Genomic DNA, 72,089 nt, shown 5'->3' with positions numbered 1-72,089 from the left:
TTTTTTTTCGACATGCTATACTATGACTTTTTTCGACATACTATACTATGAAGTTTTTTATGACTTTTTTCAATATAATATACTATACTATGACTTTTGAAACATGCTATACTATGACTTTTTATCCCTTTTTTAACAAACTATACTATGACGTTTTATCCCTTTTTTAACAAACTATACTATGACGTTTTATGACGCTTTTTTTTTTCGACATGCTATACTATGACTTTTTATCCTTTTTTAACACACTATACTATGACGCTTTTATGACTTTTTTTTTTTACATACTATACTGTGACTTTTTTATGACTTTTTTTCGCCATGCTATACTATGACTTTTTATGACTTTTTTTTATCGATATGCTATACTATGACTTTTTATGACTTTTTTTCGATATGCTATACTATGACTTTTTTTTAATTTTTTTCACACATGCTATACTATGACTTTTTTCGACATACTATACTATGAAGTTTTTTATGACTTTTTTCAACATAATATACTATACTATGACTTTTGAAACATGCTATACTATGACTTTTTATCCCTTTTTTTAATACACTATACTATGACGTTTTATGACGTTTTTTTTCGATATGCTATACTATGACTTTTTATCCTTTTTTTAACACACTATACTATGACGTTTTTATGACTTTTTTTTTTACATACTATACTGTGACTTTTTCATGACTTTTTTCGCCATGTTATACTATGACTTTTTATGACTTTTTTCGATATGCTATACTATGACTTTTTTATGACTTTTTTCGATATGCTATACTATGACTTTTTTGAATTTTTTCGACATGCTATACTATGACTTTTTTCGACATACTATACTATGAAGTTTTTTATGACTTTTTTCAACATAATATACTATACTATGACTTTTGAAACATGCTATACTATTACTTTTTATCCCTTTTTTAACAAACTATACTATGACGTTTTATGACTTTTTTCGACATGCTATTCTATGACTTTTTATCCCTTTTTTTAATACACTATACTATGACGTTTTATGACATTTTTTTTCGATATGCTATGATATGACTTTTTATCCCTTTTTTAACACACTATACTATGACGTTTTATGACTTTTTTCGACATACTATACTGTGACTTTTTTATGACTTTTTTCGACATGCTATACTATGACTTTTTTATGACTTTTTTCGATATGCTATACTATGACTTTTTTATGACTTTTAGATATGCTATACTATGACTTTTTTGAATTTTTTCGACATGCTATACTATGACTTTTTTCGACATACTATACTATGAAGTTTTTTATGACTTTTTTCAACATAATATACTATACTATGACTTTTGAAACATGCTATACTATGACTTTTTATCCCTTTTTTAACAAACTATACTATGACGTTTTATCCCTTTTTTAACACACTATACTATGACGTTTTATGACGTTTTTTTTTCGATATGCTATACTATGACTTTTTATCCCTTTTTTAACACACTATACTATGACGTTTTATGACTTTTTTTCGACATACTATACTGTGACTTTTTATGACTTTTTTCGCCATGCTATACTATGACTTTTTTATGACTTTTTTCGATATGCTATACTATGACTTTTTTATGACTTTTTTCGATATGCTATACTATGACTTTTTTGAATTTTTTCGACATGCTATACTATGACTTTTTTCGACTTTCGACATACTATACTATGAAGTTTTTATGACTTTTTTTCAATATAATATACTATACTATGACTTTTGAAACATGCTATACTATGACTTTTTATCCCTTTTTAACAAACTATACTATGACGTTTTATCCCTTTTTAACACACTATACTATGACGCTTTATGACGTTTTTTTTTGCTATAATTATGACTTTTTATCCTTTTTTAACACACTATACTATGACGCTTTTATGACTTTTTTCGACATACTATACTGTGACTTTTTATGACTTTTTTTTCGCCATGCTATACTATGACTTTTTATGACTTTTTTTCGATATGCTATACTATGACTTTTTTATGACTTTTTCGATATGCTATACTATGACTTTTTTTGAATTTTTTTTCGACATGCTATACTATGACTTTTTTCGACATAACTATACTATGAAGTTTTTTATGACTTTTTTTCAATATAATATACTATACTATAACTTTTGAAACATGCTATACTATGACTTTTTATCCCTTTTTTAACAAACTATACTATGACGTTTTATGACTTTTTTCGACATGCTATTCTATGACTTTTTATCCCTTTTTTTAATACACTATACTATGACGCTTTATGACGTTTTTTTTTTTTTTCGATATGCTATAATATGACTTTTTATCCCTTTTTAACACACTATACTATGACGCTTTTATGACTTTTTTTCGACATACTATACTGTGACTTTTTATGACTTTTTTTCTATGACATGCTATACTATGACTTTTTATGACTTTTTCGATTTTATGCCTATACTACATGACTTTTTTATGACTTTTTCGATATGCTATACTATGACTTTTTGAATTTTTTTTTATGACTTTTTTTATGTTTCGATGCTATACTATGACTTTTTTCGACATACTATACTATGAAGTTTTTTATGACTTTTTTCAACATAATATACTATACTATGACTTTTGAAACATGCTATACTATGACTTTTTATCCCTTTTTTAACAAACTATACTATGACGTTTTATGACTTTTTTCGACATGCTATTCTATGACTTTTTATCCCTTTTTTTAATACACTATACTATGACGTTTTATGACGTTTTTTTTTTCGATATGCTATACTATGACTTTTTATCCCTTTTTTAACACACTATACTATGACGTTTTATGACTTTTTTTTTTTTAACATACTATACTGTGACTTTTTATGACTTTTTTTTTTTTAATATGTTATACTATGACTTTTTTATGACTTTTTTTATCGATATGCTATACTATGACTTTTTTATGACTTTTTTCGATATGCTATACTTTTATGACTTTTTTTCGACATACTGACTTTTTGAATTTTTTCGACATGCTATACTATGACTTTTTTTTTTTTCGACATACTATACTATGAAGTTTTTTATGACTTTTTTTCAACATAATATACTATACTATGACTTTTGAACATGCTATACTATGACTTTTTTATCCCTTTTTAACAAACTATACTATGACGTTTTTATGACTTTTTTTTCGACATGCTATTCTATGACTTTTTATCCCTTTTTTTAACACTATACTATGACGTTTTATGACATTTTTTTTTATGCTGCTATAATATGACTTTTTTTATCCCTTTTTAACACACTATACTATGACGTTTTATGACTTTTTTCGACATACTATACTGTGACTTTTTTATGACTTTTTTCGACATGCTATACTATGACTTTTTTATGACTTTTTTCGATATGCTATACTATGACTTTTTTATGACTTTTTCGATATGCTATACTATGACTTTTTATGACTTTTTTCGATATGCTATACTATGACTTTTTTGAATTTTTTCGACATGCTATACTATGACTTTTTTCGACATACTATACTATGAAGTTTTTTATGACTTTTTTCAACATAATATACTATACTATGACTTTTGAAACATGCTATACTATGACTTTTTATCCCTTTTTTAACAAACTATACTATGACGTTTTATCCCTTTTTTAACACACTATACTATGACGTTTTATGACGTTTTTTTTTCGATATGCTATACTATGACTTTTTATCCCTTTTTTAACACACTATACTATGACGTTTTATGACTTTTTTCGACATACTATACTGTGACTTTTTTATGACTTTTTTCGCCATGCTATACTATGACTTTTTTATGACTTTTTTCGATATGCTATACTATGACTTTTTTATGACTTTTTTCGATATGCTATACTATGACTTTTTTGAATTTTTTCGACATGCTATACTATGACTTTTTTCGACATACTATACTATGAAGTTTTTTATGACTTTTTTCAATATAATATACTATACTATGACTTTTGAAACATGCTATACTATGACTTTTTATCCCTTTTATAACAAACTATACTATGACGTTTTATCCCTTTTTTAACACACTATACTATGACTTTTTACGTTTTTTTAATACACTATACTATGACGTTTTTTTTTTTATATGCTATACTATGACTTTTTATCCCTTTTTAACACACTATACTATGACGTTTTATGACTTTTTTCGACATACTATACTGTGACTTTTTATGACTTTTTTCGCCATGCTATACTATGACTTTTTATGACTTTTTTCGATATGCTATACTATGACTTTTTTATGACTTTTTTCGATATGCTATACTATGACTTTTTTGAATTTTTTCGACATGCTATACTATGACTTTTTTCGACATACTATACTATGAAGTTTTTTATGACTTTTTTCAATATAATATACTATACTATAACTTTTGAAACATGCTATACTATGACTTTTTATCCCTTTTTTAACAAACTATACTATGACGTTTTATGACTTTTTTCGACATGCTATTCTATGACTTTTTATCCCTTTTTTTAATACACTATACTATGACGTTTTATGACGTTTTTTTTTCGATATGCTATAATATGACTTTTTATCCCTTTTTTAACACACTATACTATGACGTTTTATGACTTTTTTTCGACATACTATACTGTGACTTTTTATGACTTTTTTCGACATGCTATACTATGACTTTTTATGACTTTTTTTCGATATGCTATACTATGACTTTTTTATGACTTTTTCGATATGCTATACTATGACTTTTTTTGAATTTTTTTCAACGACATGCTATACTATGACTTTTTTCGACATACTATACTATGAAGTTTTTTATGACTTTTTTCAACATAATATACTATACTATGACTTTTGAAACATGCTATACTATGACTTTTTATCCCTTTTTTTAATACACTATACTATGACGTTTTATGACGTTTTTTTTCGATATGCTATACTATGACTTTTTATCCCTTTTTTAACACACTATACTATGACGTTTTATGACTTTTTTCGACATACTATACTGTGACTTTTTCATGACTTTTTTCGCCATGTTATACTATGACTTTTTTATGACTTTTTTCGATATGCTATACTATGACTTTTTTATGACTTTTCGATATGCTATACTATGACTTTTTTGAATTTTTTCGACATGCTATACTATGACTTTTTTCGACATACTATACTATGAAGTTTTTTATGACTTTTTTCAACATAATATACTATACTATGACTTTTGAAACATGCTATACTATGACTTTTTATCCCTTTTTTAACACACTATACTATGACGTTGTATGACTTTTTTCGACATACTATACTGTGACTTTTTTATGACTTTTTTCTACATGCTATACTATGACTTTTTTATGACTTTTTTCGATATGCTATACTATGACTTTTTTATGACTTTTTTCGACATGCTATACTATGACTTTTTTGAATTTTTTCGACATGCTATACTATGACTTTTTTCGACATACTATACTATGAAGTTTTTTATGACTTTTTTCAACATAATATACTATACTATGACTTTTGAAACATGCTATACTATGACTTTTCATCCTTTTTTAACAAACTATACTATGACGTTTTATGACTTTTTCAACATGCTATACTATGACTTTTTATCCCTTTTTTTAATACACTATACTATGACGTTTTATGACGGGTTTTTTTTCGATATGCTATACTATGACTTTTTATCCCTTTTTTAACACACTATACTATGACGTTTTATGACTTTTTTCGACATACTATACTGTGACCTTTTTATGACTTTTTTCGACATGCTATACTATGACTTTTTTATGACTTTTTTCGATATGCTTATACTATGACTTTTTTATGACTTTTTTCGATATGCTATACTATGACTTTTTAATGACTTTTTTCGATATGCTATACTATGACTTTTTTATGACTTTTTTCGATATGCTATACTATGACTTTTTATCCCTTTTTTAACACACTATACTATGACGTTTTATGACTTTTTTCGACATACTATACTGTGACCTTTTTATGACTTTTTTCGCCATGTTATACTATGACTTTTTTATGACTTTTTTCGATATGCTATACTATGACTTTTTTATGACTTTTTTCGATATGCTATACTATGACTTTTTAATGACTTTTTTCGATATGCTATACTATGACTTTTTTGACTTTTTTCGACATGCTATACTATGAAGTTTTTTATGACTTTTTTCAACATAATATACTATACTATAACTTTTGAAAGATGCTATACTACGACTTTTTATCCCTTTTTTAACAAACTATACTATGACGTTTTATGACTTTTTTCGACATGCTATACTATGACTTTTTATCCCTTTTTCCACATAGTATACTATGACTTTTTTCGACATGCTATACTATGACTTTTTTATGACTTTTTTCGACATGCTATACTGTGTTGAAGGCATGTTAGCTCAGTGGTTAACAATGATACAACAAGCACCAGCAAGTTGCTGTGCACTTTTATGACTTTTTAATGACTTTTTTTGACATACTATAACCTTTTCATTACTTTTTTCGACATACTATACTAAGACTTTTTCATGACTTTTTTCTTTTTCATGACTTTTTATCCCTTTTCCACATACTATACTATGAATTTTTTTGACATGCTATACTATCACCTTTATTATGACTTTTTCCAACATACTATACTATGACTTTTTTTTTCTTTTTTTTGACATACTATGCTATGACTTTTTTCGATATTCTATACTATGACTTTTTTATGACTTTTTTCGACATGCTATACTATGACTTTTTCAATATGCTATTCATACTTTGCAGTGACGTCATTACCATGGATGCCTGGCGGGCAAGAAACGCCGATAGAATGGTGCTGAACAGCGGCCAGTCACGGGAATTGCAGCCTTGCAGATTTCCAATACTATAATCAATCAACTATTTAGACCATATGTCACACCATATCTCACTCGGAACTTGTGATCCATACACAGCACCCACTGATGTTTTCATTGCTTTGAAGCTGGCCAAGTCTCTCCCATACTTGGAGTTTGGAGCTATTTACATCTATCTTATAGAGAATCCGTCACCTTACAGCGCACAAAAAATGAAAGCCTACAAAAGTACAGATAGACATGACTTTTTTCGACATACTATACTATGTCTTTTTATCCCTTTTTCCACATAGTATACTATGACCTTTTTCAACATGCTATACTATGACATTTTTATGACTTTTTTCAACATACTATACTATGACTTTTTTTGACATACTATACTATGTTGAAGGCATGGTAGCTCATTGGTTAACAATGATATAACTTTTGTATCCCTTTTTCCACATGCTATGCTATGGCTTTTTCGACATGCTATACTATGACTTTTATGACTTTTTTCAACATAATATACTGTACTATGACTTTTGAAACATGCTATACAATGACTTTTTATACCTTGTTTAACACACTATACTATGACATTTTATTAATTTTTTCAACTTACTATACTATGCATTTTTTATGAATTTTATTGACATGATATTATACGACTTTATCCCTTTTTCCAACATACTATATTAAGACTTTTTTATGACTTTTTTCAACATACTATATTCTTTTTATGACTTTGTATGACTTTTTTCAACATACACATCAAAATACACATCAATATTTGTACAATACAAAGACATAAAACGTCTGTTTAAAGAAGCCCTGGGTTTGGATTCAATGTAAGGGATTACCTCTGCCACGACATTTTCTAACTTTTTTCGACATGCTATACTATGACTTTCTATCACTTTTTCAACATACTATACTATGACTTTTTTTGACATTGTATATTATGACTTTTTAATGACTTTTTTCGACATACTATGACTGAAAAGACTACTTCCATTCCATTTCGTTCTTTCAATTCACTTCGGGAACGAATGTGTTGAATCTGCCAGTTGGACACAGGAGGATACTTTTGCCACCTACCACCTGACCACGCCCACCTCACCTGTTGACTATAAATTGTTTGTGAATCCTTTGGCTCATCCTTTGCGCTCATCTGCCGGTGTGCCAGTTTAGCTGGTGATCATGTTAACTGGTGATATTGGCATAAAATCTGTGAATATTCAACAAGGCCCTGCCTACTTTTTCAGAGCGTTCTGCTCTGCTTCTGCCCCTCTATGAAATTAAATTAAACACAACTATAATCAGTTGACTTGTGGCACAGGTTGAAAGAGACTGTTTGTGCTGAGGTAGGCCTACACATTCTTCGTATGAGATGGCCCACAATAACAATGATAAATGATCACGTTTGCGCATGACTGACCTGTTTCATTTTTACCCCCAAAACGGAATAACGTGTTAAGTGGGATCATGCCTGTTTGTTGTACATCACTTATTTTTTATGTGAGGCAAAGATGAACCTACTCTATGTTTCCAGGCTTGCATTTACTCATGTTAAATTGTGATATCACCAGTTAACATGGGCCTATATTTCTCTCATATAATATATAAGCTGTGCACTGCTGATCGGACTCCTTGGTTTGCCAGACATGTACCATGAGCCATGTGGAAAGATTTTTTGTTCGAATTATCTTTTAAAGCCTGTGCAGTTGTGAGTAGTAAACTCACATCTCCTTTGTTCATTTGTATAGTTTGTTGGATTTATGTGTCAATTTACCACTGTCTAATTGTATTGTCATCTCTTTATTCTCCCTTTCATGCAGCACCAAACCCTCACTCCACCAGAACCATTTCACATCAGCCTACTCTTATTTCAATGACCTTTATATTACTTTTTTCGACATACTATACTATGAGCTTTTTTATGACTTATCGATATACTATGACTTTTTTCAACATACTATAATATGACTTTTTTATGACTTTTGTTGACTTACTATACTATGACTTTTTTCGACATGCTATACTATGACTTTTTTCGACATGCTATACTATGACTTTTTTTGACATACTATACTATGACTTTTTCATTACTTTTTTTGACATGCTATACTATGACTTTTTCATGACTTTTTTCAACATGCTTTTTTTTGACTGTTGGTGACATAATATGCTATGACTGATTTCTACCTTCTTTATTGGGAGGTGTGTTAGCTCAGTGGTTAACAATGGTACAACACGCACCAGCAGGTATACAGTGCAGACTCTGACCCCGTGGTTCGATCCCCAGTCCTGGCTGAGTTTGTGTGGAGTTAACATGTTTTCAAGGCCTCCTTTGACATATTACTATGACCATTTTTTTCTCACTTTTCAACATACTATTCTATGACTTTGTTTCAACATCTATGACTCTGAAGTCAAAGTTGAAATAAAGGTTTACCTGAATATACTGAGAAGTCATATCTGGTTCGGCAGTCGCATCATAATTGTACTCCTTTTTATTCTACATATACAAGTTAAAAAACATCTTCAATAAAATAACATATAATTACTAGTAGATAACTTTATTGTCCCCGTGGGGCAGTTGGGTTTGCGGCACAATCGCAAGGCACTTCATGACAAGACATCAGACATACTGTATGATACAAACAAATAGTCCTTACATCAGACACCGAAAGGCATAACATACATCACACACTACAATACACTATACACCCTTGGGTATGTTCAGGCCAGCTGGACGACGAAAGCTTATTTTGAATGATTTAAGGCTTTTATGGCTTGTGGTACGAAAGAGAATTTGGATCTGTTCTTGGTCAGAAGGGGTAGGCAGAAACGACGCATAGGTGGCAGTAGTTTAAAATGTGACGCCAGGGTGTGTGTGTGTGTGTGTAGTCACATACAATGTTAATGGCCTTTCTCACCAGTCTGTCTTTGTAAATGTGTTCAATGCTCGGTAGTGTTATCCCAAGTATCTTGCTGGCCAATTAGTCAGGTGTGCACAAATGTATGGCTGACTCCAATTGAAATTGCAAAGTTTGGCTCCAAAAATGAAGTTTTCCCCGCTGAGAAAAAGTGACATCTTACTTCGACTACATGTTTGAATGCTGCTGCTGTTTTAATGATCTCCTGGTTTCCCTCTCTCCGTCATTAATGGGAGGATCTACAGTGACACCCAGTGGTCTGTTCCTGAAACAACACAGCATAAAGAAACTACACACTTCCCCTGCAGAGACAAATCCAAGACCCATTTTCCTTTGACTCTCTTCATCTGTAAAGGGTAACTTCTGTATTTTTCAAGCCTATATACCACCTGGTCTGGTGGAGTCTGGTGGAGATATGCTGGCTCTATACACGCTAAAAGTCCTGATTATTTACATGGAGTCTGGTGGAGATATGCTGGCTCTATACACGCTAAAAGTCCTGATTATTTACATGGAGTCTGGTGGAGATATGCTGGCTCTATACACGCTAAAAGTCCTGATTATTTACATGGAGTCTGGTGGAGATATGCTGGCTCTATACACGCTAAAAGTCCTGATTATTTACATGGAGTCTGGTGGAGATATGCTGGCTCTATACACGCTAAAAGTCCTGATTATTTACATGGAGTCTGGTGGAGATATGCTGGCTCTATACACGCTAAAAGTCCTGATTATTTACATGGAGTCTGGTGGAGATATGCTGGCTCTATACACGCTAAAAGTCCTGATTATTTACATGGAGTCTGGTGGAGTTTGGTGATGGTGATTTCGGGGCCGTTTCATGTTAAACTAAAAGGATCTTACTCTTTAACTAAAAGGTCTATCTCTGTAGGGATCCTTTCCGTAATGTTAGAATAATAATCAGAGCCTTTCCATAGTGTCCAGGTTGAAAAATACCAGTTAGCCTTTAACATAGTTATAAGCAGATATTATTTTCATATCAAGTGTGAAAACCGTTTAAAAACAAACATGTGATCTACGTGAGCATCTGAATGAAGAGAGACGAGACTGTTGCTTCTGTCTGTACAATACATTTATTATAATTATTAGGAGCAATAAGCAGCTGTATTTAAATATGTTTTTTTCTTCTAATACAACAATTGGGTTAACGTGGCCTATGTGTTAATAAAGCTGGGAGTTATCTACATGACGCTAACAAACCTACAAGCAAAACGGAAAATAAAAACAGAGGCTAAAAAAAAAAAAAAAAAAAAAAACCCTGTGGAAAGCAGAACATTTAGATATGGCACGTGACAGAGTGCAGAAACCCCAAAACTGTGTGTACAATCTTTGCCGTCACAACCATGAAAAGAAAACCAAATCATTTTTTATTTAATTATTTTTTTTTTTTTTTTTTTTAAAAGAGTTGGAGTTTAAAGTTTTGAGAAGACGCAAAAACCAACAAGTTGTCCGTTGCCTTGGAGGTTTTCTGCCGTGCGTTGAGAATTTAAATAAACTTTATTCAGCAGCGTTTGGATTCATCTCGTCAAAAGTTTTAAGCCAAAAGATCTTCTTTACCATCCACGGCTTAAAACACAATATCCAATCCAACAAACATTTTCTCTTTCATTTCACAAACTAAACAATCACTTGAATATTACTCAATAATTAGGAAAACAAATGGCCAAAACGCACTGCGCACTGCGCTTCAATGTTTACATAACGTACGTAAATAATTTAACAAGTCAAGATGGTCATAAACTCATAAAGAAAAAGTTACACTTTACTTGAAGGTAGCTACATAAGACTGACATGACACTGTCATGAACGGGTCATAAACATTATAAACAAGTCATAAATGTTTATGATATAACGCTTCTTTTAGCAATTGTCATTTGGTTCTTGTCATGACAAGTTATAGTTAGGGCTAGAGTTCATGTGTTCATGACTGTGTCATGTGTTCATGACAGTCATGTCACTCTTATGTAGATACCTTCAAATAGTTTCCAAAAAACAAATTATGGTGCGATCCATGTTGGCAGGATTATTTCAGCAAAAACTTTTAGAGCTGCAAAACCAGTCGATTTGTTGTCAACTATTAAATTAATCGCCAAGTGTTTTGATAATCGATTATAATCGGTTTGAGGTTTTTTTTCTTTATGTAATAAACTGTCAAAATTGTCTGATCCCAGAGTGTTAAATGGGAATATATTCTAGTTTCTTCTCTCCTCTGAGACAGGAAACTGAATAGCTTTTGAGTTGCGGACAAAACGAGACATTTGAGGAAACACTGATCCAGACTTTTAGAGACCAAACAACTCAATAATTCCTCCAGGAAATATTCCACACATTAAAAATCGACTATGAAAACATCGTTAGTTGCAGCCCTAAAAACTTTAACACGTCATAAGACAACTTCCACTGAAGGAAGACATCCATAGCCATGTTCAATAATTTGATCAATTATACAAAAGAAAGGAAAACATTGAATTTCTTTTCTGCTTTACAGTCATTGTGAAATACATCCGGGGTATGCAAAGTATCAAATCAACTATAAACACTGCTTTTAAATATTAAAATGACGCTAATAATTAATCTTACACCTCTATCGCACACACACACACACACACACAAGATCTACTTCAGGTGGAAACAAAGAGAAAGATGGAGAAATCTAAATGATATGCACATGGTTACAACTTTATACAACTTAAGGCTGAACTAAAGAGACTGATAGAAAACTGGTTTAAAATAAAAAAAAAGTGAATTTAGCTACCGACACCTGGATGCACAGAGAAAATTAAATCGACGTGTGTGTGTCCATACATACATAAAACAGCTAGCAAGAAGTAGAAGAGAGGGTCCTTCACCACCATCGGTCTCTTAGTGCGTTCCTTGTGGCTCGGAAGTCGGACGCGGGAATAAGGTCACCCCCGAGTTGAATCCGTTTCAATTTAGTCAGATTTGTCATTGTGGGTTATAGCTCAATCCAGGTTAGCCATGGTTTGCACTACCAGTTGATAACGCATTATGCCGATTTGTTGTTGTTGCATACAAACAGCAGAGCAACATTGAATAGAAGTTGGACAGCACTGTGCGTTAGTGAGACACAAGTACAACAGAAGTGCTAATAGCTGTAGGTTACTACAGCTTTCACTACGGTGGGTGCACGGAGAAGCCATGGTGGATTTTCCAAGCTCGGAAAGCCGAGATCAGTGTGCGACTTTGACCTCGGAAAATCCGACTTCCGAGTACAAATTGAAACGCACTATTTGAATGTGCTGCCCCGGCTGGGAAACGGGCAACTAAAAGGATGAAAAAGGACCGAGATCAGCGCGTTCTTCATTTCTTTTAGACATTATCGAGAAGAAGGTTTGTAAAGAGAGGAGAAGTCCCTCCCCTTCCGGTGGAACACCGTGGGACTTTATTTTGGGGAAAAAAAAAAATCTGAACTGTAGTGAACATCAATCAGACTGATAATTGGTTGATCCTGTTTGCTTTGAGCCATGAATTACACATATGATTGTCAGTTCAAAAGGTCATTTTTGCAAGTCAGTTGAAACGTGTTGTATGCTTCTTGCGTCCAGCGCGGTCTGGGGCGAACCGAGCCGCTCACCTCCGAGATATTTTAAGAACGCGAGACAAAGTCACACAGGCCACGTTGCAATGACCGGCTACGGAAGAGAAAAAAAGTCTATCCTTGAAGCCGCTCTGAACTAGGGCTGGGCGATATATCGATATTATATCGATATATCGCGAGATGAGACTACATATCGTCTTAGATTTTGGATATGGTAATATTGTGATAATACATAAGTGTCTTTTCCTGGTGTTAAAGGCTGCATTACAGTAAAGTGATGTCCTTTTCTGAACTCACCAGACTGTTCTAGCTGTTCTATTATTTGCCTTTACCCACTTAGTCATTATAACCACATTACTGATGATTATTTATCAAAAATCTAAGTGTGAAGATATTTTGTTAAAGCACCAATTGTCAACCCTGGAATATCGCCGCAATATCGATAGAGGCATTTGGTCAAGAATATCGTGATGTCTGATTTTCTCCATATCGCCCAGCCCTACCAACGACATATATACAATATTTGCTGATGTCTTAAAGTCAACGTAGGGCTGGGTGATATATCGATATAAAAAAAATATATCGTTATATTTTTAAAGTTTTGACTGAACTGCTCTCACTTTGCGGAAAAAAATATTGGGATATATATCGTATATCGATATTTAGCCAAAATATATCGGGATATGACTTTTGGTCCATATCGCCCAGCCCTACTCTGAACGCAATTGGCTCGCCAGTCCAAAGTGTCTGAGTGACCTCTCTCTGAAAGATGTGTGCATTTGGTACCAGGATGTAACGTTACTCGCACCTTCTCTCTCTTCCTGGCTGATAAAAAGACGCTGGATAAATACTCAGCAGGTAAGATAACGTTTTGTTTGTTGTGGAACAGAGCTAAGCTAAACTAGCGAGCGAGGCGACGTGTATTCTGCGAGAGACGAGAGACGCAGATCATCGAGCTGTTTCACACAAAACTAAGTGGTACCACGACAAACCGAGACTTTTCTTCACTTGTAAAATTATCTTTTAAAATGGACGTGGTGTGTGTAATTCGTGGCTGAATTCAAATGGGATCAAAACATTAGTTTCTCCTTGTTCAATATCGGACAAATTTCCTTCCGAAAAAAGGTCCCACGGTGGTCACAGGAAGGGGAGGGACATTTGTTACACTTTACTTAAAAAAGGTATCTACATAAGAGTGACATGACACGGTCATGAACGGGTCATAAACATTATGAACAAGTCATAAACGTTTATGAGATAACGCTTCTTTTAGTAAGTGTCATTCGGTTTTTGTCATGACAAGTAAGGGTTATGGTTTCATGTGTTCATGACAGTGTCATGTCACTCTTATGTAGATACCTTCAACTTAAGTGTTACCGGGACTTCTTCGGTGACACTTAAACTGACCCCGGGCCCCCGATAGGCTGGACGTGATTTCAGCAAAGGCAGAGCCCCTTTCCGACCATTCATTCATTTACAATTCTAATAAAAAAACTAAACAAAATCCTACTCAACATCATTCAACTGCGACAAGCTTTCCTGTTTGGCAAAAGCATTCCTCTCGGTGTTAACAGTCGACTCGGCAAAAGAAAAAAATACCCAAAACTACTGAAAACGTGTTTCGTTTTGTTTACCCTTAAGGCCGCTATTTTGTACATTTGGTTACACTTTCTATGCTGACGATGAAGTATTTTATAATGACTTATGAGCAGACCCGAGACGGAATCTGCAGTGCTTTTTTCCTTTTCAGTTTTCAGCGGTGATCCAGAAAGAAAATCTGTGTTTTTTTGCGGACTGTTTTTCTGCTCTGGGTGCGGATGGGGAGGAGTTTTGTATAAAATCTGCGGAACATTCTGCGTCCACAGATTCAGTTACGAAGTATCAGAAGACTTTGTGTTTGCCGCTCACTCACTCACATTATTTTAGGTGTAGTAAACTGCAATTCTCATATTTTATCCAGAATCTGAGTCGATCGAGTGTTAAGAGTGAGTTTTTTGGAGGTAAACATTACCTGAGTATAAAAGTTAAATGTCCATCATGGCTGCAGCACTGGTTAAGTGCCCAAGACAAATCTCCCACCTTGCGGGACAATTAAGTTAATTTTGAATCATCAAAAAGTCAAATTGGGGTACTCTATTTCGGTTATGACCAGTTAAACTAATAAATTTGTGTTCTTAGATAGATTCAATGATTATTTTTTCACTCAGAGACTTGTAATGTCATTACTTCACTTAAAGCACCCGATGACCACTTAGGGTAACTTATAATCACATTGTAATGCATCATAAGAGCGATTATAATGTGTTACAACTATGAGAATTAGGGGTGTGTGTGTGTGTGTGTGTGTGTATGTATATATATATATATATATATATATATATATATATATATATATATATATATATATATATGTGTGTGTGTGTGTGTGGCCACTGACTTCCTGATTCGATTCCGATTCACAAGGTCCCGATTCGATTTAATTTCAGATTCGATTCATCGATTGGATTCTGTATCGATTAGGGATATTTCAGTTACCATAGCATCGTGGTAAATTGTACTAGGAGCCCTCTAACCTGCTGCATTATTAAAAATATTAAAAATATGAAAGTTGTCGTTAAGAAATTACCACAAAGCGAGACAGACAGAAACATAGGGCTGGGTACCGAACGTCGATACTTTATGGTATCGGAAAAATTCTCTCTTTCTGTGCCAAATTTCGGTTTCAGAGTGCGTAAGCGCAAGCTTATCTGTCCTCTCTGCATATTGACACAGAGGGGAGCTCCGACCGACACACACACGGAGAGGTGTGGACGGAGTGAACTGTCTGCAGTTTTGTTGAAGTCACAGAGAGTCACGGTTGGTTTCAAGTGTGGTTACAGTTTTTTAAATCTTGACCCAGACAGCGTTTGCTGCGATATGATATTAATGGCGAGCAGAGATCGGTCGTGGTGCTGTTGACGTTACACTTCCTCTTAGACAAGCAGGCTGCATAGACAAGCATGACTGACCGACAGGCTGAGCTTGCAAGGCAAGATACTTTTATTAATGTTACTCTGAGTGAGCAGTTTTACCAGAATTTTTTAATTTTGATAACTGTTTTGATTCACAATTAAGGTGGAAAATAAAAACTTTGTGTTTAATAGATTTTTGTTGATGTTGAAATGGATTTTAAAACATATGGCATCGAAAAAATTATTGTTAGGAACCAACATTGAAAATAAGGTATCGAGATTGGCACCGGATCAAAAGATTCTGAACGATACCCAGCTCTACAGAAACATGGATGAGTGCTTTCTCTAATGCAGAGGGTGCGATGCCGAGACCTAAAGCTACACATCTGTGAAAATTTTAAGTATCATAATAACGCCTCGTCATTTCAATACTTAAGAAGCTTATCTTAACAGTCAGTGAGCCAATCAGCACGCAGCATGCTTCTTCCAAGATCGGATGTCTGTGGTTGGCTGTCCAACGTTACCAAGACATAGAGACACGCAGGGAAAACTCAGACGGGCTCACGTAGTAGGAGCGGATACAGAAATACAAAGATTTGTGCCGTAATGTATATTGTTTTAGTTTAATAAAAAAAAAAAAAAAAATCGTTTAATAACTGGTATCAAAGTCACGGTATTGGTATCAATACTGGTACGTACATGTAATATGTATGTATTTTTGAACAATCCCCAGCCCTACTCAGGTATCATTCGTAGGGACTGGGCATCGTTTTGATTTTAGCAATTCTGAAATCAAATTCTTCCTTTTCAATTCAGATTTCTTTTGAGGGGTGGAGTTGAAACGGGTCACGTGCTTATTTCACAGATAAGAGGAACATTTTATCTTGATTCCAACGGTGATTGACAGTTCTTTACCGGGCTTCTTCCAGCTTAAATTAAAAACCACATTTTAGAGTGGCCCCACTGCTGCAACACAAACAAGCGCCTGGCGGTACGGAAACCAAAACTTGCGCATTAACGTACCTTGGAGCATTGCTGTTATGATGGAGGATTTGCACCGTAATATTTTTATTTGTAATCTTCTGCGTGTGTGTGTGTGTGTGCTACGGTGTGTCCCTGTGTGTGTGTAACAAGCATAGTGTGTGCGCTCAGTGCACGAGCCTAGGAGCATAATCTTTTAAAACTACTCCAACCGGTTCTCGACAGCCCGATCCTAATCATTCAAATGAAGATCGATTTGAATCAGAAAATATTTTTTTTGAACCCAGCCCTAATGACAATCCCAACACACTATTATCGTTGCAAGAAGGCCATCAGTGACCATTATGATAAGTGACATTATAACTCATTATATAAGATGCGTTACAACGCGGCGGCATAGAAAGTGTTACCGTACACTGCATTCAACCAACTCACTTCAGACCGGACGCCGTTTCTTCTTGGGCATATCGACAGTTCAACATTACAGCACGATGACGTAAAAAACCCCGCGCAGCGAGTCCCGGTCCCCGACAGTCTTTTAGAGGCCGAAGCTTTCTGCTGAGGAGAGGGGAAACGGCCGCCGTTTCTTTTAAAGGTCCCATGACATGCTGCTCTTTGGATGCTTTTATATAGACCTTAGTGGTCCCCTAATACTGTATCTGAATTATAATATATAGACCTTAGTGGTCCCCTAAGCTACTCGTTTGAAAGCCATGATATATCTCTCTCTCTCTCTCTCTCTCTCTCTCTCTCTCTCTCTCTCTCTCTCTCTCTCTCTCTCTCTCTCTCTCTCTCTCTCTCTCTCTCTCTCTCTCTCTCTCTCTCTCTCTCTCTCTCTCTCTCTCTCATGGGTGGGCCAAATTCTCTGGGTGGGCAAAGCAGAGAAAGGGGAGGTAACCTTGCTCCTTATGACCTCATAATGAGAAGATTCCTGATTGGCCCATCTGAGCTTTCATTTTCTCAAAAGGCAGAGCAGGATACCCAGGGCTCGGTTTACACCTATCACCATTTCTAGCCACTGGGGGACCAAAGGCAGGCTGGGGGAAACGCATATTAATGTTAAAAAAACTCCATAAAGTGACTTTTTCATGACATGGGACCTTTAAGCAAAAAAAAAAAAGAAACCCAAAAGAATTCACTGCGTCGTAACGGCAGCCTGAATTCTCAGTTAAATGTCCTCCGAGGACGCCCAGAGTCTGGTCCTCACGAGGAGAGGGACGGAGGCGTGGGTGGGAGGCTGTGTTAGTGGTGTCTGTGGATTATTAATGGTGACTTTTTTGTTGTTGTTGTGGTTTTTTGTAGTTTAGTCCAGAGGTTTGCTGCCGCCGCCGCCACCGCCGTCTTTCTGGTCCAAGCGGCTCTTGCTGCTCTTCACCATGTAAATAAAGTAGGTCAGCGTCTCCTTCTCGTTCACCGGGATATTCCTGAAGTGACGACTCACCGTCTGCACAACAAGAGAGGAGAAAGATGTTAAAAAAAAAAAAAAGGAAAACTCTCGTTACAGCTAGGGATACAGCGTAGTATCGCAATATTTTCCGTGGCAATACTGTATCGATACACAGACGCCAAGTATGGATCTTTTATGATATATGTGTTGGTCAGTTTTAGAGCTGCAACGATTAATCGTTTAATCGATTAGTTGTCAACTCTTAAATTAATCACCAACTATTTTGATAAATCGATTAGTCGGTTTGAGTAATTTTTTAAGACAAAAGTCAAAATTCTCTGATCCCAGCCTCTTAAATGTGAATATTTTCTAGTTTCTTCTCTCCTCTGCGACAGTAAACTGAATATCTTTGAGTTGTGGACAAAACAAGACATTTGAGGACGTCATCTGGGGCTTTTTGGGAAACACTGATGCACATTTTTCACCTTTTTCTGACATTTTATAGACTAAACAACTAATTGAATAATAGAGAAAAAAATCAACAGATTAATCGACTATGAATATAATCGTTAGTTGCAGCCCTAATCAGTTTGTCTGCTTGACACAATGCCATTTTGCAGCAATAAAATTGAAGTGAGATGAACAGACAGAGAAATGCTTCTTTTTAGATAAAACAGATGTTGACAAAGTTTCCTTTTGGGGACATAATTTGAAAAAATTTGAAGTTGGAAAAAAGGAAATTAATTGCAATATATCGCAGAATATTGCAATATCTTTAAAATCGCAATAATATTGTATCGTGACCTAAGTATCGTGATATCGTATCGTGAGGCCTCTGGTGATTCCCACCCCTAGCTAGAGCTGCAACGATTAGATCAGCGGTCAACTATTAAGTTAATGGACAACTATTTCGACAATCGATTGATGGGTTTGAGAAATTGTTTATGAAACAAAACAAATAAGCTAAATCCTCTGATTCAAGCACCTCAAATGCTTGCTCTTGGGGGAATTATTGGAAATGTTGAGTCTTTGTATATTATAGAGTGTGGTCTAGACCTACTCTATCTGTAAAGTGTCTTGAGATAACTCTCGTTATGATTTGATACTATAAATAAAATTGAATTAAAAAGGTTTAGTAAGTGATGTTAATTCAATACAGTTGCAGTGGCAATCTTGACCACAAAAAATAACACTGGAGGGAATTTGAAACCATTTCCAACGCTTGCTGGAGTGGCAAAAGTGTGATTTTTGCGAGGATTTAGTCAGTAGGATAGGACCACCACAATACTTGATACGGAATGGTTTGACACATTTTGCCTTTAACAAACATTGCGCCCTTCCGCAATTTGGATATTGCACTATATTGCGATTTCGATAATATTGCGATTAATTGTGCAGCCCTAATTCGGAAGCAGCGTATCGGTTCTCATATCGCACGATGGAGGACAATTGATTGCTGTATCTATATTTTGTCCGAGCCGTAACCCTACTGGTTCGTTTGGATTTAAAAAAGCAGCCTCACAGAGAAGGAGACACACCTCCTGTGTACAGGGTTTCTGCAGGTTAAGACCATTATGAATGAAATTTAAGATCTTTACCACAACATCAACGGAGCCCTAAATTCAGTTTTAATCAAGCCAAGTTTCTCTAAACTTGCACTTCCCCAAAGCCGAAGAATAAAATCGGTTTTGGTACAATTCGAAAGAGACTCGCGCCAAAAACACGAAAGCTGATGAGCTGCAATATAAGGTGCACGTTTGTCTCATTTGGTCTCCTCCAAAGCGCGCTGGAGGAGGGTCTGGCTAGCCCACACAGCAAGCGAGAGAAAACTCAGATTGGACAGATAGTCTCGCTAGCTGTCTGGATTTACACAAAGAAAGCGGAAGGATACGGAGATGAAATGCATCCGGCAGAATTTCCTGTGGCACCGGAGCAATCCCAGAAGTGTAACGTCAACGATATAGACAACATTTGTAGTCGTAATACAGCAAAATTATAGTTGGATTAGCGAAAGAAAGAACTACAATACCACGGAATAAAAAATTTAAGAAAGAAAGAAGAGCTTTAGAGGTAGCGTGACACGGACATAGGGAAATTAAGACCCATTTAAAAATACAGTGCTACCCATAAGGGAATACACACATGCTAAAGTTGATTAAAAAGAGGAGAAAAAAAAATAATTGATCCAAATGCCTTAATTAAAAAAAATTCGGAAAAATCCAATCTTTAAGGACACCAATTTTCTTTCTGAATGAATAATGTATTGTAAATAAATAAATGTTCTTCCTTAAAATACAGGGGGCATAAGTCAGTCCACCCCTATGTTAAATTTCCATAGAGGCCGGCAGAGGTTTATTTTTAAAGGCCAGTTATTTCATGGATCTAGGATACTATGCATCCTGATAAAGTTCCCTTGGCCTTTGGGATTAAAATACCCCCACATCATATACCCTTCACCATACCCCCACATCATCACATACCCTTCACCATACCCCCACATCATCACATACCCTTCACCATACCCCCCATATCATCACATACCCTTCACCATACCCCCACATCATCACATACCCTTCACCATACCCCCACATCATCACATACCCTTCACCATACCCCCCACATCATCACATACTCTTCACCATACTTACAGATTGGTATGGGGTACTTTCCATAATATCATCTCTCAATGCAAATCAAACCAGCTATTAGGCTAACTCAAAGTACCCCATGAACAACATTTATTTACTTAAGATCCATTATTCATTCACAAAGAAAAGGTGTCCTTAAAAGATTGGATTTTTCCTCTTTTTTTTTTTATTAAAAGCATTAAGATCAATTTCCAAAAGATTTTTATTCCTATTTTATTCAACTTTAGCATGGGTGTATTCACTTATGCTTAGCTCTGTATTTAAGACCGAGAACACAATCCAAGACCTTTTTAGACCCTGCGGAAACTCTCTCACACACACACACACACACACACACACACACACACACACACACACACACACACACACACACACACACACACACACACACACACACACACACACACACACACACACACACACACACACACACACACACACACACACACACACACACACACACACACCTGGAACAGCTGGAACAGGTTGTGTGCTGTTGACTGCTGCTTTATTAATGAGGTGGGAGGCTCATTAATAGGAGGGCCCGAACCTGGCTACAAGCCTGGGGAAACATTCAACTTACAGCCCCGTTTCATTCATTCATTCATTCCCTCCTTCCTTCCTTCCTTCCCACTGTTGGCGCGACAGTTGGGTCACATCCGAGACCCAACACCCACCCCTCCCCCAACTAGTCGCAGGCCGGCCGAGAGCGCTGCATACAGGACGTATTTATAAAAAGGAAAAGAGCCCAGTCCACCTGTCGATGGGGCAAATTAGTCTAACAATCTCTCCGTGACCAATTAGCGTGGAATAGGACCCGCAACACTACGTATATCACAGCGAAGGAGTGTAGTGGAGCTGACGGTTGAGAAAAAAAAGAGGCCGGGAACGCCTAATGAGGGCCGGGCGGCTTCAATGTGACGCAATATGAACTACCAGACTGATTATTGTAAAGAAATCCTTAGAAAAAAAAATAGCTTACTCCTCTCAGGATGCTGCTTAAAAGTTTATGTAACTAATCAGGGTACCTTCAAGAAAATGGTAAGTTTTTCAAATTTAAAAAAACATGCAATTTTCACATCATTTTGGACCATTATTATCACCACATCTGTGTCTAAAATGTGGGAAAAGCTGGAGCAAATGATGAACACATAACACTCACAAAACTGGGTTAAGTGATAAAAACATAGTCCTGTAACTGTGTCCAGTTACATGATTCATAAGTACATTTTTTTGCACTCTTTTGTACAGTATCTAAGTATTTTTGTCTTAGTGTATTTAAATTTATTTACCTTGTATAATCTTTTTTCTATTTTAGTCGGTTTGCTTTTCTTTGCCCTCAACTCTTTTTACTTGATGCAAAGAGCCGGCACAAGAATTCCTCTGTGCCTGGACTGCTTTGATTATGCACAAACGGCAAATCAAAAGACTGAATATTGAATCTAAATAAGTCCACTGGGAACCAACTACAGTCGTTAGATCTGAGAAGTCTTTTAGTTACATTCATTCGGCTTAGGCAGGGTTTCTGCAGCTTTCACCAAGTCAAATTTAAGACCTTTTGATAGCACTGTGAGACCATAATGAATGAAATTTAAGACCTATGTCACGGCATCATATATAGATTTTTATTTTTTTATTTTAAGTCAGATGTCTTGCAGACATTGTCTGAAACAATTCCCTGATTTCTTCATCGGTATTTTAGGACCGGTGTCTAGTCACTGTGTGGAGCACCCAGAGATCAGTCATTTGTAGTCGTGATGTAGTGAATATAGCAAAGAAAGAACTACAATTCAACAGAATAAAAAAACACAAACATTCTATTGTGCTTTGATTGAGCATTAGAGGTAGCGTTAAATGGATGTAGCAGAATTAATTCCTGTTTACAATTATTTAAGAGCCAGAACACAATACTTCTATCCTGACCAGCAAGCCCCACATCCAGATGTTGGGTCTGGGAGCTCCCCCATTGGTCAGGGCTCAATCCGAGGGGCGGGACAAACTGTTGTCTTTCAAATTGACACATGTAATTGTGTGTTGTTCATACTATACAATGATTTATATCATAGTATGTATATGTGTGTGTATATATATATATATTCAAAAAGTTAAAACAGGTAAAGTATGAAGGGAAATTTCACAGTTTGTTTCCGTTTCACTGTTTTTAAACTCCAATAAATGCCACATCTTTCCAAACGTCAATCAGTGACTGACCCAAATAATTGTGATTATGACATTTATTTCATAATCTAGCGGCACTAATATTTAAGATTTATTTATTTTGATTAGGACAATGCACATTAATCAACATTTTCTGTAAACGCGGCAGTGTTAGCCAGTCGGCTAATTTCATACTGAAATCCTAGTTGTAGTCCTATTATTAGGATTGGGCATCGAGAACCGGCTCCAACTTCAAATCGTTTCAATTTTTTTTTGAAATCCTTTGAATCTGATCATCAGTTCCAAAACCCAAGTTTGAGTTTCCGTGGCGACCACCACCGTACCTCCAGGCGCTTGTTTGCGTTGCAGCCGTGGCTTTAAATTACGTTGAAAAGCCCGCTAAAAAAAAATAAATCACAATTGAATAAATGTACAAAATGTTCCTTGTTATCTGTGAAATAAGCACGTTTCAACTCTACTCCTCAAAGAACGCCCGACACAACCCAATATCTGCCCAGCCATCACTACCCAATATCTGCACAGTCATCACTACCCAATATCTGCCCAGCCATCACTACCCAATATCTGCCCAGCCATCACTACCCAATATCTGCACAGCCATCACTACCCAATATCTGCACAGCCATCACTACCCAATATCTGCACAGCCATCACTACCCAATATCTGCACAGCCATCACTACCCAATATCTGCCCAGCCATCACTACCCAATATCTGCACAGTCATCACTACCCAATATCTGCCCAGCCATCACTACCCAATATCTGCCCAGCCATCACTACCCAATATCTGCACAGCCATCACTACCCAATATCTGCACAGCCATCACTCTGCCCACCCAATATCTGCCCAGCCATCACTATCACCCCAATATCTGCACAGTCATCACTACCCAATATCTGCCCAGCCATCACTGCACAGTATCACCCCAATATCTGCACAGTCATCACTACCCAATATCTGCCCAGCCATCACTACCCAATATCTGCACAGTCACTCAATATCTGCACAGTCATCAACCCAATCTGCCCAGCCATCACCACCCAATATCTGCCCAGCCATCACTACCCAATATCTGCACAGTCATCACTACCCAATATCTGCACAGTCATCACTACCCAATATCTGCCCAGCCATCACTACCCAATATCTGCACAGTCATCACTACCCAATATCTGCACAGTCATCACCACCCAATATCTGCCCAGCCATCACTACCCAATATCTGCCCAGCCATCACTACCCAATATCTGCCCAGCCATCACTACCCAATATCTGCCCAGCCATCACTACCCAATATCTGCACAGCCATCACTACCCAATATCTGCAGTCATCACTACCCAATATCTGCCCAGCCATCACCACCCAATATCTGCACAGTCATCACTACCCAATATCTGCCCAGCCATCACCACCCAATATCTGCACAGCCATCACTACCCAATATCTGCCCAGCCATCACTACCCAATATCTGCACAGTCATCACTACCCAATATCTGCCCAGCCATCACCACCCAATATCTGCCCAGTCATCACTACCCAATATCTGCACAGTCATCACTACCCAATATCTGCCCAGCCATCACTACCCAATATCTGCACAGTCATCACTACCCAATATCTGCCCAGCCATCACTACCCAATATCTGCACAGTCATCACTACCCAATATCTGCACAGTCATCACTACCCAATATCTGCCCAGCCATCACTACCCAATATCTGCAGAGTCATCACTACCCATTCAGTCATATGTCATTCAGTCCTCGGCATGCCGTTACCTCTGCCAGCTGGGCCTTGTTGAGTCCGGGCCGGGTCTGCAGCTTGTAGTGTCGCTTGTAGCGTCTCAGCGTGTTCACCTGCAGCTGGAAAAGGTCGACCTGAAGAGCAGACAGACAGTCAGTCAGTCGGTGAGTTACGAGGGACGGGAACTTCTCATCCTGCCGCCATCTCCGATAGCGTCAAACCAAATATTGTTCATACCAGAGTAGTTTACATCTTTAGAATGTGTCCGGAGTGGGGCTTTAAGTTGTAATGCCACTGCCCAATGTGATAGTTTCTCTTCTTCTTGGTGTTAGTCACAGAGAGAGACAGAGAGGAAGAGAGAGAGACAGACAGAGAGACAGAGACAGCAAGAGAGTGAGACATAGAGACACACACAGAGACAGAGTGAGGGAGACAGACAGCAAGGAAGAGAGAGATAGAGACACAAAGAGAGAGACAGAACAAGAGAGAGACAGAGACACACACACACACAGACCGAGAGAGGGAGACAGCAAGGAAGAGAGAGAGACACACAAAGAGAGCCAGACAGAGCAAGAGAGGGAGACAGACAGACAAAGAGAGGGAGACAGAAACAGCAAGGAAGAGAGACACACAAAGAGAGAGACAGAGCAAGAGAGAGAGACAGAGACACACAGAGACAGACAGAGACAGAGCAAGAGAGAGACACCGAGAGACACAGAGAGAGACAGCAAGGAAGAGGGAGAGACACACAAAGAGAGACAGACAGAGAGACCGAGCAAGAGGGAGACAGCGAGGAAGAGTGAGAGACACAAAGAGAGAGACAGGGAGGGAGATGCAGACACACACACACACACACACACACACACACACACACACACACACACACACACACACACAGGGCCCTAAAAAGTATTAAAATCGAAGCCTAACCCTAGATATACAACAACGTTATCACATATTCTTCTCATATCGTGCAGCGCTATTCAAATATATTCAAACCGATGCGTGTATGTTTTTAAAAAGAAATGGCTCTGCTACTGCAAAGCCATTTGAAGTGACTATTTTTAGAATTTGCTTTAAAGTGCCCATATTATGAAAAAAGAAAATTCACTTTTTCTGGGACTTGGGGTGTTTTTTTGTGTCTCTTATGCTTCCATAGCATACACACTTTGAAAAAACTCCATCCGTGGTGTTCTGTGTGAGATACGGTTTCTGAATGTGTCCTGCCTTCAGTCTCCTGGTGAGCTGGTCCAAATCGGCACGGCTTTCTACGCCACTAGCCGAAACGAGGTGGCTAACCGCAACAGTTAGCTCGTAGCATTAGCATGCTAACGCTAAGGCCGGCATCCTACCTCGTTCTCAATAGCAAAGCACTGCTACAACACACACAAGTTCACCATAATCTCCAAAAGAACTACTTCCATGTGCTCCCTGGTTTAGAAGAAGTCTCCCAGCTGATCCTGCCTTGGAACTGACTGAAGGTGGAGAAACAACCTTTCTTTTCCTGTCTATAGAGCTAGCTGACATGATCAAAGCTACTGCGCATGTGTGAGTTCGATCAAAGATAGTAGAGAAGAAGAAAAGAGGTCTCACTCTGTAGGTAAAACAGAGACCAGGGTGAAAAGAGGATCTGCAGCAGTGAGAGAGAGCTGTGCAGTACAACAAAAATATGGTGTTTTTTTAAAAATTAAACCATGTAAACCTATTCTGCTACGTAGGTCTGGGCGATATGGAGAAAATCAGATATCACGATATTCTTGACCAAATACCTCAATATCGATATTGCGGCAATATTCTAGCGTTGACAATTGGTGCTTTAACAAAATATCTTCACACTTACATTTTAGATTATTAATCATCAGTAATGTGGACATAATGTCTAAGTGGGGAAAAGGCAAATAATAGAACAGCTAGAACAGTCTGGTAAGTTCAGAAAAGTACATCACTTTACTGTAATGCAGCCTTTAAAACCAGGAAAAGACCACACTTATGCCATACTACGATATTACGATATCCAAAATCTAAGACGATGTCTAGTTTCATATCACGATATCGATATAATATCGATATGTTGCCCAGCCCTATCTGGTACAACCTTATAATACAATTATGAACCTGAAAATGAGCAGAATATGGGCGCTTCAACTACTTTGAACACTGTGAGCGACGTTACCTCGGGTACCTCCACGTCATGATCCGGGGACTCTCCGCCATCGTCGCTGGTCTTCCTCTTCCTCTTGTTGCGCACGCTTTGGATGAAGTTCTTGTGGAAGTCGCAGATATAGAGGTGTCTCACCTTTATAAAAAAATTAAATAAATAAAAAAAAGAGAGATGCATATGAGTATTAAAAGGAGAAGTCTACCACCCCCAAAAAAATTAACTCCGTTAAGTGTAGCCATCACACAGCAAATCGTACATACGTCAGCACTGTTCTCAATAGGATACCAGCGTTTTAGGCAGTATCGGAGCAGATACCGATACCGGTATCGGTACATCTCTAGTCAGTACGGTTCTCAATATGATACCAGAGTTTCGGTTACAACACGTGTGTCAAACTCAAGGCCCGCGGGCCAAATCTGGCCCCTCACAGATTTTGATTCGGCCCACATATCAATTTAGGTTCACGATAAATTTTGGCCCGTCTTTGGTAGCTTTTTCAATGTTTTGTCTTTTTTTTCTTAAGTTTTTGTCACTTTTTCCCGTCGTTTTTGGGGCCTTTCTGGTGTTCTTTTCTGTTTTTGTCGCTTTTTTGGGGCTTTAGGGCAAGCTGTGAGCGAGAAGGCTATGTGAGATACGCAATAATCCAGTAAAAAATAATCCTTGACTTTTTGGATTAAATGAAAGCATGTGGATAAACTAAACAGTAACAGTAATATAAAAACTACAGCAGTGCAAGGATAAAGTTTAAAAGATAGACTATGGGCATTAAATATGGGCATTATAAGGAGGATAGTGTAGACACAGTGTGTATGTGCTGCCTCGGCTGAAAGAAGCAACATTAACTCTGAACTCGTGTGTGTTGGTTCCTCCAACACGTGTGACCTGTCACATGAAACCTGGTATGTCAGGACAGCAGGACACACACTGGAGACAACAGAGCTCATTCATCTGGCTGTACCGTTTGAGCAACAAGCCACACAATGAGTTAAGAGCTCCCAGAAAGCCCCGGGATACAATGAAGTAAAGCAGCCAAAGCGTTCGTTAAGACTCCCCTGCATTCGGGGGCCCTGTTGGAGCCCCTAGCGGCTCCCTGGGTCTTCCAGCTCTTTGTGCATTGTGTTCGCATTCTGTTTCCTTAAGTACTCAATGAAGACAGATTCAGCAGCAGCTGCAGATTATTTCCCACATATAATGTTTTCAGAAAAACATTCCAGTGAACTATTGTCGTAGAATAAGAGAAAGTTTTCCAAAACGAGCAGCCTTGTTCGACTTAAAGCTGTAATCGGGCCTTAAAAGTTCGGCCCGACATGGCCCAGAGCCCAACAAGTACATTTTGAACGGCAGCTTTTTAAAGGCCCGAGCCCAATTACAGCCCGATAGGCCTGGACGATATGGAGAAAATCAAATATCACAATATTTTTGACCAAATACCTCGATATCGATACCGCAACTATATTGTAGTGTTGACTATTGGTGCTTTCACAAAAGATTAACACAATGAGATTTTAGATGAATAATCTTTAGTAATGTGGATATAATGACTAAGTGGGTAAAGGCAAATAATAGAACAGCTAGAACAGTCTGGTAAGTTCAGAAAATTACATCCCTTTACTGTAATGCAGCCTTTAAAACCAGGAAAAGACACTTATGCCACATTACGATATGCAAAATCTAAGACAATATCTAGCCTCATATCACGATATTGATATAATATTGACATATTGCCCAGCTCTACAGCCCGACATTATTCAAATGTGCGCACGCAGACAGCTCTTTTGCCTTTTGTCAAGAATGAGTCCTTTAGTGGCCGGGTTAGCTCAGTTGGTAGAGCAGGCGCACATATATAATAATAATAATAATAATAATAATACATTTAATTTGTAATGCACTTTATATTTACGCAAATCTCAAAGTGCTACATGATAGTGCTAAAAATTATAAAAACACATGGAGAGCATGAAAAATCTTTTTTACTTATTTAGTTTTTTTTTTTTTTTACAAGTGCTAAATAAATTAAATCAATCAAATAGTTGTTAACGTTGGGTGTTTGTGTGTGTTGACACAGGTGCAGCAGAATATCCACGTGGCTGTGGCGGAGTATGCAAAGATAAAGCAGCAGCTGGAGAAAAATACCATCATAATGACAATGCTTGGACACCTAAAACAGGTACAACATACTGTACATGGCAATTTATTAAGTAAAATAATATGTAGTCACAAATTGAATTAAATAGACTAGGGGTCGGCAACCTTAGGCACGTGTGCCACCATGGGCACGCGGGACCTTAACCAATGGCACGCTGGCAATATGTGTGCAAGAGAGTTATTGATGTGTTGAAATGCTGAAGCACTCTCTCATCCGCATGCCAAATTACAACGTTCACAGTTGCGCAACCTGTTATTTACGGTAGTTTGATTGACTCATATCTCTGACTGGGAACAATACAAAGAGGATTACCGGCCGCTGGGGCAGATGAACTAACGCTAGTCTTGTTACTGTAAGTAGGCAACATTAAAACCTTCGTGAGTTAAAAGCCAAAACTTATCAATGCACTCACCTGTGTAGACCGGCATAAACATGTAGAAAGCGATAATTCAATCTGCTCTGTCTGCTCAATACACTCTTGTGTCTTTTTTTTTTTGGTCACAAATTTCCAATGTTATTGTCCATGCTTTTTCCCACAAAATCTTTTGTCACTTTTGCCCCACGTTCTTTGATCATTTCTTCCCCCAAATGCTATAAAATTGAATAACGCACCCAAATTCAATTAAAAGTAGTGAACTGATCATGTATTTAACTTGTGATCAACCAGTAATAATGGTTGTATAGAACCATCCACGTTATATGTTTTTGGCCAATTTGGTTGAAAGAAACCCACATTTCTGATGTTGAAACTTTCTGAAAATGATTCAAGTGACCTGAGGACACCAGGAGGGTTTAAAATGTTCGCCCCTGTTGTAAACATTGTGGGAAGCGTAAGCCATTCAACATACATCATTCATTCTTCAGAAAAGAGTTTTTAATCCTACTGCAATAACCACCCTCAATGCTGCAAAAAAATAAATAATGTGCAATATGGAAGCTGATACAGCATGTCTGTAGAAGTATGGTCATACTGTTTTATGCAATGACTGGGTGCGTTTTTGTATGCTGCTAGTGCTATAGGTTTCTATTTATTCTCTTTTTAAGTAACACTAGCGCTTACATTATATTTTTATAGACACACTGACTGGAGAGCACTTAATTTCGTTGTACCTGTGACAATGACAATTAGGGCTGCTCCCTCTTAGTCGACTAATCGGTTGTTTTGGTCTTAGTCAACTTAGATTTCTTTAGTCAATTATGTTTTTATGCTTTTTTTCATGCTGAATTACTTATTTCCAAAAAATGTACGAGCACATCTCTGGTAAACACAAGAATTAAGGGTTGACAATTTTACCTAATAGATATCACGTGAAACCTACTTTGATTACTTTCATTAAAAGGCAACTATTTGTTGTATTACACGTTTTCTGAAATGTTGTGTTTAAATATGCAAAGGAGGCATCATCTTATTCAACACATGCATCCTTTTACATGACTCTTTGCGGAGAAACTCAGATTTACAGATCTGTCGATTAAATCAACTAATCGATTAGTCGATACAATGGAATGAGTGTTAGTCGAATAAGAATTTCTAGGGCTGCCACCTCTTAGTCGATTAGTCGACTAATCGGTCATTTTGGTCTTAGTCGACTAAGATTTCTTTAGTCGATTAGTCATTTTTTATGCTTATTCATGCTTAATTATTCATTTCCAAGAAATTTCTGAGCACATTTATGGTAAACACAAGATTTAAAGTGGTGCTTTTGCAGGATTAATTGTGGAGAAACTCAGTTTTACAGATGGTTAATTAACTACATTTATATTGTGCTTTTCTAGTCTTAACCACCTCTCAAAGCGCAAAGCTCTGTCAATTAAATCAACGAATGAATTAGTCGACAAAATCGTATAAGTGTTAGTCGACTAAGAACTTCTTCAATCGAACACAGCCCTAGTGACAATAAAGACCTGTTATATATGCTATGAATTGCATTCTCTAGTTTTCACTTACGCTCTTGTCGATGTCCAGCTTGAGCTTCTTCTGCGAGATGCTCTTCTGGATCCTCTTGCTGAAGGAGGCGTTTCCAGCGGAGCGGCCGCAGCGCTCGCCGTCCTCGATCAGGCAGCAGCTCTGTCCGTAAAACGGCGGAGCCGGTGGTCCGTCGTGGCTGTCTTCCTCCGTGCTAAACCCATTCATTCTGCACTATTATAATAGTATCTGCACAACCGGGCCCAATGTATAAATAAAAAGAACAGCGTTCTTTGGCTGTACACAGTGTCTTGTTGACGGCTTGCCCTTTTGTGAAAGGCAATCCGGTGACGGTTAGTGAAGCTAGCGCGGCTAAGTGGATAGCTAGTTCGCGAGCTAACAACCGTTTTTTGGTGATTATTTTCGGACTCTTTCGGCGACTTATGTTGACACGTGATAGCCTCCGACTGAAGACATGTTCCCGCAGATATAAGTCAAGCTTCACACAGCACAACACACAGCTGCTAGCTAACGTTAGCTAGCTCCAGTGCTAGCAGGACCGCAAGGTGGCTGCGCTGCCGTTAAACGAGCCGACTCCAGCGATGAGACCGTCGCCGTAACAACCCGTTACTTCTACGAGCTCACGCGACTCCAAATTAAAAATGCGACGACCGGCCACAGCGAATTAAACAACTTTAGAGAAATCACGCATTTAACAAGACTGCAGCTCAACGACCGCGGCACTCTTAGCAGAACAGCTTGTACAATGGGCATTGGGCGGAAGTTACCGTCCCGGAGCGTGATTGGCCAATTTTGTACAAGGGCGGGCTTAACGCGCGGACCTTGCCATTCCATTGGCTGTAAGAAACGTCTATATTTTAGCGGCTCTTCCTGTAACACTCGGCGTCATGTTTTTCCCCCTACTATGAGTTAGTTATTGTGGCGTCACCGCCTGTTGAAGGGGCTTTTAACTACGCAGGAGACTTTTAATGGTGCATTTTTTTCATTTTCAGCTTTCGTAATGAGTACGTTGTCAGGGATTTGAACAGCTCGACGACGTTTAAAAATTGATCTAAAAGCACTTGTATAAACAGGAAATCCAAATTCACAAGTTCGGAAAGTGCACAGTGATGCCGGCTCTTTGGGCCAGGCTGGTGTGGTGGGGACACAACAGAAACATTGTACATGTGGATGTGTTACAGGTTTCTACTTTCTACATAACTTTTGTGCACTGGGTTGTGTTTATTTTCTGCCGGGTAGTGATCCGCAGGACTCAACATGAATGGGCACCGATCTGTAGGCGTTAACGATGTGACTGGACCGCCTTAAACCGCACGGGGGAGGCAGAGGATAACAGATGAATATAAGTCAGAGCAAGGCTGACCGTAACATTCCTTCACATTGCCCACTACAGGGGTCTTCATCGTTATTTTAAGCCAAGGACCCCTGAACTGAGAGAGAGAGAGAGAGACGGAACATAGATTGTATGAAATAAAGTTGCAAATTAAACCGGGCCTAGAATAACTTGTAGGGCGGCCTAAAGCCTATACACATACCTTTTTAATGCATGTAATACAAGAGAGAAGAGTGTGTGAGAGAGAGAGAGAGAGAGTGTGTGTGTGTGTGTGTGTGTGTGTGTGTGTGTGTGTGTGTAGACTGTTTTTGTGTGTGTGTGTGTGTGTGTGTGTTTGTGTGTCATAGCCTGTTTTTGTCTGTGTGACTGTGTGTGTGTTTTTTGTCTGTGTGTGTGTGCTAGACTGTGTTTTTGTCTGTATATGTGTGACTGTGTGTGTGTGACTGTGTGTGTGTTTTTTGTCTGTGTGTGTGTGTGTGAGACTGTTTTTGTCTGTGTGACTGTGTGTGTGTTTTTTGTCTGTGTGTGTGTGCTAGACTGTGTTTTTGTCTGTGTATGTGTGACTGTGACTGTGTGTGTGTGTGTGTGTGTGTGTGTGTGTGTGTGTGTGTGTTTTTTGTCTGTGTGTGTGTGAGACTGTGTGTGTGTGTGTGTGTGATAGACTGTTTTTGTCTGTCTGTGTGTGTGTGTGTGCTTTTAGCGACATTTTTTATGACCTTTCTTAGAGACTTTTAGCAAAGTTTTTGACACTTTTTTGGCCTTTTTTTTTTTTTTTTTTTCGCTTTTTGCATTTTTTTTTTCAGCGTTTTTATCAACAAAAAGAGAATATTTCCCAGACATTTTTGTTGCTATTTTTGATGATTTTGTCACTTTTTTTTTTTCAACGCTTTCTTTTATTCATGGTCAATAGACCTAATTTAAATGACGTTATACCTACATTTTGAGTTTAAAAAAAAGCAGAAATTATGATGACTCATAGTTAAGATCAGAGGATGTTGAGTGAATCACAGACTGGTTTATGTCAAAGTCTTATGGTTTTAAAACCATATTTTAAATGCTAAAAATGTTAAAAACCACCCAAAATTCAATGGAAATAATCATTAATGAAAGAATGTTGATTGGCTTCATGCCAGTAGCCACCCTTTGCTTTTTTTGATAACTCTGCAAACCCTTGGTGTTCTCTCAATGAGCTTCATGAGGTAGTCACCTGAAATGGTTTTACCTTCACAGGTGTGCTTTGTCAGGGTTAATTAGTGGAAGTTTTTCCCTTATTAATAAAAAAGCAAAGGGTGGCTACTTTGAAGAATCTAAAATATAAGACATGTTTTCAGTTATTTCACACTTTTTTTGTTAAGTACATAATTCCATATGTGTTCATTCATAGTTTTGATGCCTTCAGTGAGAATCTACAATGTAAATAGTCATGAAAATAAAAAGGAAACGCATTGAATGAGAAGGTGTGTCCAAACTTTTGGCCTGTACTGTATATATATATATATATATATATATATATATACACTACCGGTCAAAAGTTTGGGGTCACTTAGAAATTTCCATTCCACTCCATTCCAGACACAATACCTGCTGAGATCAGTTGTATTGTTTTTTTTAACCAGGGCAGCAGTTTTCAGATTACATTATGTGCTTACATAATTGCAAAAGGGTTCTCGACTGTTGTAGAAAGAAGTGTCTGAAGAAACACTTGAAATTCATGCTTTTTGGTCTAAACGTCATACCCAAATTAAAAGTGGTACAGCTCCCATATACTTTGACACTCAGGGGTGTGCCTGATATCATTGGAAAGGTGATTGATGTGGGTTTGTTTGTGTATTTGAGAAGTGTTGTATTTTGTAGTTTTTTGGCTTGTTTATTTGCACTTTTCAAATAGAAATAAAAAAACGCACAGACATATTTGTAGAAAAGAATTCATATAAAATCCATTTTTGAGTCTTTTAGCTTCTGAATTTTTTTCTGTAGTAACCTGAGACGTGGCTAATGCTGTGTTGTCTGTCACCTGTCAGATGTGTTTACAGCAGTGTATTTTAATAATTTTACAGATTTATAACTTGGACAGAAATAAAAAATCTCCATTCTTGCCTCTGTAACTCTGTGTCAGTAAGGCCTAGAATCACCCTGACACTTGTAACAGAAACTTGAGAATGTTTCCTTTCCAATGATATCAGGCACACCCCTGAGTGTCAAAGTATATGGGAGCTGTACCACTTTTAATTTGAGTATGACGTTTAGACCAAAAAACATGAATTTCAAGCATTTCTTCAGCCACTTCTTTCTACAACAGTTGAGAACCCTTTAGCAATTATATAAGCACATAATGTAATCTGAAAACTGCTGTTCTGATTAAAAAAACAATACAACTGATCTCAGCTGGTATTCTGTCTGGAATGGAGTGGAATGGAAATTTCTAAGTGACCCCAAACTTTTGACCGGTAGTGTATATATATATATATATATATATATATATATATATTTATATATATAATAGATAGATATGGTGTTAAACTTTACAAGACCCATATCCAATTCGGAATATTGTCATATTCTGATGCTGTTGTGACTTAAAAAGGGAGCCAATCCCTGCAGCCAGATTCCAAAATCTTGTGTAAAGCCTGAAACCAGAAAGCTATAGAGAGGCTGTTACCGCGGACTGGACTGGCCACATTATCGTATGAGCTGTTAGAGCCAATTTAGGGAAAGCAGCCGGTCAGCAAATCCAGAGAGCGAGAGAAAGCTTTAAAAGCCCACTTAAATGCAAAGCCGTGTGTGTATTAGGCCTCCTTACTAATGATGCTCTTTGTTTGCTGTCATTCGTCTAATGTGATATTTGCTCTTGTGTGCTCGGCCCTAATAGCTGCGAGGACGTAATACACAAGGGACGGGAGGGAAAGATGGAGAGAGAGAGAGAGCACGCCATAATAAAAGCAAATACTAAAGGGAGTAAAGACAATTGCATTACATTTTTTTTGTTGGTAATGTTCCTGGGCTTAATAAAGACTCTTTAATGGGTATCTTGGAAAGGCGCTGGTTGAAAACGTAATAGCCTCGTGTCTATTCTCCCACATGTCCGGCTTACGAGTGGACAGGAATACCGATCGCGTGCGGAGTGATTGACTTTCAAAGTGGCCGATGATGGAGCGCCGAAACATTAACGGCTTTTTCACTTTGCAATTTAGAGGTTTATATCACGGGGGAAATGCCTCTAAGAGGCAATAACATGCAAAGTGGTCTCCCAATGTATTCAAAGTTGTCCCGGCACCTCTCTCTCTCTCGACAAGTTGAGCGTTATACGACAGCCCACGAGAGTCAAGGAAATGGGCCACGCCGAAGAGCAATATTACTAAAGCCAATGAATAAATCACTGCCGGCTAAAAGCTGTCGCAGCTCGTGCGCTGTCGGATGAAATGGTTATGAGATTAACATTTAGTGAAAGTGTGTTTTAGCTCCATCAGTCACAGAGATGACTAAAGTCATAAATTAAGAAAGGGTGAAGAAGGAAAAAAGGGGGTTGACACACAGGAGGTGACAAGAGAGGCGATATCAAAGAGCTCTGGGCAGGGAAAGTTCCCGTTGACGAAACGATTACGGATTGAATTAGCAGCCTCTCCGCGAGTGGAGATATCCTGTAAAGAAGGGATAGGAGGAAAGATAGAAAGGCTGTCAACCAAATTGATTCAGGTTGTAGCGCAGTGGGAAAGTGCATGTAGTTTTAGATGCAGGGTAAAAAGTAGATAATCGCTGCTTTTTGGAGATATTGGTTCAAGACAAGGAACATCTTTTAATTTAGATGTTTAGCCCCTTGACGCCTGAATTTATTCACAATTATATAAACAAAATATTATGTGTGTTTCTGGCTCCAAGCTGATGCTAAATTAAGTTGAGATTGTTAATTTGTCTATAGCAGTGGTTCCCAACCTGGGGTCCGGGCACCCCCAGGGGGGGCGGCAAAGATCACAGGGGGGGCGCGAGTCTTTATCTGGTTTGAGGTTGAGGTAAAAAAAAAAAATTTGCACATGTTAAACAAATTATGATAATACACTAGAATATATAATGTATACAAAAGTCTGTATAAAAACTATATATTCTGTTGTATCCTCGTTTTTCCTGCTGCCACGGCATCACTATTTTATGAATGAAACATGGCGGAGAAACGTCACAGTGCTGATAACTGCTCTGTATCAAAAAAGAAAGTAAGGCTCTATTTCCAGAGTTACCTCAACTTCTTTTTTGGGGGGGGGGGGCGGCTTTTCTTAGGCATGAGTAGGGGGGGCGCCAAGGAAAAAAGGTTGGGAACCACTGGTCTATAGCATATGGAATAGATATAAATTTAGGTATGATGCAAATTAGCGACAACAGGCATTATGGTAAAATTCTTTACAAAATGGTAAAATTAATAAAACACATAGTAGATTTCATTCATGTCACAAAGTTGTTAGAACTTCTAAACTGTAAATGACAAATACATGGATCTTTACAACGGCAAGAAAGAAAACACTCTCCTACTCCCTAACATTGACAGTAGTTTCTTTAGGGTCAGGGGTAGGGTTAGGTTTAGGGGTATGGTTAGGTTTAGGGGTAGGGTTAGGTTTAGGGGTATGGTTAGGTTTAGGGGTAGGGTTAGGTTTAGGGGTATGGTTAGGTTTAGGGGTAGGGTTAGGTTTAGCGGTAGGATTAGGTTTAGGGGTAGGGTTAGGTTTAGGGGTAGGATTAGGTTTAGGGGTATGGTTAGTTGTAGGGTTAGGGTTAATTTCGCTTCCGTGAACCGGATGTATCTCCCACTCCGACCGGTCCTACGAGAAACCAGTGCATGCAAAAGGTTCCTAGGTATGTATCGCATGTAAACAAACCAGCATTGGGGGGAATACATACGCTATCTCGCCTTCAGTCGGAATGGAAGGGGTTTGATGCAAATTAGCGACAGTCGGCGTCAGCCTATCCTGTGTCTGGTCTTTTGACCGTTGCCGCTGTTAACATTGTGTATCCTCCAAATACAGACCGCGCTCACCCAGAAAACGCCCGTAGTGGTCGATTTTGCAAGCAGCTCTGTGTGTTGCCGTTCTCAAACTACGTTCTTTTCTGAAAAAATTAAACAACAAACTTTGAGCTAGCAAGCTACACGCTAAAGAAATTGGCAGGTTTGGAAGAAAATTTGGAGGCAGGCCTGCTTGGTTTTTTCAGGGAATGATTGTTAAAGGTCCCACAGCATGAAAATGTCACTTTATGAGTTTTTTTTTTTAACATTAATATGAGTTCCCCCCCCAGCCTGCCTATGGTCCCCCAGTGGCTAGAAATGGTGATAGGTGTAAACCGAGCCCTGGGTATCCTGCTCTGCCTTTGAGAAAATGAAAGCTCAGATAGGCCAATCAGGAATCTTCTCCTTATGAGGTCATAAGGAGCAAGGTTACCTCCCCTTTCTCTGCTTTGCCCGCACAGCGAATTTGGCCCACCAATGAGAGAGAGAGAGAGACAAGAGCTGTAATTCTGCACCAAGGCTAAATTTCGGGAAACAGACTTCAGATACAGTATTAGGGGACCACTAAGGCCTATATAAAAGAGACTTCAGATACAGTATTAGCTGCCCACTAAGGTCTATATTAAAAAGACTTCAGATACAGTATTAGCTGCCCACTGAGGCCTATATAAAAGAGACTTCAGATACAGTATTAGGGGACCACTAAGGCCTATATAAAAGAGACTTCAGATACAGTATTAGGGGACCACTAAGGTCCATATAAAAGAGACTTCAGATACAGTATTAGGGGACCACTAAGGTCCATATAAAAGAGACTTCAGATACAGTATTAGGGGACCACTAAGGTCTATATAAAAGAGACTTCAGATACAGTATTAGGGGACCACTAAGGTCTATATAAAAGAGACTTCAGATACAGTATTAGGGGACCACTAAGGTCTATATAAAAGAGATTTCAGATACAGTATTAGGGGACCACTAAGGTCTATATAAAAGAGACTTCAGATACAGTATTAGGGGACCACTAAGGTCTATATAAAAGAGACTTCAGATACAGTATTAGGGGACCACTAAGGCCTATATAAAAGAGACTTCAGATACAGTATTAGGGGACCACTAAGGCCTATATAAAAGCATCCAAAGAGCACCATGTCATGGGACCTTTAAGATTAACAAAGAATATGTTTAGGGCATCTTCTCTCTAACTGGGACGTTTTGGGACCTATTGGTGGGATTGTTGTGGACAAAGTACACACGGAGATACACTGGTAAGAGCCAATGAGGTTTAACCATGTATCCAGCTATACATACCAGGCTACATGACGGCCACCTATTAAGTGACGAGATAATTGAGAATATGGAAGCCCTGAGCCTTTAAAAACACTCAGATCCATCCCCAGTCACATTATCTTCCTCAGCGTTGCGTCGTGTTCAGCAGATGTGACACAGCACTTTTTTGAAAAATCAAATACCTATAGAAGCACCTGCTTTTCCAGCAGAGTAAATGTGACTGAAAGCCAATTATCCTGCCTGTCACAGCGAGGGAATGGGAAATTTCCACCACTGTCTCATTTTCTGACACTCTGCAGAACGCAAAAGGACAAACAGGTCCGCTCTGTGTAGAGATCATTTCTAGATGGGGATCTGATGAACCGTCTCAACACCATGACAACACAATCTGAATCTGCTTGGCCTCTGAGCACAGGTCGACTAAATGTGACAGATTATATTCAGTGTTGAAGAGCCACGCTGGTGGAGCGGTTTGACTCATGAAAACAACGGAAAACAGTAAGATTATCACAAACACATGAACTTTTTACATTATTGACAAATCCTTCGACAGGATTACGTATAGCTGTGATTTTAAGTGACAAGAAGACTTTGAACAGACTTTTATAAGACTGAGACTAGGGTGACCAAACGTTTTTCATGGGACCATTAAAGGTGCCCTGGCACACGTATTTCATGACTTTGTGGTAATGTCTGAAGTTCTACCGTGGACTCTTTAACATTTTTTGTGTAAAAAATGCCCTGGTTACCTTGTTTCAAGCCATTCTAGCGTGGTATAGAAAGCCTGCAGGAAGACTCGGCTCAATTTCTGAATCGTAATGTAATGTAAGGTTATTTACGGGGTAATTTACCCCCAATAATCATTTTTCCGAAGTTTTGCCTCTATTTTCAACGTTTTTTGACGTTTTTGTCTCTTTTATCAAGTTTCTTTCCGTTTTTTTTTTTTTTTTTTGATTTTAGACTTTTTAGATAGTTGGAGATCTCAACAGCCCCCAATGTTGAACCGAAAGTTACGCCTTGGGAACGGCCATGTGACGTTTAGGGACTCATTAGCAAACAATCGGTTTGAGGACATGTTGGATGAAACAAATCATATCTGTCCTAAACTTACCAGTGAGAAAATAGATAATGAACTCACATAACTGTGCACGCACGCACACACACGCATGCACGCACACACACACACACACAAAGACCTTGGGGAACTGAACAAAAGATGCATCAACCAAGCTACACTGTAAAATATTACAGACCCATTTAGTTATGTCCACTTATTTCTTATTTTTAACTGAACGAGCTTTATGAGTTTTTGAAAGTTAAACTTGCATTTATGCGTTGGGTCGACTATTTAAAAAAATGTATGTGTTGACTGAACTTAGGTATGTAAGTTAATTTATCAACCAACTGCAGTCAGGACTGCAACTGGTTCATTGGCTGGCCAATTCCCATGATGCAAGGCGGTAAACAGAGTTGTGTTAAAATTTGCTGAAAAGGTTTGCAGTTTGTTCGAAATACAAATGTAACTTTATGAATTCATTTCACCCACGCTATCTCCGCTATAAATGTGGTTATGTTGTTTTAATTTGAAACTGTGAGTTGAAATAAAGCAGAAAGGTATGTGTGTTATACTAGGCAAGGAAGGTTTCTTGCATTATTAAAGAAAATAAATGATTTGTTTTAACTTAAAGTATGAAGTTAAACCAAGTAATAAAAAGTTAAATCAACTAAAAGAACAACTTTAACAAAACTAGAACACTGTAGTTACATCAAAATCATTAACTTTAATTTCTAAGTTGAAACAAAGGCAGTTTTCAAGTTGAGTGAACTTTGATTTTCAAGGCAGCAGGTTTATTACAGGTGTGTGGCACCGAGATAACTTCATCATGCATCTCCAAATGCACCCAGATAGTTCAGTCACTGGATAATGTGAAAGAGACGTTACGTTTACTAATATAATAGTTATATGTAGTGGGTGGTGATGGTGTAGTGGATATGACACATGCTTTTGGTGTGGGAGACCTGGGTCAATTCCCATTGCGATGCATCAACCAATGTGTCCCTGAGAAAGACACTTAACCCCTAGTTGCTCCTGAGGCGTGTGACCTCTGACATATATAGAAATTGTCAGTTGCTTTGGATAAAAGCGTCAGCTAAATGACATGTAATGAAGTTGTTGTGAAGGTTTGCAAAGAGTTCTGGAAAAGTACCGCCAGTAAAAATCACAGCAGATGGATGAAAAGCAGACAGGAAACTGCCAAAAATTACAGAAAAGAAACCAATTTTGTGCTCTCCAGGTCTAATCCATTTACCTCGGTTATTCAACGATAAAGACACATCTGCTCTGACGGAGACAGACAGATGCAGAGAGACTGAGAAACAATAAAGTATAAATCTGCTCCGAGGGAAGACCGCAGGCAGTGAGGACAGAGATAAAGCTGTCACAATCAATTCTGAAAACTACACATTTGTAAAGAAAATAAAAGGGCAAAGCTGTACAATGTTTATGTATTCTGCAGTAATTCTGCAGTGGAAGACAGTGCTTTCTTTACACAATAGCAACAAGTCCTCCGAACCAATCGACCATATCTGTAGGTCGTTCCTCCCCTCTGATACGACCAGAGAAGGTCCAACCTAGTCTCACGGCAGTTCGTGAAAATGGTCACGTTATTTAATCTATTGATTCGTGTTCACGGGGATGTTTTTTGTTGTTTGTTTCGTGGTGGCCAGCACGAAAATGTAAACTAATGTATTTAAATGGGAAGCATATGTCGTGGTCACAGCACGTCTACGGTAACCTGACTCCGCCAGATGGATCGCTTCACATTTGCTCGGCATATTGATCTGGGAACTTTCCGTTGGAGAACTTTTGGGAAGGGGTGAAAATACTGGTTAGCTTATTGGATCAACCATCTGTCTATCACCTATGTTGGTGATAGACTAGAGATGACCCGATACCATTTTTTGCTTCCCGATACCGATTCCCATACCTGAATTTGTGTATCGCCCGATACTGAGTACCGATCCGATAACAGTGTGTCATATATTTTATTATGTTTTAACAGCTGTATACTACTATCTCTGTATGGATGTGATATGATTTCTATCTTTGTGAAACATGAACAAACACAAACAATGAACGCCACTGAACTTTCTTTTATTCTCCAGTTTGACAGTCAGTTATAACGGAAGAAGAACATAAATAAACTACTTTAACGTAGATTTTCTTTTGGGCTTTATTACGTTTTATCGGATCGGTGCATAAACTCCAGTACTTCCCGATACCGATACCAGCGTTTTAGGCAGTATCGGAGCCGATACCGATACTGTTATCGGTATCGGACCATCTCTATGATAGACGGGCCAAATCAACCAATCAGATCCACGAAGCGAATGAAAATACAACCACAAGCCAGGCTACCCCTGCTGCTGCAGGCAAAGCATAGCTCGTTAGCTCAGCAAGCTAGCAACATGTCGGTGAAGGATATTTGCCGTTTGTGTAACGAGAATTTAGGAATAAAAGACACTATTTCAGGTTCCCGGACCGCTGTCTGAAAATCCTGGTTAGCTGATTGGATAAACCATCTGTCTATCACCACCTAACCCACCTCAAAACCAACGCTGATTGGCCCGGTCGTTTGGCGAGCGGCTCCAAATTTTCTCTATCTCAAGATGCCAGACTGATCTGCGAGTGGAAAACTGGAGCTCGCCAGATCAGGATGGGTAGCGAGTATTATGAAATGCCGAAAATCCACATAAGGAGGTTGGTTGGGGGGGTGGATTCAGGACTTTCACCCTGGAGGCCGGGGATCGTGTCCCGCGTGTGGCGTTTTGTTTCCCCGTTAACCGTCCCGTTATTGTCGCGTGTTCCCCGCGGCCGTCTCCCGGTGTAACTGTCTGAGGGACAGTGTTATAGAGATTTGCTTTCGTAGTCTATATTTTTTGATAATTTCATATTAAAAACATAAACAATGTTTAATTTAAAATTGTACAAAAATATTTTACTTTAAATAAAAATAAGTTGGTTTAAATGTTATTGTTCTGTATTACAAATGCCATTTTTGATGTGGAGGTCAAATGACCAGAGTTTAGTGAAGGCCACACCTGTTGCATTGTGGGTTGAAGGAAGAGAGAGAGAGAAAACGTGGCTGCAGAGAAACATGTATGGCTTCAAACTAAGATTATGCACAGTTCAAGAGGCGCATGCGGTAATTTTGCCTTTGTATTTCAGCCTTGTTGTGTTCATGTTTAATATTGTTGTACTTTCTTTACATTTAATGTATTGTTGGGACGCTAACATTGTGGGCCCGTCTAGTTGGGGAAACATTAGATGAACAAAGTGGTGGAGCGAGCTACAGAAAGAACAGAGAGAGAAAGAAAGAGAGAGAAGTGCTAACATTAGATGAACAAAGTGGTGGAGCAAGCTAGAGAAAACTTGAACTTTTTTCAACTTCAAAAGATGCCCCGAGCTACAGAAAAACAATGTTTAAAAAAGCGCTCACGACTTTTTTGTAAACATGGTTTACTCGTTATAGGATTATAATGTAAAACAGTATTTTTTTATTTTAATGTATTTTTTTTATAAATATTATGAAAGTATCAAAGGGCCCAATCCACAGAGAAATGCACACAGCCTGTATTCAGAAACTGTGCCTTTGAACTAGCCATCAGAGTGAGGAAAAATCTATACCCAATCTCATTGAAATCTGATATAATTAATACACTTATGTTTTCATTTACTTTGGCCTTGAGGCTTGTGTCTCTTCAGTCATCTACCACAAGTGTATGTAACCGAGATGGAGGCAGTCCATAATAAATGTTTTTGAATAGATGAGTTATAAGTTTATTCAGTGTGATCTTTTAAGTCCAGTTGAGTTCAGACCAGAGTACTTGCAACGAGCTGTTCTGCAGCGTTCAGAAAGCTGCCAGTTAACACCAGGGGGGTAAGCGAGCGTCTGGCAAGCGTAGCATGTTACCGTTAGCATCCCATTGACTCCCATTCATTTTGACGTCACTTTGACAGAGAATAACTTTACATCTGAAGCGTTTAAAGACTATTTGTCCATTGTTTATTTCTAAAGAAACACGACAATGTATAAAAGGCTCCATTACCTTGTAGCTCACGTTATGGCTCCGTAGCAGACGCTTTTATAAAAATAGGCTAACGATTGGGTCATAACCACGAGACTTACTGTCACACAGTAGAGGAATTACCGTATAGTACAGGAGAAGCTCACAGGCAGTTTGGACTTACATTAACTGTTTAGGTTTAATTACTAATGTTAACTATCATGGGCCCACCACCTGTGGGAGGAACCGTTGGGGTCGGGTGCGATGCCACATGGGTGGCAGTGAAGGTCAGGGGCCTCGACGGACCAGACCCGGGCAGCAGACGCTGGCTCTGGGGACGTGGAACGTCACCTCTCTGTGGGGGAAGGAGCCGGAACTGGTGCGGGAGGTGGAGCGCTACCGGGTAGATCTGGTGGGGCTTACCTCTACGCACAGTCTCGGTTCTGGAACCATACTCCTGGATAGGGGTTGGACTCTTTTCTTCTCCGGAGTTGCCCAGGGTGTGAGGCGCCGGGCGGGTGTGGGGATACTCACAAGCCCCCGGCTGAGCGCCGCTGTGTTGGAGTTTACCCCGGTGGACGAGAGGGTCGCCTCCCTACGCCTGCGGGTTGTGGGGGGGAAAACTCTGACTGTTGTTTGTGCATATGCACCAAACAGGAGTTCGGAGTATTCGGCCTTCTTGGAGACCTTGACTGGAGTCCTGCATGGGGCTCCAGTGGGGGACTCCATTGTTCTGCTGGGGGGACTTCAACGCACACGTGGGCAATGATGGAGACACCTGGAGATTGGGAGGAACGGCCTCCCTGATCTAAACCAGAGTGGTTGTTTGTTGTTGGACTTCTGTGCTAGTCATGGATTGTCTATAACGAACACCATGTTCGAACATAGGGATGCTCATAAGTGTACCTGGTACCAGAGCACCCTAGGCCGAAGGTCAATGATCGATTTCATAATCGTTTCATCTGATCTGAGGCCGTATGTTTTGGACACTTCGGGTGAAGAGAGGGGCAGAGCTGTCAACCGATCACCATCTGGTGGTGAGTTGGGTCAGAGGGTGGGGGAAGACTCTGGACAGACCTGGTAAGCCCAAACGTGTAGTGCGGGTAAATTGGGAACGTCTGGAGGAGGCCCCTGTCCAACAGACTTTCAACTCACACCTCCGGCGGAGCTTTTCGTGCATCCCTGTGGAGGCTGGGGCATTGAACCCGAGTGGACAATGTTCAAAGTTTCCATTGCTGAAGCTGCAGCGAGGAGCTGTGGTCTTAGGGTCTTAGGTGCCTCAAGGGGCGGTAACCCACGAACACCGTGGTGGACAACGGTGGTCAGGGAAGCCGTCCGACTGAAGAAGGAGTCTTTCCGGGATATGTTATCCCGGAGGACTCCGGAGGCAGTTGCAGGGTACCGAAGGGCCCGAAGGGCTGCAGCCTCTGCCGTGAAAGAGGCAAAGCAGCGGGTGTGGGAGAAGTTTGGAGAAGACATGGAGAAGGACTTTCGGTCGGCACCAAAGTGCTTCTGGAAAACTGTTCGCCACCTCAGGAGGGGGAAGGGAACCATCCAAGCTGTGTACAGTAAGGATGGGACACTGTTGACCTCAACTGAGGAGGTAATAGGGCGGTGGAAGGAGCACTTTGAGGAACTCCTGAATCCGACTAATCGCCCTCTATGTTAGAGGCAGAGCTGGAGGATAATGGGGGATTGTCGTCGATTTCCCAGGCGGAAGTCACTGATGTAGTCAAACAACTACACAGTGGAAAAGCCCCGGGATTGATGAGATCCGTCCAGAAATGCTCAAGGCTCTGGGTGTGGAGGGGCTGTCCTGGTTGACACGCCTTTTCAACATTGCGTGGAAGTCTGGGACGGTGCCAAAGGAGTGGCAGACTGGGGTGGTGGTTCCCCTTTTTAAAAGGGGACCAGAGGGTGTGTGCCAATTATAGGGGTATCACACTTCTCAGCCTCCCTGGTAAAGTCTACTCCAAGGTGCTGGAAAGGAGGGTTCGCCAATAGTCGAACCTCGGGTTGAGGAGGAACAATGCGGATTCCGTCCTGGTCGTGGAACAACGGACCAGCTCTTCACTCGCAAGGATCCTGGAGGGAGCCTGGGAGTATGCCCAACCGGTCTACATGTGTTTTGTGGATTTGGAGAAGGCGTATGACCGGGTCCCCGGGAGATACTGTGGGAGGTGCTGCGGGGAGTATGGGGTGAGGGGTCTCTTCTCAGGGCCATCCAATCTCTGTACAACCAAAGCGAGAGCTGTGTCCGGGTTCTCGGTAGTAAGTCGGACTCTTTTCAGGTGAGGGTTGGCCTCCGCCAGGGCTGCGCTTTGTCACCAATCCTGTTTGTAGTATTTATGGACAGGATATCGAGGCGTGGTCGGGGTGGGGAGGGGTTGCAGTTTGGTGGGCTGGGGATCTCATCGCTGCTCTTTGCAGATGATGTGGTCCTGATGGCATCATCGGCCTGCGACCTTCAGCACTCACTGGATCGGTTCGCAACCCGAGTGTGAAGCGGTTGGGATGAGGATCAGCACCTCTAAATCTGAGGCCATGGTTCTCAGCAGGAAACCGATGGAATGCCTTCTCCAGGTAGGGAATGAGTCCTTACCCCAAGTGAAGGAGTTCAAGTACCTTGGGGTTGTGTTCGCGAGTGAGGGACAATGGAGCGGGAGATTGGTCGGAGAATCGGGCGCAGCGGGTGCGGTATTGCATTCAATCTATCGCACTGTTGTGACGAAAAAGAGAGCTTAGCCAGAAGGCAAAGCTCTCGATCTACCGGGTCAGTTTTCGTTCCTACCCTCACCTATGGTCATGAAGGCTGGGTCATGACCGAAAGAACGAGATCCAGGGTACAAGCGGCTGAAATGGGTTTCCTCAGGAGGGTGGCTGGCGTCTCCCTTAGAGATAGGGTGAGAAGCTCAGTCATCCGTGAGGAGCTCGGAGTAGAGCCGCTGCTCCTTTGCGTCGAAAGGAGCCAGTTGAGGTGGTTCGGGCATCTGGTAAGGATGCCCCCTGGGCGCCTCCCTAGGGAGGTGTTCCAGGCACGTCCGGCTGGGAGGAGGCCTCGGGGAAGACCCAGGACTAGGTGGAGGGATTATATCTCCAACCTGGCCTGGGAACGCCTCGGGATCCCCCAGTCGGAGCTGGTTAATGTTGCTCGGGAAAGGGAAGTTTGGGGTCCCCTGCTGGAGCTGCTCCCCCCGCGACCCGACACCGGATAAGCGGACGAAGATGGATGGATGGATGGAACTATCATGTTAGTGATCAGTAATTAGCCTGTGTCTATGTTATCTCCTTACATATACCTACACTCTCCGTCTCTGTAAGATTGGGAATGATTGAGATTTCTCTCGGCACAGCTACCAGAAGACTTCACACTTTCAGACACGTTGCTCACGTCACATCTACGTCTTCAAGCTCAGTTGGAGGCTGCTCAGTAACACTCAGCCAGCACCGGGAAAGAGACTTCTAGTATCCTTCATTGGTCTCCGACCAGAGACACGGGGTCTGGTGCTCCAGTTTATATATACTGTCTATGTTTAACACCAATGAGACAAGACAGTGTATCATCTCCATAGAAACGACTCTTTGTACTTCTGTCCTAACTCCAATTTGTAGGCTTTCTTTGTAGCTGAATATATGATTTGTTGCATCTAAATATGAATGTGGATAACATTAGTGATAGTGAGATGATTGCTACGGTTTGTAGTTTTGTAGTTTCTAGCCATGAATCGGCGAAAACACGTTTAATTTCTCTGATTCAGTACTTTGTTCTAACGCCGCTAGGCTGAACATATAATGTTACCGTGCTTTCGGGCGCTAGTTAAGGCTCCGTCTACAACTCTGCTGTGTTTGTAACATAAAAATAAAATGGATTATTGATTATTTTATTTCTAAAGTTTATAGCTGACTTTACCAGCTGACTTCTCTATTGGCTGTAGAAACAGGAGACGTCCCTAATGTTCTAAAACCAGCATCTGGAGACTCCACCAGCTGACTTCTCCATTATATCAGCTGAGTCGCAGTGACACCATGAGCTGGTTGGAGTCGAGCTGAGACGCGCCGGTTCAGATCGCTGAAAGCTTTCTCTGCGATGGGCTTTAGGAAACTGGTGGTGCCATCATAAATCAAGATAAAAACATTAATCTGCTTAGTCTGAAATTATAAATTCAATTGCTGCTTTAAAAACACGAGTTAACGCAGCTCACAGTATCACGTTCAAACAAATATGTGATCATTAATTAATAAACTACTTGTATAAGGTAACATTATGAGTTGAAACAAAGTTGTTCATAAAGTAAACTCACATTTTTAGGGCAGCACAGTTCTAAGTAATTTATTTTTTAACCATTTCAAGTTATTCAGGAGCAATAACTGATTTAATTTGAGCATCAACATCTTCCAATTTCTTTTCCATCAGCCAGGCGTTTTCAGTTTGAGTTGTGGTGCTTCAACAGGAAGCGATCCTGCCTGGCCCGCTGGCTTCATCACTCATTGGAAACATTGGCCCTGTATTGATTCAAATATATATAAAAAAAACAGAGAGTATTAATACTTGTCTGAAACCTGCCTGAACTCCGACGACCTATTTGCTCAAAGTGCTGCACATTAAAAAGTCCGGGGATCGTAAATCAAACCGGTGACAAGAAAACACAGAATAACTTAATGATTATTTCCAGATCAATTTCTGTGTTATGTTTTCTGTTTTCTGCACCAATGATGCATACAAAAAGTGTGCAAAATTGGGCACTCTCGCCAAGCACGGTGGGCACTTTGACTTATTCCTTTTTGACCTTTCGTGGCATTTGGAAAGGGCAACTCTGCAGACAGATGGCGCATAAACATATGCAAATTGATAATGTTAGGCGGGCACTACTGTATCAGCGATTCAAATCATTTGCTCTGCACCGTGATAATGCCTCTCAATGAGAGAAAGTGCCAACGACTTTTGAGATATGGTGTCATTTTCATGTCACTAAAACATACACTTTTCAGTTTTTTTTAATTAATGAATTATTATCTGAAATACAGTCAAGCCAAGTCAATTTTATTCATATAACCCAATGTCAAGTATTTCCCGCTTTTTCTGTCAAAAACTCATCAGCATGGTCTGAGTGAAAAATATAAAAATAAAAGTCGGACTGAATGTGCCCTTTGAGGAGGGAAGAAGACTAGTTGAATTTTCGCTGGACTACCATGGGACCATTTTTCGGAAAAAAAAATCGGTGCCGTAGTGAACGGGGAGAGACTGAGACTGAAATGAGCCATTAATTCAACCGTAGACGTAATTTATGTATTTAATTTATAATCAAAAGTTTTTTTTGTTAATTTTCAATGTTTTTAAGTTTTTGATGCCTTCTTCAAGGTTTTTTTTTGACAATTTTTTTGTCGCTTTAAAAACAAAAACAAAATACATGTAGACATGTCCCGGGACCTCACTAGATTGTTGGAGATCTTAACCCCCCCTCCCCCAATATTGAAGCCAAAGTTCCACGCTTGAATTACCCATATAATGTTTGTCAGTTTAAAAGATACTGTCGTAGATTTGTCGTAGTACCACTTGGTTTTGTGTGAAACTACTAAAACATCTCTCATCTCGCTAGCTGGCTTACCTCTGTTCCACAAAACATGAATGTTATCACCTGATGTGATTCATCCAGCATCTTTTTATCAGCCTGTGTGCATAACGTTGCATAACATCCCTTTACCAAACACACAGACATCGTAGATTCGGAGAGACGTCACTTAGACACTTTAAAGTGTGTAATCTTTTTCAATACAGTACAGGCCAAAGGTTTGGACACCTTCTCCTTCAATGAGTTTCCTTTTTATTTTCATGACTATTTACATTGTAGATTCTCACTGAAGGCATCAAAACTATGAATGAACACATATGGAATTATGTACTTAACAAAAAAGTGTGAAATAACTGAAAACATGTCTTATATTTTAGATTCTTCAAAGTACCCACCCTTTGCTTTTTTATTAATAAGGGAAATAATTCCACTAATTAACCCTGACAAGGCACACCTGTGAAGGTAAAACCATTTCAGGTGACTACCTCATGAAGCTCATTGAGAGAACACCAAGGGTTTGCAGAGTTATCAAGAAAAGCAAAGGGGGGCTACTTTGAAGAATCTTAAATATAAGAAATGTTTTCAGTTATTTCACACTTTTTTATTAAGTACATAATTTCATATGTGTTCAGTCATAGTTTTGATGCCTTCAGTGAGAATCTACAATGTAAATAGTCATGAAAATAAAGAAACACATTGAATGAGAAGATGTGTCAAAACTTTTGGCCTGTACTGTACATGTTTTCACAGTCTTAAACTTCAGCAGTTTTACAACAAACGGACTTTCTTCACTTGCAAAATTATCTTTTGAACTGACGAACATCATATTTGTCATTCATGGCTCAATTCAAACAGGATCAACACATTATTTTGTCTCTCCCTGTTCACTAACGGAGAGATTTTTCCCAAAATAAGGTCCCATAGTTGTCCAGCGGTAGGGGAAGGACGTACCTCTCTATAGTAGTGTGATGCCCGTTCGGAAAGAGCCGATTGCTTGGTTCCCAATATTATTTATTTCCCACAATTGTATTGTGTAATTTCTCACAAAGAACATGGGACAAAAAAAATGCAGTTATAAAACGCTTGGTTGCCAGTATTTCTGCTTGCAACCAAACCAAGACTCCATGTAAATAATCAGGACTTTTAGCGTGTATAGAGCCAGCATATCTCCACCAGACTCCATGTAAATAATCAGGACTTTTAGCGTGTATAGAGCCAGCATATCTCCACATGTAAATTATGAATGTGAATTAAGGGTTTATTTCAACCAAACCAGAGTGGTGATTGTTGGAACAGTGGAAAGACGAACCAAGATGGCTTTTGGTAGTTTTATTTTGTTTCTCTTGTCTTTGAAAAGTGTGTTTTACGATGATAAAATCACTGATTATTTGAATGGAGTCTGGTGGAGTTTGGTGATGGTGATTTCGGGGCTGTTTCATGTTAAACTAAAAGGATCTTATTCTTTAACTAAAAGGTCTATCTCTGTAGGGATCCTTTCCATAATGTTATCAGACACTTAGAATAATAATCTGAGTCGGTCAGCGGCAAAAACACAACTTTTAGTGGACGGAAATTAAAGTGACATTGCAGCTTGTTTCCATCAGTCACTTAAAGGCAAAAACATGGAACAATAGGTTGAAAAATACCAAAGTTACCCTTTAAAATTTAATAAACACAATAAGGAAAACTGATACTGTAAATATTCATGCAGCTTATTCTGTTTTCATGCGTCCCTCTTCCACAGGGAGGTGAAAGGTCGTGGTACATAACAGCACCAGCGAAACTGGCGTGCAAGTGAAATCAGGCTTAATATTTGCTGACACAGAGACGTGAGGATCCCTGCTGCCCAAAACATGATTCGAACACGCATTAGCATCTTTCCCCCTCATTTATCTGTGCAGTCTATTCCTGATCTGGACACTCAGAGAGAGAGAGAGAGAGAGAGAGAGAGAACAGCTCATTCCTCCCTCGCTCTCTCCATCTGTACCAGCCTGGGTTGGGGCAATTCAATCTGTTCGGTGTCTTTCCCGCATGAATTATGGATGAACCCTGCAACGTCTGAATGTGGCGGGGATTTACGTTGATCGATTTATATTTTTATAACTCCTCCTGTCACAGTGTCAGTGTAGATTTTGGAAAGAGGACAAAAGAGAGAAAACAAACAAGGTTATATGCAGAGCGCCAAAAGCAAAAAAAAAAACTGAGGCATCATCATGTCCTCGGTCCAGTTTTCAAAAAATGAAATTGAAATTGGAAGCATGCAAGCATGATTGGATTGTTATTTTATTACCTCCACCAAGGAAGTCATGTTTTCACTTTGGCCTGTTTTACTTCCTTCATATCAACTATATGATCAAAAGTGTGTGGACCTTGAAAAATGAAAGATCTTTACGATTAATGGTTCAGCCCTAGTGGACGCTCTAATGCACACATTTCGAACTCGGCGGACCAAATGGCACTCCCATCGCGTCAGGTTCCTTTGGCGTTTGTTATTAACGCAAACAATTCTCCTTTAGAGTCATATTTAGACGTGCTTGGTCTGGATTCTTGGCGTCACTTTTGGAAGCTCTGGGTCGCGTCATACGTTCAACTGACATTCGGCACAAGAATGGGACAGTCAGGTTTATTATGGAACCAATGCAAGGTAACGTAAACTGATTTGTTCAGTTGTTTGTCCTATCCTGTTCAGGTATTGGAATCGGTATCGGGAAAGGACAAAATGGTATTGGATCATTGTTAGGCAACTCCTAGTCTCACATTGCCAGACCTTCCTCCACAGCGCTGCAGAGGAAGATCTTGCTAGTCCACACACCATTCTGGGATGGTAGAAAAACGTGCTCTGGGTTATTGAGATAATTGCTATTACATCAGAAAATCGACAAAGTATTCTGGGCACAAACCTTGCTATGTAGAGTTTTAACAACTTTAAGTCATTCAGGAAGGCACAATCAATCAATGCTCTGACCTGGTTAATCCCTGTCTTAAGAAGACATCTGACATGTCTCTCAAGGTCGTGATCAGCTATAAAAAATATCAGTTTAAAATCCTAAACTTTGAGCAAACGGACGGTGAAAGTAACTCAAAAGTCATTACCACAAAGTTTGTATTCATTTTCTCAGAGCTTTAAACTGTGTGTGTCTCTCTCTCTTTCTCTCTCTCTCTCTGTCTCTCTTTGTATTGTTGATATTTAAATAATCACGAGGCTTGAATAAGAGTTCATCCACCGGTCTGAGAAAATCTTATTTTGCCTGGCTGACACATACATGAAAAAGAGAGAAAAATGGCTCTGGATTTCAGTGAGCCTGGGGGGTAAATATTTAGGAAACTAGAATTGATTGACCAGTCAAGTCAGTGACTCAACATCGTGATGTTACTCCTCTGACATTTCCGTGGGAGAATATCAACTTGGGTATTATATCACTAAGCCTGAGCATAAACATGCACAAAATTGGAATTGAAATATTGAAACAAGGTTAAAGCTACAGGACTCAAATCTACCTGTTATTGAATGCACATGTACTACCATTAAGTAAGAAATAAATAGACATTTCTACCAGTTTATATCTGGCCTAAAAGAACTGGAAATGTGTCAACTCCAGTCACACACTTTGCCATTGAGTTTGAATAATGTTATATAACTAGCAACAAGCTGTCATTGCTACAATGCTAACGTTACTACGATGCTACTACTACTAAAACAAATATAGCCTATATATATAAAAACTCACCAGGTATACCAACTGCCTGGACAACCATCTGCCAAGCTAGCTGTTAGCATCCCTGTAGATATGTATAATAACGTAAGCTATAGGGAAATCACAATCTTTTAATTTGCACGTATAGCATATGCGTATACACGGTAGAATATATTGGAAACACGTCTGCGAGTCTGCCCTCTCATTGGATACCGTTCTGCAAAAGTTGACTCAGAGTCAACTTTGGGAGTGCAGGGAGATAGGGGTGAACATCCGGCCACTTTCGCCGCTGTTAGCAGAATTCACTCGTACTGCTGTTCTGCCGTTATTTCAGCTGCCTGTGGAAACCCAGCATAATAGTTACAAATGTAAAAAATACCGCCTTTTTGTGTATAATGTGTGTTTGTATGATTATGGCCAATTCTTATAAATAACTCAATATTTATATAATAGGCAAATGAGACAATAACCCAGTGAATGGGTAATATTTAACCCAGCACTTGGGTCATTCCGTGTTCTGTCCAATAGATGATCAGCAATTGGGTTATTTTTTAACCCAGCATAACTAGGAGTGTTGATTTTATATCCAGTTTGAAAAATAGTAAAGGGTGAAGGGTGAGTTTGCTTTTTAACTTTACGGAACAAAGCTATCCATCATGTTATGCGTCACATGCGTAACTTTACACATGATTTTAACCTAAATCCTTTTTCTCGTTCCTGCTTTGCTCCCGTAATAATTACTATGGCCACTAGAGGGCGCTGCCACTATACATATTAATATAAGTCATATTTGCTGCTTGAACAAACATCCTATGGGAGCATTTTTCAGGGGAGGACACCTAACGATATGTCTGATTATAATTATAATGCATGCCTTCACCTTTGGGTCATTCAATTCAATTCAATTTCAATTCAATTTTATTTATAGTATCAAATCATAACATAGGTTATCTCGAGACACTTTACAGATAGAGTAGGTCTAGACCACACTCTATAATTTACAAAGCCCCAACAATTCCAACAATTACAGTAATTCCCTCAAGAGCAAGCAGTGCGACAGTGGCGAGGAAAAACTCCCTTTTAGGAAGAAACCTCGGACAGACCCAGGCTCTTGGTAGGCGGTGTCTGACGGGCCGGTTGGGGGTGTGATGAACAGTGGCGATAGTAGTCACATTAATAATGGAACAGTGACTGGATGTAGCGGGAAGCTGCAGGGTTCAGCAGGAAGCAGCATGACATTGTAGGGCACCGCTGAGCTTAGCAGGGAGTGCAGCAGGACCACGGCGACAACTGGAACCAGGATCTTGGTGCCAACGTTCTTCAAGGAAATATACTGGGTAAAAAAACATAAGGACTCCGGGGAGTAAACTCCCCAGAAGCTAAGATTAGTAACAAGCATTTCTGGGACGGGATGCACACAAATAGTAATAGTAATAGTAATAGAAAGGGAGAGGAGAGAGCAGCTCAGTGTGTCAAAGGAAGGAAGTCCCCCGGCAGTCTAGAACTATAACAGCGTAACTAAGAGAGACAGGTCATAAGGAGAGGTAGCTTTTTCGGGCTTAGATCTCTCCCCCTGCCGGATCGGGCTTGGCTGGCCTGCCTCCCTCTACTTTGTTATGTATTATTAATCTAACAATTATGAAAAGAAGCAGGTGGGCCAGTTAGGTGAACACTGCAACTCCTCACTCCCTAACTATAAGGTTTATCAAATAGAAGAGTTTTAAGTTCATTCTTGAAAGCGATTACAGTTTCTGCCCCCCGAACCCAGATCGGGAGCTGGTTCCATAGGAGAGGAGCCTGATAACTGAAGGCTCTGGCTCCCATTCTACTTTTAGAGACTCTAGGTACCACCAGTAACTCTGCATTCTGGGAGCGCAGTGCTCTAGTGGGACAATAGGGTATTAGGAGCTCTTCTAGATATGATGGTGCTAGACCATTTAGAGCTTTGTAGTTCAAGAGAAGGATTTTAAACTCAATCCTGGATTCAACAGGAAGCCAGTGCAGGGAAGCTAATACAGGAGAAATATGATCTCTTTTCTTAGTTCTTGTGAGAACACGCGCTGCAGCATTCTGGATCAGCTGGAGAGTCTTAAGGGACTTATTTGAGCAACCTGACAGTAGGGAATTACAATAGTCCAGCTTGGACGTAACAAATGCATGGACTAGTTTTTCAGCGTCGTTTTGAGACAGGATATTCCTAATTTTGGCAATGTTATGAAGATGAAAAAAGGCTGTTCTTGAGGTTTGTTTTAGATTGGCATTAAAGGATATATCCTGATCAAAAATAACTCCTAAATTTCTGCGTGTAGTGCTGGAGGCCAGGGCAATACCATCCAGAGCAGCTATGTCTTTAGATAATGAGGTTCTGAGGTGTTTAGGTCCCAGTACAATAACTTCAGTTTTGTTAGGGTTTAACATCAGAAAATTATAGGTCATCCAGGATTTTATATCTTTAATGCACGCTTGAAATTTAGCTAGCTGGTTTCGTCTGGTTTGATTAACAAGTATAATTGGGTGTCATCCGCATAACAGTGAAAGTTAATTGAGTGTTTCCTAATAATATTGCCTAGAGGAAGCATATTTAAGGAGAATAGAATTGGTCCAAGCACTGGGCCTTGAGGAACCCCATGGCTAACTTTAGCGTACTTGGAGGATTTATCATTAACATTAACAAATTGAGATTGATCAGAGAAATAGGACCTAAACCAGCTCAGAGCAATTCCTTTAATGCCAACCAAGTGTTCCAATCTCTAACAGGATTGAATGGTCAATAGTGTCAAATGCAGCACTAAGATCTAGTAAAACAAGAATGGAGACAAATCCTTTGTCTGCAGCAGTTAAAAGGTCGTTAGTAATTTTCACCAGTGCCTTCTCTGTGCTATGATGCTTTCTAAATCCTGATTGAAAGTCATCAAATAAACTATTGCTATGTAGAAAATCACATAACTGATTAGCAACCACCTTCTCAAGGATCTTGGAGAGAAAGGGAAGGTTAGATATAGGTCTATAGTTTGCTAAGACCTCAGGATCGAGGGTGGGTTTTTTCAGAAGAGGTTTTATCACAGCTAATTTAAATGACTGGGGTACATAACCTGTTAATAGAGACATATTGATCATATCTAGTAATGAAGTGTTTACCACGGGTAACGCTTCTTTGAGTAATCTCGTTGGGATGGGGTCTAAGAGACAGGTAGATGGCTTAGCTGAGGATATCTTTAACATTAATTGTTGAAGGTCTATAGGATAAAAGCAGTCTAAGTATATGTCGAGACTAGTCGTTATTTCTAGCGACTCTGCGTTTAAAGGTGAACCGTTAGAAGTTGAGGGCAAAAGGTGATGAATTTTATCTCTAATTGTTATAATTTTATCATTAAAGAAGCTCATGAAGTCATCACTACTCAGAGCTAGAGGAATAGATGGCTCAGTAGAGCTGTGACTATCTGTCAGCCTGGCTACAGTGCTGAAAAGAAACCTTGGGTTGTTCTTGTTTTCTTCTATTAGTGATGAGTAATAGTCTGATCTGGCCTTTCTTATGGCCTTCCTATAGGTTTTGAGACTTTCTTGCCAATCCAAACGGGATTCTTCCACTTTTGTGGAACGCCACTTACATTCGAGGTTTCGCGAGATTTGTTTTAATTTAAAGTCATGGGGGGGGGGCAGAAGAATAGCTGGGTATCATATCTGTCTTTATTACAGATGGGCCCCAGAACGTAGCCTAAATCACAAACAGACACACACACACACACACAAACACACACACACACACACACACACACAAACACAAAACAAGGCCATGGTGACATATTTGCTTTTCAACTGTCACATCAAAGCAATGTTCTGTTTCTATCCTCCGGCTGAAGATCGGATGTCCTTTATGATACGAATTTGGGCCACAAATACACAACAGACGACAGAAAGACTGACAGAATCATGTTTGTTTTTTGTGCTCGGTGGAGCTCCTGGATAAATAGAGAGTCAAAAGAAGCCTGTGTTTGTGTGTGTGTGTACAGCTCTGCTATGTCTGCAGAATATAAAAATAGATTAAGTTTCTGGGAGGTTTAGTGAGAAAAGTGTGAAAGTCAGTTAGAATAAGAAGTTCAGTCCGTCATTTATAAAAGCCAAATATTGCAATTCATCACTGCAGGGAAAGTCAGGTGGCGGGGATAAAACACCTCAGGAGAGAAAAAGAAGTGAAATTTAGACTTTATTTTTTTGCAAATGGTTTCCTCCCTGGGTTCCTAAAACACACTTGCAGCTCTAACTGAGAATGTGCAGAAGTTGCCTGCTGGGGTCAAAACAGAAACAGATACTGGGCACAGGTCAAAACGGGATATTGCACATTTAAATATAAATTGGAACAGTCTGGCCAACCAGTTTTAATACTTTAAAACCCACCCCAACCTATGTGTTACCTGGCACTCTTAATTCGTGCTTCTGCATTAAATCTACGCCAAGGGGTACGTACGTAGGTACGTGTGGAGCCTATGCAGAACCATATATCAGCCTTTATGCTTCTTCACCTTACTTCCTTCTTTGACCCTGTAAGAACTACTACGGCCACTAGAGGGCACTGCCACTGTAAACATATAGTCGCAATTGCTGCTTGAACAAACTACTTTTGGGAGGGTTTCTTGGCGGGAGGTCGGTCTGCATTGCTTACAGTAAAAAGCTGATTGGGTAGATATGTTTTCAGGGTCTTTAAGCAACTCCCCCTTGCACCACCGCCCCACACTCACACCCTGACTGATCAAATCTTACGAGCTGCAGTTTTGCAGCCATCAGGCAGCACACGAGAAGACCATTAACAGGCTGTGTCAAAGTTAATTCGGGATCAGTCAGTCAGGTGATATTCCTCCACGTCTCTCTTTTGTTAATTCCCATCGTAACCCGTCACTTTTGTGAAGCTGTGAAGCTGTTAGTGATGACAACTAAGCCGGTATCGCTGTGCGGTGCCTCTGATCAGTGTGTCTGTGCTGCACAGTGACTATAAACAGAGCAGTAAAGTGCGGAGAAAAGAGTGGAACGACTTTGTTTCAGCATGGAGTCTTGTGCTAATGGTGCAGGCGATACAATGCCAAACGGAGACAACTGCAGATGGTCATGTTTGCAGATTAGAGAGTAAAAGCCTCCCCTATGAGAGGGTAATGTGGCTGATTATACAGGAAAAGAATGTTCGAGTCTAAAATGTGGGCACAGAAGTGATACGTGGAGTCGTGATGATTACTGATGTTGTTGCATATATAAATATATTCCAACTCTGAAAACTAGAGTTAACAGGGCAATTGTCCAGCTTGTATTTACAAGAATACATTTCAATCACAACTTCATTTGATCCAACTTCTAACCCTTTTAACCCTCATATTGTCTTTCCATCAGACAATTATCAACACTTCATTGAAGCCTTTTTGACTTGTTTTTGACGGTTTTAACGCTTTTGATGCTTTTCTCTGACAATTTCGGCTTTTTTTGGGACCCTTTTTTGGACGGTTTTAACGCTTCGGAGGCTTTCTTTGACCCTTTCGATGCAATTTCCTACGTATACTCACATGCTGTCCTCCTCTGGTTTGCCTGTTTGTAAAGCATAAAGTATAAATTATTACCCAATTCTGTGTTAACATCTAGGCTTCCAGCCAACTTCATTCAGTTATTTTTGGGAAATTTGGTTGAAAGAAACCCAGATTTCTGATAGAGAAACTTTGAAAAGAGGTCACATTTGACCCGAGGAAATCAGAAGGGTAAATATTCAACATGAACAGATGAAGTCTACGTTTTTACTAGCGACTACTTTGTGGAAGCTAATGGGGATCAAAATAAAGAATGTAGACCGGACCGTGTTTGTGATATCGACTGCACCACGGCCTCCCCTGGAGATGGACGGTTTGAGGGCTGAGTGCCGACCACGAGAACTAATGTGGTAATTTGACGGAGAGCAACCGAACGTTCCACTGCAGCGCTCGGTTAATGCGGTGTCCAGCTTTATCTCCTGATTATTAGTGTTGACTGATTACGACAGCTTTTCTGGGAGTTTAATTCCCATTGCTGTTTGTTCTCTGCCGCTGTCGGAAAAAAAACCTCCCCACACACACAGAGAGTTCTTCTTTTTCTTTTAGTTGGTACAGTATGTTATGACAGCGTTATCCTCATTTCTCCCTTTCTATTTCAGAATTTGAATTGCTTTCATTTCTAACCCTAACTCGTGTTTTCACAACCTTCTACCGGTGAAAGCGCCCTGGAACGGCAGTGAAACCCGTAACTTACTCCCCATGATCTCGTACCAGATCGTTGTACTCCCAGTTACAGTTTTTGACGTCACACACACATAAACAACGATGGTGCCCCCTGTTGATGCTGTACAGACACGGGTGATTAACGGTGAGATATAGACATGAATTGACATAAATAGGCAACGTAAAGTAATTCCGCACATTGTAATCAAAACAATTCACATACGATTGTGTACTACTACAGGTTATGTTTATTAAATGAAGGCCAAAATATGTCGCTGACTAGAAATTGCCAGAATCAGCTAGCGCAAGCTAACGTTAACGTTAGGCCGCCTAACCTGAACCCTGGAACGCTACCAAGTCGTGAGTTGAGACTTGAAGTTGTAACTTACGGGCTAAAAATTGTGTCTGGAACTCAGCATTAGATACACCATAAATAGCTCACGTTACTGTATTGTGTCGACAGTTTAGTGTGGCGATGTTCAGAAGATTGTGGCGTCCGGTGACTTTTGCGCACAGAAACTGCAGTGAAGATAATGATCTCTTCTGAAGACTCGTCATGTTTTTTTAATCCTCCATGTCCTCCTTGGCTACTAGCAGCTGTGTGGAGGAGACAAACACGGAAGGCTTGTATCATGTGGACGCGCCAGTGTTGTTGTCATTACTTAGAATTCCTCATGGGGGAGACAGAAACTACACACTATAGCATTAATTTCATTTAATATTGTATGTGGTGTTTTTCTTTTGCAGGGTGCAAATGTTCCACCAAAACAAGTTCCTTCCTGAGACTATCCTGCAGAGCCGCTGTCGCTGCGTCCGGAGCTCAGCGCCGCCCGAGACGATTGTGATTGGTTCAACCCTCCTGTTGTCCTCGGGTCAATTTTGTAACCTGACTCCACCGGATGTATCGCTTCACATATGCTCGGCATATCCATCTGGGAACTTTCCGTTGGAGAACTTTTGGGAAGGGGGCGAAAATCATGGTTAGCTGATTGGATAAACCATCTGTCTATCACCATCTATAGGTGGTGATAGACGGGCCAAATCAACCAATCAGATCAAACTCTTGCCGAAACCAGTCGGGAGAAGAGCAAAAACATCTTTTCCTCCGAGAAAAGCCTCCAGTTACGTTTTTTTTTGCTCTTCTTTCAATGAAGGAATACTTTCTAATTTGTATAAAACTTGCGCGATAGCTACGCTCATCTCATCCGTGGAAGTCGCCACGTTGTTTAGACTGAACAGTCGCTTCTCGTTGCGTCACACCTAAACTTGCCTCAAAACCAACGCTGATTGGTCGGTCGTTTGGCGAACGGCTCCAAATTTTTCTCTATCTCAAGATGCCAGACTGATCTGCGAGTGGAAACCTGGAGCTCGCCAGATCAGGACGCTCTCACCAGGCTATCAAATTTGACCCCTTTTAATCAGAAATATGGGTTTCTTTTTAACCAAATTACCACAAAAAAAGGATGGATTCCATACTACGGTCTTTGCAAATATAATTCATCACTTTAATTGAATTTCGGTTAAATCAGTATCCCGACTAAAGTCATCCACTCAATTGTCGAAAAACGTTTTTGACCGGGAGGACTACACAAGGGTTAAATAACAACCCAGAGTGTTTTTTTTTTTTCTCCTATCCCAGAATGCATCTGTGGTGTAGCCAGACCTTACTCAGAGCTGGCAATGCGAGACTACCCTGAACCGAACCGCCAGCCTGATTGCCACCCTAGTCACAAGACAGACCGTCTTCACAAAACATTAGAAGGGTAAATCAACTTTATCTAAATGAGCCCGGGCATTTCCCTTTCCCCCGCTCTCCAGCAGCAGCAGTATAAATCAATGCTGTGATTACAGCTCTGTGGTCATAAATAAGCACAGCTAATCTGCTGCAATAAACATTTCTTCAGCATCTTTTTTCTATTTAAGGAAACTTGCTTCTTTCCAAACCTTTTAAATTACAATTTATATCGGAAATGAGTCATTAAAAGTGGCTATTTTTCACATAAAACGGAGATAGAATTTGGCTAATGGAACAACTTTTATGGTGGTTGTGGGTGTGAAAACATTAGAACCAATACATCAGCCTGCCTATTAGAGCAGGAAGTAAGGTGATGATGTATAAGAGCGCCAAATTTGTGCTTAAGGAGTCAAGTTGGGGTCAAACCAAACGCAGGACTTGACAGAAGTGTACGTGCGCCAAAAAGCACAAAATGGCGTAGGCCGAAATAAAGTCAGATTTATAAAACCGTGTGTATACACACCTGTAAGCAATGTTCCCTTTATAAATCAGAGATTACCTACAAGCGTGCGTACATGGATCAGCCTTTTATCCCGCCCTGTACACACCCATTTTTAACCATAAATAGTCAAAGCAAAGCACCTCGTGAATGCTGATCAGAATGACACTGGCAGTTATTACACCTAATCATGATGACTGGCGGCGAAAAAGCAAAAAACTTCTCAGACATTCAGGAATTGCTGCAAATTTAATTATAATTTCGGCCTGTTCTTGCATAGTGTATGTAACCCTGATTTATAGACTACATATATTAATAATACGTCCAAAACGGCAGGCATTACGGCACTCAGGGACAGCTTTGATATACCAGACGTATAAGATTTAACAGAACTACTTTTTTTATTGCATTTTGCACCGGGGGTCCGAGAGGACTGAAATTTCATTTGTGCCGTATGTCATGCATGTATAGAACATCTGACAATCAAGCTGACTTGACTTGACTTGAACTATATATTATATCCAAACAAGCCTTAGTGATAAAGTTTAAGATTATATATAATATTTATTTAAAAAAAAAAACACTTGGCTGTCTGCCATTTCCCCAGGTTCTCAAACTTGTTTCAATAACATACCCCATGTGGTAGCTCAGTTGGTAGAGCGGGCGTACATATGTGGAGGATTGCTCCTCAACGCAGTTGGTTTGACTTCGACCTGTTGCCCTTTACTGCATGTCATTCCCCTTCTCTCTCCCCTTTCATATCTTCATCTGTCCTGTGGAATTAAGAGCCTAAAATGCCCCAAAAAAGAATCTTTAAAAACAATAATATACCCCATTTGAATTGTGTTTTTAAGCCAAGTACCCCCTGAGCAGAGATAGATTTACCAAACAACAGCATGGAACTGAAAAACATTTTAATGCTGATGAAAAAAGGCAACAAAATTTAAAAAGAAATACGTAAAAACTTGGAAAAAGTCTGTAGAAAGAAGGAAGCAAGGCAAGAATAGGTGGAAAATAGTATCACAAACTTAGAAAACAGCGACAAAAACTTCGTAAAAAGCGACAGACTTGTAAAAAAAAAACACAGTAGAAAGAAAGAAGACAAACTTCGAAAAAAGTGACAAAATCCTTGAAAAGGGAGGAATTGTTTTTTGAAAAAAGCGCCAAAAACTTCAACAAACTTGGAGAAAAAAGAAGACAGTAGATAAAAGGAAGGAGGGAAGGAAGGAAGGAAGGCAAGATCAGGTTGAAAATTGGAATTGTTTAATTTACTTTGTAAATTATAGAGTGTGGTCTAGGCCTACTCTATCTGTAAAGTGTCTCGAGATAACTCTTGTTATGATTTGATACTATAAATAAAATTGAATTGAATTGAAAATAATGACAAAAAGTGACTAAAACGTACAAAAAAGCGCTCACGTACCTCCTGCAGTCCTCCAAAGAACCCCTTGGGCTACACGTCCCCCCATTTGAGAAACACTGCCCTAAAGGGACATGACAGGACTTTTATTTCTGGTGCGCATGATAAAGTATCTTGTTTTTTTTCAATTTTCATTTTCCTTCAGTACACCGTCTGGGTTTGAGGTATATTCTCGGGTTTTCTCCGGTCCAATCAGCAAACAAAGGGGGGGCTGAGAACGACGACGTTGAGGTTTTGTGCTAGTTTGAGTTGTACCAGAGTCTGGTAGGACCAGGCTAGTGGACCAGAGTCTGGTAGGACCAGGCTAATGGACCAGAGTCTGGTAGGACCAGGCTAATGTACCAGAGTCTGGTAGGACCAGGCTAATGGACCAGAGTCTGGTAGGACCAGGCTAATGTACCAGAGTCTGGTAGGACCAGGCTAGTGGACCAGAGTCTGGTAGGACCAGGCTAATGGACCAGAGTCTGGTAGGACCAGACTACTGACCCGCCTCTTGATGTTGACTTTTTTCTCTCTCAAGGTTTTTGTTGCTGTTCTCAATACATCCAGGCACTAGTTGGAGATCTCACCCCAAATGTTGAACCCAAAGTTACGCCCTTGCCTGCGTGCCATTCTGCCAGTTCTCACCGCCTCACCATCCCACAAACATTTAGCATTAGCAGCTGTCAGTCTCCTCTCTCTCCTTACCCAAGCCGCCAGTCTCGTCCTTCGCTTCCTGACATTCGCTCTCCAAGTCTTACATCCGCCTTTGATGCCTCTCTCTCTTCGTCTCCTGGCACCTTGCGAACAACCCATTTACATTTAAAAGGACCCAGAGGACTCTCAGCCTGGCTGTGTAGAGCTCTCTGCTGCCCTGACCTGGATAATATGTGGCTCTTTTAATAACGGGTAATGAAACTTACCACGTCTGCACTTAACACTGATGTCTCTCTCTCTGCCATTCTCAGTTATTCCTTTTCACTTCCCTCATTTTTAATTCCTTTATCTATTTCAATTTGTGCCCGTCTCTTGTCTGTCTCTCTGAGGAGTCTGAAGGGAATCTATAGATGGTAATTATCTGCCTCTCAGACTTGTCTTTCTGCCTGAGACACACCAACGCTCAGCTCTGTCATTTAATTTCATCCCTGAGTGACAGAGAGTGAATCAGCGCTGCCCAGTGAGGACCGATGTGACACTGTTAACACCCGGCTGTCAGAATTGCAATCACTCATCCTTCACTTTCCCCAATCGGATGAATGTTGTGTTCATGCAGCTAAGGGAGTGTTTTGGTCGGATAGTCCGGGTTTGTATTGGGTTGGTGTTAAAGCTCATTCTAACTGTGGTGCAGACCAAACAACCAAACTCTGGTCCGCATACAAACGGGGGTCTCGGTTTCAATTCCAAGTGCACTGGAGCAGCAGTTCCCAAACTTTTGCACAAGGACTCCTTAACTGACACACAGACCACAGGGGTCAGCCCTATGTTCTCACAGCCCAATGGTCCCACAGCCCAATGGTCCCACAGCCCAATGGTCCCACAGCCCTATGTTCTCACAGCCCAATGCTCCCACAGCCCTATGTTCTCACAGCCCAATGCTCCCACAGCCCTATGTTCTCACAGCCCAATGCTCCCACAGCCCTATGTTCTCACAGCCCAATGCTCCCACAGCCCTATGTTCTCACAGCCCAATGCTCCCACAGCCCTATGTTCCCACATTTCTAGGACATTTTCAAAATTAGGTCTTGTGTTCTTACATTTCCCTTCAATTTAAGCCCTATACCACAAGATTTTTGGAAGCACTTTATAGTAAATGAATGAATGAATGAATGGGTTAGGGTTAGGGTTAACCCTAGAGCCAAGATACTTCCACCAGACTCCATGTAAATAATCAGGACTTTTAGTGTGTATAGAGCCAACATACTTCCACCAGACTCCATGTAAATAATCAGGACTTTTAGCGTGTATAGAGCCAGCATATCTCCACCAGACTCCATGTAAATAATCAGGACTTTTAGCGTGTATAGAGCCAACATACTTCCACCAGACTCCATGTAAATAATCAGGACTTTTAGCGTGTATAGAGCCAGCATATCTCCACCAGACTACATGTAAATAATCAGGACTTTTAGCGTGTATAGAGGCAGCATATCTCCACCAGACTCCAGGTAAATAATCAGGACTTTTAGCGGGTACAGAGCCAGCATACTTCCACATGTAAATGGGTGAATTAAGGGTTTATTTCAACCAAACCAGAGTGGTGATTGTTGGAACAGTGGAAAGATGAACCAAGACGGCTTTTGATAGTTTTATTTAGTTTCTGTCCACTTTGAACAAAGTGTTTTACGGTGATAAAAGTCCTGATTATTTGCATGGAGTCTGGTGGAGTTTGGTGATGGTGATTTTGGGGCTGTTTCATGTGAAAGAAAAAGGATCATAATCTTTAACTAAAAGGTTTATCTCTGTAGGGATCCTTTCCATAATGTTGTCAGACACTTAGAATAATAATCTGAACCTGTAAGTGGCAAAAACAGTACTTTTAGTAGACTGAAACTGAAGTTGCAGCTGCATTTGTCATGTCTGCAACAGCAGAGGGTGGTACTGCAACATCAAACTGAAAGTGACCTTCTGTTAAAAGAACCAAATATACAAAACAATAGAAGTTGAGAGCCAAGAAAAAAAATGTGTAATAGAAAATACTGAAAAGGAGGGAGGAACACTTACGTGCTAGTGAAGAAAGGACAAGAACGTAAAGGCGTCTCTGGTAAAATTAGATCATCATTTACTCCGCTCATTAAAGCCTGTTTTCCATTTTTCATTGCCAAGGTTACCGATACAATCTGAAGTGTGTGCTGCCTGTGTTTCTCCGCCACACAATTCCCTTTCTTTGCGTTTGATTTCTTTCTCTGCCTCTTCCTTCTTTTCTGGGGGATCATGCATATTTCATGGACATGTACGCCTCTTTTAGCAGGAAATTATATTTGGAAAATGAATAAACAAAAGGGATTTGATTATCCAAACTGAACTCCTCAGTAGGACTCAAACTTTTTATTTAGAGACCGCATGCTTGCAGGGATGTGTCGACAGATCAGCACTCCAGGAAGCGAGAATACGTCTGACGTGGACAATCTCCTGTTGTGTGTAGCATGTGAGAAAGAGAAACTCTCGACAATGTCGGGACTTGATTCGTTGGGTCATTTCTCCGACGCTCCATTGTTCCCACCTCTCAATAACCCGAAAAATTCCCTTTGGTCCTACAGCCCACTAGTCCGACGTTACGAATCCCACTATGGCCACGCCGAGACCCGCCCTTCAATAGCATTTATTGGCCAGGTGTCCATGCTTACACAAGGTAACGTAACCCCATTTGTACAGGTCCTATCTCCTGACCAATCGGCTATCCTAACCTTAACCACTCGAGGTCAAATGCCTAACTCTCTACATACTACTCTCTACTGTTGTCTCTCTACATACTATTCTCTACTGATGTCTCTCTACATACTACTCTCTACTGTTGTCTCTCTACATACTACTCTCTACTGCTGTCTCTCTACATACTACTCTCTACTGTTGTCTCTCTACATACTACTCTCTACTGTTGTCTCTCTACATACTACTCTCTACTGCTGTCTCTCTACATACTACTCTCTACTGTTGTCTCTCTACATACTACTCTCTACTGCTGTCTCTCTACATACTACTGTCTACTGTTGTCTCTCTACATACTACTCTCTACTGATGTCTCTCTACATACTACTTTCTACATACTACTCTCTACTGTTGTCTCTCTACATACTACTCTCTACTGTTTTCTCTCTACATACTACTCTCTATTGTTGTCTCTCTACATACTACTCTCTACTGCTGTCTCTCTACATACTACTCTCTACTGTTGTCTCTCTACATACTACTCTACTGTTTTCTCTCTACATACTACTCTCTACTGCTGTCTCTCTACATACTACTCTCTACTGTTGTCTCTCTTAATACTACGTCATCTCTGACGCTGAGAGACACTGCCTAAGAGTCAGTATTTTACAAGTTGGGAGTGAGAACGAGTTGGATGTGTAGGCGGAGTACCAATGCGTCTGTCACTGCGTCAGCGTCATTTAATAAAAAGACAAAAGGTGTGTTCTGAACTGTGTTGTGACCAAATCATCTTAGCTCAAGTCCAAAGTAAGTCTCAAGTCATTTGGTCCAAGTCTCAAGCAAGTCTTGAGTTATATGTTTTGGAAAAAAAACTAAAGTCAAGTAGTTTTGGTGCCTAATCCTAACCAACTGCGACTGTTTCACAACGTCAAAGACGTGTTTTACCCTCTGAGAACGAAAGACGCACCAACGCGTCCAAGCAATGTTTGACAAAACTCCTACTCAGATATTTAGCTACTATTCCCATCATACATTAACAATACTTTGTGAACCAAAAGACTTTGGTAGACTAATTTCAAGAACCAAAACAATTCATACAACACGTCATAAGTTAAAGGACAATTCGGGCGCAAAATGAACCTGTACCGTTCAATATACAGGCAGGCGGCATCTTGGGAAAACAGTCATGACAAGTCGACCGACGGACGCCATGTTTGAGCTATGTTACTGGTTACTTGTTACACGGCATTCGTTGTTCGACTGGTCATGACTGTCTTCCCAAGATGGCGCCCGCCTGTATACGTGAACGGTACTTTCTTTGTCTTTATAAACTATCTTTTTAATAAACTGTCTGTACACTTACAAAGTTCTCAATGCTTGTATTTACATGTAGGGACCCTCATTATGCTACCTTGGAAGTGTGGTGCTATTTTGAGCCTTGTTAGTGGTGTAGAAATAGAGATTTCTTTTTACTTTCGCATGCCCGACGACTAGCTATATAAGCTAATTAGCAGTTTGCGATAAAACTGGTCACATTCGATTAGCATGACAACAAATCCCAGAGAACGGTCGACTCGGTACACATGTGTTATCAACCCCTAGGTTCATTTAGCGCCGGAATTGCCCTTTAAGGTTTGTTTTCAAAAGAGATATGAGGAATTTCCAAAAACGAACATGCTCTGAGACAGATTATGTCTCACTATATGGAAAGCTGAGTTTCTTCTGAACATTTTGATGTTAAAAAAAACAAAAAAACACACAGGGATCAGTTTTATGCAAATACCTTAAAAAGGTAAATTTAAAAAAATGCGTGAAAAAGACCTTAGACCTCAGAGGGTTAAAATCACTACCGTTACGTTCTCTGGTTTCAGTGTTGTGCCTGAACACGTTCATTGAATGGTAGTTCATGAACTCGTTCATATTTTGGGCGAACGTGAACTGAACGTACCGTATTACTGCCTGATGAACGTTACTGTGAACTCCTTCATTCAACTCGTTCAATGGACCTTTTTCACAGCAGACATTTTGACTTGTCTAAGTAGGAAAAGCACAGCTGAGATTGATAACCAACGATGGCTCAGTTCCATCAAGGGTCCCAGTAAGCTATTTCAGTGAGTCAGCATGCACAATACCAGGACCTCTCCTAAGTGGAATGCAGCCATCAGTAATGGTTTAATACCAGGACCTCTCCTAAGTGGAATGCAGCCATCAGTAATGGTTTAATACCAGGACCTCTCCTAAGTGGAATGCAGCCATCAGTAATGGTTTAATACCAGGGTCTCTCCTAAGTGGAATGAAGCCATCAGTAATGGTTTAATATCAGGACCTCTCCTAAGTGGAATGAAGCCATCAGTAATGGTTTAATACCAGGACCTCTCCTAAGTGGAATGCAGCCATCAGTAATGGTTTAATACCAGGGTCTCTCCTAAGTGGAATGAAGCCATCAGTAATGGTTTAATACCAGGGTCTCTCCTAAGTGGAATGTAGCCATCAGTAATGGTTTAATACCAGGACCTCTCCTAAGTGGAATGAAGCCATCAGTAATGGTTTAATACCAGGGTCTCTCCTAAGTGGAATGTAGCCATCAGTAATGGTTTAATACCAGGACCTCTCCTAAGTGGAATGAAGCCATCAGTAATGGTTTAATACCAGGGTCTCTCCTAAGTGGAATGTAGCCATCAGTAATGGTTTAATACCAGGGTCTCTCCTAAGTGGAATGAAGCCATCATTAATGGTTTAATACCAGGGTCTCTCCTAAGTGGAATGCAGCCATCATTAATGGGTTTGAATACACGTGTGCATTTCCTACTATGACATGTCAACATGTCTGGTGTGAAAAAGGTCTATAGGGCGCCAGATTTCTATACAGCCTTCCAGGCCAAAACCCACACACCATAAACAGGCATTAATATGTAGGCGAAAAAACACCCAATCTGGCAACACCAGCCACCAGTGTCGCACCGCCGCATGGGTCATCAAAACAAAAAACAGCGTGGAGGCTTCGTATGATCATTTAAACCAGTTTTATGACGAGGTCGGTGAGGATGCGAAAAATCTTGTAATTTCTGGGCAAACTTTGCCCGCCGGCTTTCAAAAAGAAAATCTGCGCTTCAGTCACATCCACAGCAAACCTGAAACGGCGTGTTGAACTGAAGCAACATATGGACAAAAGAAACTGTGAATTTAGTTCAAAATTTTGAAGCATGAACTATGAACTGAACTAGTCCATTTTAAAATTTGTGAACTGAACTTTGAACTAGTTCATGTAGAAAGTGAACTTTCCCAATACTGTCTGGTTTAAATATGAGGTTGTATTTCCGCCACCACTAAGGGGCACTAATTTATAAAACGCTCCTGTGGGTGGGATTAGAGGCAAGGAACAAACGACTCATTACGTCGTATGGTTTTGGAGGACTTGTTGTAGTTCAAGTAGTGTGATTAAACATATTTTCTAACTAAATTTGTATCAATTTTCTTCAATGTGGCAGAATCACTTTTTACACACAGGCGCTTTTTCAATATCTGGACACCTTTGCTCAGTATCAATGAGCTAATTTTTTCTTCAAACTAAAATATTCCACTGCTCTATTATTAATAACCCTCTTGTTTGCCCACCTGAGCCACTCTGCAATGTTTTCTTCTTCAAATGTCATTTTAAAAAAGGGCAGCTGAGGGAACATCTAGCAGGATGATTCAAGCTGGTCCGGGAGGGATTTAAAAGAAAGACGAAAAAAAAAAGGCTTCACTTCTCCCAGTCTCTCCATCTCTTGTCTCTCTTTCCCCCTCTGGGATTTAGTTCACCCGACCCAGCGTGAGTACACAAAACAATGCACAGCTCACAGAGTAAACAGTTACTGAGGCAGCAATAAGAAATACCACGGATCTGCTTGGGGCTTAGCCGCCATAATGTAAAAATGATATCGCAAAACCAGTATAAGATGTGTGGCTTTTAAACCTGGAATGGGAAGTAAAGAAAGGAAGGAGGATAGGGAGCTTGGAGAGCAAAAAAAAAAAGAGGGAGGGTGTGCATAAAATATGGTGAGGAGAAGGCACAGTACGAGAGGAAAAAGGACATAAAAGAGTTGGTTTGTTCAGTTGCTGAAGCGTGAAATGCAAAACAAATTCCTGTGCATGCAGACGGTGAAGCATAATGTTCAATAAAATAATAAAGGAGGGATGGTTGAGGGAGCGTATCATTCCCGCAGATCTCCCGGCCTGTGCACTCCAAACACACCCACTGTCTTCACTAATAAAGAGCAGGCTTTTCTTGTCTTATTGCTCAGCAGTCTTATCAGCTGGCACCAGCAGATATAAACCTCCAGATGTACTTTTATAGAGCAGTCATTTATATAAACACATCATACGCAAGATATGCAGCAAATTAAACAGGCTGTTTCTCATGAACTATTCGTACATATAGCTACGGAAAGTAAAGCGCTGGAATTTGTATGTATTCCACGTATTTTTGATACCGTATGCAGCACGTTGACTGCCGCTGTATGAGAGCGCTGTAGGCCGCGTAGGGAGGTCAGGCTGGATGCTTGTCAAACAAAAGACTTCACACAAGAAGGAAAGAAGCGGACTGCTGAATGCAAGATTTGCTCCTCAAAGATTTCGGACAGCCGGACTACAACCTCAAACTTTGTTCGTCATTCTGATCAGTAGCTCCGATGATCCACACAGCGCCGCGGAAGGAGGTCTGGCTAGTCCACACAGCATTCCAGGATGGGAGTGAAACGTGCTCTGGTTCATCGGCATTTCTTTAAACCAATCACAATCGTCTTGGCGCCCGGACAGAGTCCCAGTGCCTCTGCTAAATAGCCTCAGGAACGTGTACGTTCAAAAGTAGTTTTAGTCGTGCAACAGAAACGTCTGATTGGACAGATGGTCTAGCTAGCTGTCTGGATTTACCCTGCAGAGATCTGAGGAAGGATGCAGGACATCCGGCCGAATTTCCACAATCCCGGATATGAAATGTCCCTGATATTGACTACGCTGAATGTGACGTTCGCTATGCTTAAAAATCCGCTGTTTCCTTTTATTTTCAAACGGGACATGAACCCCCGCTCTCCTGGGTGAAAGTCCTGAGTCTGTTCGACCCATCCACCCACCCCCCCAAACCTGCCTCCTCTCCTTACTTCCTTCTGTCATAACTGCTATGGCCACTAGAGGGCACGGCCACTCTAAACATAAATATGAGTCGTGATTGCTGCTTGAACAAACAACATCTGGGAGCGTTTTTTTCGGGGGAGGACAGTCTCTACAATACATAGTCTAAAGAAATTGAAAATCCACGTTGAAAGGATTCTTTGTCTGATGCAAAAAAAATATTTAGTCGACCTAGGTCGAAGACCGCAGTCTATTTATCATCCAAATTGTCA

At 39.9% G+C, this 72,089-nt stretch overlaps 1 protein-coding gene across 1 annotated transcript; it reads right to left on the bottom strand.

The window, feature by feature from the left end:
- Positions 1 to 18,447: 18,447 nt before the first annotated feature.
- Positions 18,448 to 32,285, bottom strand: sap30l (sap30-like). Its single transcript, XM_028596134.1, has 4 exons — positions 31,562 to 32,285; positions 27,480 to 27,602; positions 25,342 to 25,440; positions 18,448 to 18,790 (listed from the first exon to the last, which is right to left on the bottom strand). The coding sequence occupies exons 1-4, from the start codon at positions 31,745 to 31,747 to the stop codon at positions 18,650 to 18,652; spliced, it is 549 nt and encodes a 182-aa protein (XP_028451935.1). The 5' UTR covers positions 31,748 to 32,285; the 3' UTR covers positions 18,448 to 18,649.
- Between the last annotated feature and the right edge of the window lie 39,804 nt (positions 32,286 to 72,089).

This window comes from Perca flavescens, chromosome 13 (genome assembly GCF_004354835.1).
Source record: "Perca flavescens isolate YP-PL-M2 chromosome 13, PFLA_1.0, whole genome shotgun sequence".
Taxonomy (NCBI): Eukaryota; Metazoa; Chordata; class Actinopteri; order Perciformes; family Percidae; genus Perca; species Perca flavescens.
Note: the sequence above shows the minus strand (reverse complement) of the source record. Positions and strands in the feature narration are given on the sequence as shown.

What these genes read in the sequence shown, in the direction of transcription:
- sap30l (XM_028596134.1), bottom strand. Translation starts at nt 31,747, where the DNA reads ATGAATGGGTTTAGCACGGAGGAAGACAGCCACGACGGACCACCGGCT. An exon ending in ATGACGTGGAGGTACCCGAG is followed by an intron (nt 25,441 to 27,479) that starts GTAACGTCGCTC and finishes TCTGCTCTTCAG; the next exon opens with GTCGACCTTTTCCAGCTGCA. An exon ending in ACAAGGCCCAGCTGGCAGAG is followed by an intron (nt 18,791 to 25,341) that starts GTAACGGCATGC and finishes CTTGTTGTGCAG; the next exon opens with ACGGTGAGTCGTCACTTCAG.